Source organism: Tiliqua scincoides, chromosome 3 (assembly GCF_035046505.1).
Source record: "Tiliqua scincoides isolate rTilSci1 chromosome 3, rTilSci1.hap2, whole genome shotgun sequence".
NCBI classification, from domain to species: domain Eukaryota; kingdom Metazoa; phylum Chordata; class Lepidosauria; order Squamata; family Scincidae; genus Tiliqua; species Tiliqua scincoides.
In genome coordinates, this window is record NC_089823.1 from 83,019,367 (window position 1) to 83,091,455 (window position 72,089).

General features: G+C 42.7%; 1 protein-coding gene across 3 annotated transcripts; it reads left to right on the forward strand.

The window, feature by feature from the left end:
* The first annotated feature begins 10,462 nt into the window (after positions 1-10,462).
* Positions 10,463-38,109, forward strand: PNPLA4 (patatin like phospholipase domain containing 4). 3 transcript variants are annotated; one of them, XM_066621882.1, is made up of 9 exons: positions 10,463-10,558; positions 12,504-12,815; positions 16,405-16,525; positions 25,357-25,541; positions 27,845-27,939; positions 28,128-28,263; positions 29,746-29,811; positions 34,181-34,333; positions 37,303-38,109. In XM_066621882.1, the coding sequence occupies exons 2-9, from the start codon at positions 12,657-12,659 to the stop codon at positions 37,432-37,434; spliced, it is 1,047 nt and encodes a 348-aa protein (XP_066477979.1). In that variant the 5' UTR covers positions 10,463-10,558; positions 12,504-12,656; the 3' UTR covers positions 37,435-38,109. The 3 variants fall into 3 exon arrangements, with proteins under 3 accessions (XP_066477979.1, XP_066477980.1, XP_066477981.1); XM_066621883.1 differs by lacking the exon at positions 34,181-34,333; XM_066621884.1 differs by lacking the exons at positions 10,463-10,558; positions 12,504-12,815; positions 16,405-16,525 and having other exon boundaries at positions 25,359-25,446.
* The last annotated feature ends 33,980 nt before the right edge of the window (positions 38,110-72,089 follow it).

Genomic DNA, 72,089 nt, shown 5'->3' on the forward strand with positions numbered 1-72,089 from the left:
GAAGACCAGAAGAGATGGCACACTTTGTTGGAGGGGGTCCCAAAGCCCTCCCCACCACAGCAGGGAGGGCCCTGTCTTGGGCAGTCAATAACTGAAGCTTCTCTGGTGTTGGAACACGGAGAACTTCTCCTGAGGTGCCAAGTGGGTGGACAAATTGACGTGGCAATCAATACTGTAGCAGCAAACCATTTAGTGCTTTAAAAGATACTGACAGCACATTGAGCTAGACCCAGAAACAAATAGGAAACCAGGACAGCTGAAACCCGCACTGCATATCTGGCTCCTTACAATAATCCAACTGCGTCAATTTGCACCAATTCTTGTTTCTGTACTTTACGGAGGGAAACACAAGTAGAGCATATTGCAGTGTGATGAGGAACTGTCATAAGGAACTGTCAGGTCATAAGGAACTGTCAGGTCAATCCTAACCAACTTTAGAGTGCTAGTGCAGTCAAAATTCAGTAACTTTCCCTTATCTTGACAAGGCCTTCATGACTGCCCCCACCCACAAAATGCAGCATGTACCCCACTGGCACAGCTGCATTGGCAGTGGGAAGTTGGTTAGGACTGGGCGTTGTGTCCAGATCAGCCTTTTCCAGAAAGGGCTGCAGCTGGTGTATGTTGAACCGGCTGAACCTGCACTGAAGCAGTCCTGAGCTACTACCTGAGGAGCAAAAAAATGTTGGGGCACCATTAAAAGGCAACAAATGGTCAATTATGCATTGACCATGCATTTCAGTATCCATGGAAGCCAAGCTCGAGGCTAAAAGGCCTCAGATCACCTCCTTGATGTGACCGAAAATATCTTCTGGTTGCATCCAGGAGGTGTTCTGAGGTGCGTGGCCACCCCAACGCCTCAGAAGGCCTCCCAGACATGACCAGAAGGCAGTTCTGATTTGCGTCTGCAAATTCTGATTGTGTCCAAGAGGCCTTCTTAGGAGACTGGGAAGCTGCGCATGACCTACAGAGGCCTGGGTGCCCCCCCCCCACAGTTTATTGAGGGCCCACTATATAATAGAGGTACCATTTGTATTATTCTGCCTTACACTTCAACATAAACTGAACCACCACAGTTTTATTAGCTATATTAGGATGCTCAATAATTTATTTCATGCAATATAATTACTGAAGTGGTTGCTGGTTCTTAGTTTCTTATGAAACTACAATTTAAAATAAAAATCACAAAAGAGCTTTGGGTATCCCAACAGAGCTTTCCGCACACAACTGACTTTGGCTCCAATCCTATATATGCATACCTGGGAGTAAGTCCCACTGAAACAAATGATACTTACTTCTGAGTAGACATGCATAGGATTGTGCTGTTTGTCAATGTTGAGGACATATATTCATCTGATTCTTAGCATACAGGACATTCTTCATTTCTCAGAAAATAGTAAAATGAATCCTATACGTACAGAAATTCTCAATAATATTTACTGCAATCAAAGTCAAAACAACACTCTGATGTGGTTTACAAGTATTCCAACTCTGCCAGCTTGGGCTGAGAAATGGTGACTTGCTTAAGGCCATAGCAGTTGTAGGTTTGTAATGGAAGATCAGAAGATCATCAGGTGGATGATGTGGTGTTGACAGTGATCCCATGTTTTGACAGCTGTTTGACAGCTCTGGGAAGGGCAGGGCTGGCTCCACAGCTGTAATCAATCAAGGCCAATGGAGACTCTGATGGACACCTGAGCTTCATTTGACCTTGATGAGACTTTGAATGGACTGAAGAGATGGCTCAGCTGAGCCTAACTTGGACTTCTCACAGCTGAGCTGAATTTGGATTTAACAAGGGGCTGCAGGATAAAAGGCAGCTTCAGAAGGTGCAAAGGGCTGGCCAAGCCGGACGCTGACCCAGCCGGAAGCCGGACGCTGACCAAGAGGGCTACCTGACCCAGACCTACAGGAAGAGAGGACTGCCAGGACCCTGCTGGAGGAGACACACTGCTGGAGAGGAGGAACTCTACTGCAGAAGACTGGACTGTGTTTTGGAGACCGGATTGGACTTGGACTGGAGGCTTCAGACATTACCCCTGGAGTTAAGTGGAGTTTTGGGGAGGGAAAGCCTCTGGACAAGAGGACTTGCAGGGAATGTCTGTGTTTGTAGCAATAAATTCTTGTTAATTGCTATAGATAAGAAGTTCTGTGTTTATTCCTTTGCACACCACAGCTGTGCTTCTTGGAAAAGGAGGGTGTTAATTAGCCAAAAAGCGGGCATTAGAAGGGAGTTGGGATATTTGGCAGAACAAGGTTCAATACTTGCCAAACATGCTCCAAAAATAGTTTTAGATGTTCAAAACATTTCTTTTCCCTAACACAATTTCCCTGGATGGTATTTAGCCATCTATCAGAATTTCAATAATTGTTCCCTAAGAACCCAGAGGTAGCATATTTCATTTCATGTTTCAGCTATGATACGTGTGAAGAATCCTAGCTTCATCTGCATCATATGTGTAAAGTGAAATAACTTGGGAGAGTGTTAAGACAGGGGTGCCCAAACCCCGGCCCTGGGGCCACTTGTGACCCTCGAGGCCTCTCAATGCGGCCCTCAGGGAGCCCACAGTCTCCAATGAGACTCTGGCGCTCCAGAGATTTGTTGGAGCCCACACTGGCCCGACACAACTGCTCTCAGTGTGAGTGTGACTGTTTGACCTCTCACGTGAGCTGTGGGATGAGGGCTCCTTCCACTGCTTGCTGTTTCATGTCTGTGATGCAGTTGCAGCAGCAAAGGAAAGGCCAGCCTTGCTTTGTGCAAGGCCTTTTATAGGGCTTGAGCTATTGCAAGACCGTCATTCATTCATATAAGTTCATCTTTAATATATTCATTTATGTAAACTTATGTAAATTTATTCAAATTTTAAATGTAAATTAACTATTTTTTTCCCCCGGCCCCCAACACAGTGTCAGAGAGATGATGTGGCCCTCCTGCCAAAAACTTTGGACTCTTCTGTGTTAAGAGAAGGAAGCGCTACAGACAGAGCATTCTTATTATTCACAAAACATTTTTCAGCAGATGAAATGCACACATTCACATACAGGATATGAAGTGACAAGTCACTGATTGAAGCGTCAGCCTCTATAACGACACACATCAGCAGTTTCAAGTATTCCGGATGGAACTTGGCTCTATACTCCTTACCTGTCATTCTGTACTCTGACAGTACGACAATAGAAGCTCAATACCTTATTCTCACTGAAGCATACTTCCATAATTCCGTTAAAGTAATGGTTCCCAACTGGTGGTCTGTGGACCACAGGTGGTCTATGAGACCCTGAGAAGTGGTCCGTGAGGTCTCAGAAAAAAAGATGATTGTCTTACTTCAAGCATCTTGCTGATGGAGTGCTCCCCTATGGACCACCAGAGAGGGTGGAGAATGGACAGCCACAGCAGGCACGTCCAGCATCCTGCCAAGTGAGCACTTCCCCATGGACAACCAAAGAGGTCCAAGAATGGACAGCCAGCAGACTGCATGAAGTTTAAGCTGCAACCGTGGGCAGTCCATTCTCTGCCCTCTCTGGTAGTCTGTGGGGAAGCGCTCACCTCACGCTTCTCCACAGACCACCAGAAATGGCAGAGAACGGATCGCCCACAGCCAACATTTCCAGTGTCTTGCCGACCACTTCTCCATGGATTACCAAATTTACCTGCATTTTATGTGTGTAGGGGGTTGCATGTGGTCCACAACGATTCCAATTTTTGTCTCAGTGCTCTGCTGGATTTTAAAGGTTGGGAACCACTGCTTTAAAGGTTGAAAATGAAAATGCAACTCACCACTACCAGCTATGGACAGAACAGGAAGGTGTCGGGGTGACGGGAAGGAAGGAGGTGGATCAGGTCCAGGAAGAGGGTGGGTTTGGCAGCAGCAGTGCCTGCCAAAGATTATCCCCCTTGAAGAACGGCTTTCACGTTTCTGCGTGGCTTTGAGTTAGCTATTACAGTTGGTGCAGACCCATAGTGTGCTGGGGCTTACCCTGGGGCAAGGAAACAAATGTTCCCTTAACCCAAGGAGGCTTAAGCATGCCTAAACTCCCTGTGCAATACAGTGGAAGCCACATTGGCCATGCAGGAGTTACACAGGATAGGGCTGCCCAACAAGCACAGTTTAGTGTTTGCATATATGGTATATATTATAGCAGTGGTTCTCACACATTTAGCACTGGGACCCACTTTTTAGAATGAAAATCTGTCAGGACTCATCGGAAGTGATGTCATGACCTGAAGTGACCTCATCAAGCACGAAAACGTTTTAACAATCCTAGGCTGCAATCCTACCCACGCTTACCCAGGAGTAAGTCCCATTTACTCTCATTGTTAAAGAATATACATAGTTGCTTGTAAAAAGTACAGGTTTGTAACATTTCCCCAAATGCAGTCACATACCAGGGTAGCATCAAGTCTAATATATTAAAAATAAAATATTGATATGAATGGGGACCCACCTGAAATTGGCTCGTGACCCACCTAATGGTTCCCAACCCACAGTTTGAGAAACACTGCATTATAGTGTTGTTACTGCATTTCAGTGCTGTCATGTCAATGCTGTTATTGGCATAAGTCTTTAGAATTAACTTAGAATAAAAACAAAAAACCCCAAGGATAAAATCTGCTTGCCATTGCTTCTAGACAGCCAAATGTTACAGCCTTAAGTTCTTTTCTGTTCCATGAACTTCATGCATGTCCCTGCCAAATCTAGCTGCACTTAAAACTGCCATAAAATGGCAGATTATATTGGAAGACCTCCAACATTTTAATGTGTGTTTACAGGGAGACAAGTATTTTTGGATCAGATTTCACCGTTAAGGTTTTGTGGGCTCCTAAGCAGCAAAACTGCACTATCAGGTTGGCAGGTAACGAAGGTTCCTTGAATACCATTGCAACAGATTGTGGCAAAGGATGATAGCACCTGTTTTCCAGCCTGTTGGATCCATAAGAATCTATCAGGTAACAAATATGTGATGATAAAACATACAAATCAATGTTCAGCTTATGTCACGCCTAAGAATCACTTCAAGACTATAGGAACCTGAGTTCTTTCTCCATCTAATGTTCTTCATCTTGGGTGCTACTTATAACTGTTTACAGAGTTCCTAGATCCCTGGAACTTTGCCAAGGTAATCACTGTTACGCAAGGCTATATTATTCATAAGGGTGATTAGGCAGAAGCCTAGGGGCACCGCAATGACTTGGGGCCGATAATTTTTCCCCCAACATTTTTTTCCCAACACTCACATGTCCAAAATGTGCTTTCCTGATGAGTTTCACTTCACAATTTTTAAAATATTTTATTGTGCACTATATCAGGAGACCCTCAAAATGGATATAGGGCTATGTACTGCAGTTATCTACCATACCAGGTAGTATATACAGGTAGTCAGCTGTAGTGGGGTGAAAGACTGAAGTGCTGGAGGGGGCCTGAAATACCTGAAAGCCCAAAGGCCCGGCCATGGGTTAATATGGCCCTGCTGTTATGCAGAGGCTTTGGTATGTATATGGACACCATAAGTCTGGTATGTATGTGGAGTCCTAAGTGCACAGGACCCATTTTATTCTTCTCTGGATGATGAAAATGCTCTGAGCATTGGGGATCAGGTGATCTATGCACTTACCATGTTTCAATAAACACAAGATCATGAAACCCTGCTTGCATACCCAAGCTCTGCTCAGATCATGCTCCATGTGTATTAGCGTGTCTATTTTGGATATCTGATAGAATTGGTCCCAGTGTTCTAATTGGACTCACAGGAATGTTTTCAATGTATAGTCTTGACCTGGTCCTCAGCTGAGTATTCATGAAGCAATTCAACATGTTAAAATGCACTGGAAAAGGTCAATTCATGCTGAAATACAACTATAAAAATACTTATGTACTGGCACAAGGAAAGAAAAGAAAGAAAAATTAGAATACATGCATCCATTCAGACGGAAGCAGTGCACACTGCAGTAGGCTTCATTTCCCTTGCGCTGACGTTATACCTGCAGATCAATCAATATACCTGTCATGTTGTCAGTTTAAAACATAAAAAGCCCTCTTAGATTCCAAATCTAGCAAAGTGCACACAGTTGCTGTATATTTTGTATAAAATAAGGCTACAATTCTTATTTCTTCTTCAAAGGCCTGCTTTGCCAATGCAAGCTCCCTTTCTTCCCCTAGCACACAATATTATCAGTGCTGCACCAGTCTCTTCACCTCTGGTTCTCTTGGGGATCTAGAGATGGCTTTCAGCTTTAACAAAAAGCTGATCTGGCAGTTACTGCCTTGTCAGTGGTTTCCAAAGTGCTTCAGCTTTGATTTTCTTTCTTCTACCATTCAAAACCTAGAGGGTTGAGAGGTGTTTTTTTGTTCTTTCTTTGCCTTAAACACAACGCTTTTTAGCAATTGATGGTGTTTCTAGGGCTCTCATCAAGCTATAGTTGTGTCTGATTAATCAAACACAACAACCAGTGGCACCAGATGGAAATGAGCATTGCCATCGACATCAAGAGAGGTACAGTTTTTGAGTCTACTTAAATTATAGTCCAATCTGATAATGGTTCAAGAACGAGTGGGGTTTAAACATTGAACCTCTCCAGATAAGAAGCACTTGCCAACTATGCTCCTCTATTCTTTACATCAGAATAGCTCTGATTTAAGAAAGATGTGAAATACAGATAAAGCCCTTACCAAGTAAGCATTCCACATGCCTGCCATCATGTTTCAATGGACTTTCCACATGTATGGTTCATTTGCGTGGAACATGTGGTCATCTGAATGCCAGTGTGCATTGCCATGCTTTTAAAAGTTATGAGACATGTGTGCAAGACTTACAGCCCAATCTATGCCTGTCTACTCAGAAGTAAGTCCCATGATAGTCATAGTCAAAGGGGCTTCCTCCCAAGAAAGTGTATTTAGGATAGCAGCCGCAGGCTGCAATCCTAACCTCACTTTCCTGGGAGTAAGTTCCAATGAACACAATAGGACTTACTTCTGAGTGGACCTGGTTAGGATTGTGCCCTAACATAGCTAAAGGCTCTGCTCATGGCCTATGTCTTGTATGAATCAGTCCTAAAAGTTGGAATGCTGGTAGCAAGGCCCAAAGAACAATGGAGTGATTTTGGAAGAGGCACAATTGTCATTTGTTTGGTGGAGAATGAACATGTTTTGCTTCAAGGTAGACTATGTTCCCTTACCTGGAGGAGGCCTCTGTGATTGCTCCCCTATTGCAGGGTACAGCACATGCCTTGGTGGCACTGCTGCCCCAGCACTGGGAAATGGGATAGTGTTGCAAGGTTGAAAGGCAACTCAAGAATTACTCAGGAGTGAAGGTGCACAAGCCTTATTTGAATTGTATGCAATTGGTCCACAGGACTCATGCCCAAAGCATGGAGCCCCATCTGAATGCTGCTCCTTAACCTGTATACATCTCACAGCTCTTTGTCCTTAATCTAGACTTCTCATTCGCTTAAGATTTGACATCACAGATGGGACTAACTCTTAATAGGCTAAAGATAACCTTAGAGACACCTCATAGGTGAGTTTTAAGTCACAGGTTTCCAAAAAAGGTGAAATTAAACAATTAAACACATTGAATTACAAAGTTTTCAAGAGCCAGCAGGGAGTGCTATAATATCATTTTATCCAGTATTGACCCAGTGTTGAACCTTATTCACATCCATCAATTCAATTAGGTATTCCTTGACAGGTCTCCGTGCCATCTCATTAAAAGAGAGCAGTGTAACACAAAGACAGGTGTGAAGGACGACTTCATATTTTCTTGGCAGAACTTACTTATCCCTCATTAGGATGGCCTGATACGAGTGGCCTATCTTATCTTCTCCTTTTCTATGTGTTAGTAAAGCACTGTGGGGCCCTCTGCCAACTTCTGCAAAGCAAAGGCTTCTAAACTTCTTTTGTTAAGTGTCTCTTAAGTCTTTTCTAAAATCAAGCATTTTGGTTCCTTAAGAACTATTTCTATGGCTAGTTCTATATAACTATTGTGACCCTTTTACCTTGGGTACAGTTTAGCATCAAGGGATCACTTGGTTTCCATATGTATGCTTTTGCTCTTACAGCATGAAAGAATAAAATAAGTGAGCACTGGCAGGCAGACATAGTGACATCCTTGGCAAGATGTGTACTTCTGCCAAGTTGAAGCCTATCTTCTTTGGTGCCTATTTGCACTATCTTTTAAATTCCAGAGTACTTACACTCTGAGGCCTAAACAGCTTCTGTGAGCAGCTTTCTGTGAGACTAAGAATTTTGCTTCAAACAGCTTTTTACTATTCTCTGTGTTTCCATGCTTTAGCAACATGGCTTTTAAGCTTTTGCACAAATAGTATGTTAACCAGGTTGCTGTCACCCTGGTTATTCTGTCACCTTCCATCATATAACACAGCCTTTGAGGCCCCAAAGCCCCAGCTTGAGTTAGAATCATTTTGCAAAATGATTCTTTCTTATCAAGCAGTTTTATCTGTTACCATCATATGTGTCGATATGCTAGTCAGTGGTTTTACAGTCTAGGGTCAAAGGTCACCATACCTCAGATAGGATTTAATCCAGCTTATAAAATGGACTAAATAAATATTGAAATATACAATACCAATAAAAGCACTCTAAACTCAACTTGGTCCCAAAAAGGGGGGCATCTCTCTCTCTCTTTTTAAAAATATATCTCAAATATGTATGAAGAGGCTGATAGCAAGCACCTGAAGGAGAGAAAGAAGTGAGGAAGAAAAAAAGTGGGAAGAAAACACCAGATAAGAATCAAAGTAAGAAAAAATGGGGGGGGGGAGAGAAGCCTTGTAATACGGGAAGCTTCCTGAGGCACCTGTATTTTGTGAAGTAGAAAGTACTCTTAAATCAGCAATTTTCATGAATGTTGGCAACAGCAGGGAAATTTTGTATCCTCTCCACCCCCTGCACAACTTTATGCTTAGAGAAGTGCTTTCTCCTACTTGGTAATACAAGATCAACAGGACTTCAGTCTGTGGGAGTCATTTGATGCCTACTGATACATAAATAACAGAAGAGGAGGTGATGCCCTGGGGCTAATAGCATATGTATCTATTCTAGCATATATGTAAATAGCATAAGAAGTGGCAGATCATTATTTCTAACATAGTGCAAAACTTGCCTGTTGCCTTGCTTGCCAGGCTCAATCCTATGCTTACCTGGAACTGCGAGGAAGTCCCAATGAAATAAATGGGACTTGCTTCTGAGTAGACATGCACGGCTTGTTCCTCCTTCTCTCTGCTCAGCAGACCAATTGCAGACCAGTCCCTGATTTTCCCTGCGCATAACTATCGCTGCTTGCACTACTCTGCGGGATGGGGGAGGGAGGGAGCGGGCTACCCTAATTACCCTCCCCAAAGGACGGGCCTGATGCTCTTGCAACGTTTCCAATTCCCAGCACTCAAAGCCTGCTCATGAGTTAATACATTACAATACTGTAAGAAATCGCAAACATTATCAACATGAGGCTGCAATCCTAGCTACACACTTACCTGGGAGTAAGCCCTATTGATTACAATGGGACTTACTTCCAAGTAGACATGCCTAGGCTTGGGCTCTGAATTAAACTGCAATAAAACTAGAAAACAGTACTTTGTTTCCAATGGGAGCGGGTCAGATGCCTCTAAGAAGCTCAGGCGAAAGGTTCCAAAGCAAACAAGCTCCCAAAGCTCCCACCGTTTTTAGGCGGCAATCCTTACCTGGGAGTAAGCCCTATTGACTCTAATGGGATTGACTTCTGAGCAGACGTTCATAGGATTGGGCTCTCAGGCTCGTTTGCATTTTAGCAACTTTCTTTTTAAAAGCAATTGCTGACCAGTATTGCATGTACCCAACAGGGACCAATGGTTGACCTGTGGAACTCCTTGCCACATGATATTGTGATGGCATCTGACCTAGATGCCTTTAACCCATTTCTGCCTGGCCCATAGGTGTACCCATTTGATCCCTGTTGCGTATATGCAACATGGGGCAGAAATGGCTTAAGTTGACTTGCGCGCTTCCTGCTCATGCATCTGCTCTTTGTTGATCTGATCTCCTCTACCCACCCTGCTCAAGGCAAACAGGAAGCTCTTTTACACGATCCAAAAGCCTGCAGCCCCTCCATATCTTTTTGCTTCCCATTCAATCAGCCTACCTCGCAGGGTTGTTGTAGGGAGAAAAGTTGTTAATGGCACTAGGTGTGCGGGAAACGCGCATGGACAAGGAAAGGTTGACGTCTAAAGGTTGCAATCCTATCCTCGCTTACCTGGGAGTAAGCCCTATTGACTCTAATGGGACTTACTTCTGAGTAGACATGCAGAGGCTTGGGCTGTAAGAGCTACGCTAGAAGGCAAGGTTTTATTTTGAGGCTGTCTCTTTAAAAAAGAGAGTGTAGAGTGGCTGAGGGTGGAGAATTAGCCGCGTGAGAGAGGAAGGACTGGAAGGAAGCAGAGGACAGCCTATGAATGGCAATGCTGCTCCCCTCCTTTGCTGAGAGTGACAAGATGACGTCATAGGGCTGCTGCTGGGGGCGGGGATGGAATGTTAAGTAACTGTCTGGGGAGTCACTTCCAGATCAGAGCTAAGTAGGTGCTTTTTGTGTAGCTGCCTGTGTAAATGTGGTTTCTTCCAGTTGCTCAGGTCTTTGATAAATGTCTGTTTCTTCCAGATAGGGGAATGGGGTGCTGACTTTTGGCAGGACATTGGTCCCTGTAAAACCCAGTAGTAGCGCAGGCAGCAGTTCTCCAGGGCTTTTGGCAGCAGATTTTGCCAGCTTTGATGAACTTCTTAATTGGAGATCCTAAGAATTGAACCTACGAGCTGATGCATACAAATCATGTGCTCTCGCAGGCTGCAATCCTATCCACACTTTCCTGGGAGGAAATCCCATTGAGTAGAATGGGACTGACTTCTGAGTAGACATGCAGAGGCTTGGGTTCTGAGGCTGCAGTCCTATCCACACTTTCCTGGGAGTAAACCCATTGACTAGAATAGGACTGACTTCTGAGTAGACATGCATTGGATTGGGCTCTCGCTGAATGATCCCATCCCACTCTGGTCTAATGAGATCAGTTCATAAATATGCTGTGATCAATCAGCAACCCTATGCATGCATATTTTTTTCCCATCTGTTTGTGAATAACAAATAAATTATTCTCTGGGGCAGCAGGTATGCCATGGAAGTTTGTGTGTGTGTGGGGGGGGGGGTGTCATTTATTAGTTGGGACATGGGGAGGCCCTCACCAGCAGTGCAGTGTGCCTTGCCAATGGTAAAAAAACTGATGGTTTGCCTTGACAATTTTAGTGCTTTGTCAGTGTGCTGTGAGATGAAAAAGGTTGAAAATCACTGCTCTATGGGGACACGGGTGACAAAAAATATCCCCTTTCTGTTGCTGCTGCTGCACTCATTGCAATTAAAATCTTGATCTTGCCCATCCAAACGTTTCAAAACTGAAGGCAGGACAGTTCAATAGGCACAAGGCATTGCTTAAAGAGTGTGAAAAACTGCAGTAGCCACTTAAGAGAAATCTTAAAATTCAGACCAAGCATTTCTGTGCTGCCTCTTTCACAATTCAGCAGATTGAAACTTATGTTTGAGTTCCAGTTGGGAACAAAAGTGGCAGTTCATTGCCAAGTGAGACCTATTTTCAGCCCGAGTTCTGCCAGTTTTAGTGCATACTAGATCCATTTGGTGATGCTGATTTAAATTCAGTCATTTGCCCAAGCTCATTAGATGTGTTAGCATTGTACAAAAACCGCTGGGTGGTTTAGCTAAAGAAGTGGTAAATTATGATGTCCTAAATCTCTAGACCATTGGCTCAGACTTGGTCCTTATTAGATATAGCTTAGTACCAAATTGTGACTGACACTAATTGGCACTTCTCTTTGCAAGTTTGAGGCATTTTGACCTCAGATTTTTTTTAAAAATCTTATTGAGTACAGATAAATAACAGGCAATAGAACTACCAGATTTTCACATTTTCTAAGTGTATTATTACAGTGCAAGTGTTGCAGATGAAAAAAGGACAACTCTCTGTTATCATTAACCTGAAAAATTAATGGAACACTTTAATATATTTAATAAACATGCACTAAGTGTGCATTCCTTACCATTTTACCAGGGTTATTGCTGGGTAAAGCTATTTGTCTTTGTAGTAATGTACTTTTCTTGTAAAATGGGTAACCCTGATTCCAAGTACATACATAAAGTATATTGTGCATCTGGCACCCAGAGAAAGCACCTGTGGCCTGATCTTGTCATATGTAAAGAACTATCTACTTTGTGATCTTAAGTGCATTCAGTTTCAGACCTGTGAGAAACAGTGCAGAGTGGTACTTGTGTTGTGTGTTCTAAAAATCTTTCCATCGTTGTCATATTCAGTTGATCTCAAGCAAGTTTGAGTCTCGGCTCTCTCCTGCTTCTGTCAAGTTTGTGACGGCTGTCTCCTGTTTCTATCATGTTGATCTCCCTGCACATTCATTTGTTTGCTACCGCATATTGACAGCTCTTTTATTGTTGTTCTTAACCAGGTAGCCTCAAGATACTGGAGTATTTGGAGTCCCCAGTGTGTTCTCCCACCATGAAATTGCATTATTGATGTTTGGCATGCTTTATTTTCTCTAACGGTGGATGCAAGATTAAAACTCTTTGAGCTTGTCCTGATATCATCCAAATTTGGAAGAATGTGGGCTACCAAAAGCATTTCTAGAATCTCAAGACAATGGATTCACTTGCAGCAGACTGAGTTAAACAGACCGCTGTTTCTTAAAATTCAACAGTTTGGAAGTGATGCTGATAGTTGCTGTATTTTGCGAGCTGATCGTGTTTTATCTACATACAGTGTAAGCATTATTCTACTTCTATATTGCTTAGCTGTACATACTAGCTTGCTTTCAAATCAAAAGAAGGAAGCTTTATACGCCATGTATTATCCCACAGTTTCTGGTGATCATATTTAATTTATTGTTTTAAGGCTTGAATCTGACCCTTATCATATGTAAATAACTCTTGTTAAATGTATATCTTTTGCTGTTTTTGTTTTTGTTAAAGTACAGATCAAGGGAGTCTTGCAGGAAAGGTGAGGATATCACCGTAAATACTCACCTATGTTGATCTCATAGATAAGTAGAAGGCAGGTTTTGAGCCAAAAATATGGAATTTTCTATGACCCTCAGATAAGTTGTAGGGAAGAGTTTAAACTTAGGGGGGTGTCTGACTATAGTTTTGTCTGATTTTACCTGAGGCCAGATCCTGAAAAATAAGCTTCCAGTAATTGTTACCTAAGAAATGTACAGTATCTAATTTATTAAAAATTTAGTAAAAGCTCCTAAAATACATTTTATTAACTTTTTAAATTCTAGTCTTCACAACTTTTTTGTAAACACTATCAGAGTAAGTGCACTGTAAACAACATACCAGTAGAGCCGTTAATCAGATCCTTCTTTAAGGTGCCTGGTGTGTTAAACCAGAAGCTCTGTGTATAACATACAACATGTAACACATTGCTGGGAGTGTGTAGTTCAATTCACAGCTGAGACAAGCAACAAGGAATGGGCATGAGCAAGCACAAGCGCACATAGTTGCAACCCTACTTACTCAGAAGTAGACCCATTGCTTTCCATGGGTATTATTCTTGTGCACGGACTTGCAGCCTGGGACTTTGTTTCAGATGGAAATGAGGATGACATCCTGGTGTTGACAAAAAGCAGAGTCCTAAACTTGGGGGGGGGGGGTGTGAAATTTTTTGCAAATGACTTGTCAGGAATGTTCTGAGGCAGCTGCACAAAAGAAGAAAGGAGGCATTTTACCTTCTTCTCCAAACTGGAAGAGAGTTGAAGGTGCTTGTGGGAGCTGTGAGGAGGCTTTGTGAGGAGTATAGTGCTGCACTTCCATAGCAGTAGCCCTCATACAGACTATAGTTCTCATAAGTGCCTTCACTTCTCTTTCTGTTTGGAGAAGAAGCTGTAATGGCTGCCTCTGAATACTGTAATTACTAGCAAAAATTCTTCTTTTTCCTTTACCCCTGTGTCCTGCTTCTCAGCCCAGTACCCCCCCCCCGCACTTCACGAGACAGCTGTTAAGCTTCTCATAAGCTTCCCTGAAGTTCCTTCTCTATTCACTGTATTGACCCAAGTAGAAGTCGATCCAGGTTTTCAGGGTCGATTGTTAGGCGTGAATTTTTTGACTTATAGGCAAGCACCTATGGTGATTTTTTTTTGGGGGGGGGGAAGTAACACAAGAGCAGATTAAAATATAAAACAGCTATTACAGAGCATAAAAGCAGCAACTGGAATGAAAAAAGGAGCTCCCTAGGAGGTTCCTCCTTCCAGAAACTATAAGGAGTGAACTGGTAACTGATTCCAGAGAAGTGGTCCCACAACAGAAAAGGCCCTGCACCTTGCTGCCATCCGCTTGGCTTCAGATGGTGGTGATATCCTAAACAGGACCCTATCTGATTATCGTTTTTGGCAGTGGTATCCTAAGCAGGGCCCTATCTGAGGATTGTTACAAGTTTCAGATTATCAATCCTAATATTATTAGCATTAAAGCTAAAATAATCCTATAGGCCAGGGGTCCCCAAACTTTTCAGTACGAGGGACACATTGTATATTTTACACAGTGGTGGAACTGCTGTAAGGCAAGAACCACTGCCGGAAAACTGGTTCCCAGAGTGGAGAAACCCAATAGGATTGGGGATTTGGAACATATGTACATTAATACTTGATTACAGTTGGAAATGATTGAGAGTATGAGCCAAGAGCCACACAGGAATGGTTTTGAGGAGAAATTTGACGGAAGGGAGAAAAATGGCATAAAGTACATACTTATATTTTATTATGTAAATAATGATTTTATTTGTACTAAGCCCTGGTGAACTTGGTGAAACATCCTTGCAAGTAAACATGCACACTATTGGGATTTTGACTATAGTTTTAAGCATGTCTACTTGGAACTGAGTCCTACTAAAATCAGTGTAATTTCTAAGTAAACATTTGTGATTGCGCTGGTAGAATGAAAGTGTGAAATGCGTGCCAGATATACTGTGCAGTGAATGGTGATTAGTGGTAATGTCCTAAAAGGTATAGCTCTGAAGCAGGGGTGCTCAATATGTCGATCGCGATCTAACGGTCGATCGCGAGGCAAAATGAGTCGATCGCAGGCTTCTCTCCCGTCCAGGCATCCCTGGGAGTGAGCCCCGTCCTGGGAGTGATGCTCCCTGGGAGTGACGCATCCCTGGGAGTGAGCTCCTGTCCACACATCCCTGGGAGTGAGCCCCCTTGACTCTACTGGGGCTGACTCGTGAATAGTCCTGGAGAGGAGCCGCTGGCAGGCTTCTCTCCCATCCACGCATCCCTGGGAGTGAGCCCTGTTGACTCTACTGGGGCTGACTTACCTTTCCTCTGTTTTTGCACTGGTATGTATGGAGATCTGCCCCCCCCCCCCAACTTCCATCTGTTGGTTCTGTGTGCAAGGGGTTTTGCACTGGTCTTGCTGTGATGTCTATATAGAGATCTTCCCTCCCCCACACCTTTCCCCTGTTTTTGCACTGGTCTGTATAGAGATCTGCTCCCCCCCCCACTTGTATTGGAATCGAGGAAGATCTGGTGAGGAGGTAGATATGGTGTCAGCAGTGGCCCCTTTAAGGGTAAGGCCTGGGCATCCAGCAGAGTGTGCTGCACAGCTGCAGCCACTTGAAGGCAATAGGGCCCTCAGGGATATAAGAGCACCTGAGGCAGGAAGGGCTCCACTTATTTATGTGAGTCAGCCTTTTCCTACATGAAGATCATTAAGTCCAAGTACTGTTCCACCATGACTGATGAACATTTGGAAGCGTGCTTGAGGCTGGCTGTCAGCAGCTACTGTCCTGACTATGCATCCTTGGCTGATTCACTTCAGTGCAAGTCATCAAAGTAAACTCAAGTAATTACAAAAAATGTTTATAGTTAATTATGTTGTGTTGTGCAATATTGGCTCATGCAGTTATGCAAGGTACACCAACATACATTGTACACATAAATGTTATATGTTATGATGGCGCGAACATTGTAAAAAAACTCTGGTAGATCTCCGGGCCTTGCTGGGTTTCAAAGTAGCTCTCAAGCCCAAAAAGTGTGAGCACCCCTGCTCTGAAGACAATCTTGTAAACACTGTACTTCAGGCAGAAGTCTTGTTTTCTAACAGAAACGGTGTAAAAAACATTACATGACATGAGTTCTGCCACAAAACTTTCTACAGTCACCTAGAAGGGCATACGGCTTGCAATTATTTGGAAAGGAAAGACTCTTTACCTAACCATAAAGCAAACCTTGCAGCTTTTGGCAGGGTGATGGTTTAATGGTTATAAAATCCAGTGTGGCTCGCTAACTTTTTTAAAAAATTTTGTTTTTCTTTTGATAGTCTAAAATTTTAACTTTTGCATTGCATGAGTAGGTTTCTCAAGTTCGGGACACATGGCAAAGAATGGATGTGTCAACAGAGAGAGAGGCGGGCAACATGCCTTATGGCAAAGAATTCATGGATCCATGGGCTAGAAGGCAGCATGAGATGGAAGGTCGGTGTTCAACACTTTTACTCTTCTACAACTCTCATTCACTTTGAGTGATCATTACTTCAGCCCCTGTTTGGTATGGGGTTCACTCCACTAGACAGTGGCCACTGAGCTCCATGTTGGGCTGTGCGGTCCGGCACAGAACTCTTTGATTCTCCAGAGCTGCCACAGAATCAAGTAGCCCCATTGCGAGGTTGCTTTCCTTACCCAGGGGAAGGGGATGAATATTCCCTTCCCCTGAGGAGGCGGTGGCGGCTGTCTGGTTGCACTCAGGATGCCGCAGCAACCATTTTCAGTGCGCTGCAGTCCCGCGCTCCAAGAAGCTCAGGATTGGGCTGTTTGGCTACTAGATTGGTGGTTGAAAATTCCAGACCTTCTGCTTACACTCAGGTTTGTACAGTATTATAACTGAATCCTATTTTTAGGGCCAGCCCCAAAATGTATTCAAATCAAGGAAAGCACTGTCAATGTGATTGCAATGGTTTTAATGGCCCAGTGGGCATTAAACTAGAACTAGAAATAACTAGAAGTTCAAGGCTTTGAAGAGAAGCTGTTGGCAAGTTCTTATTAGTGTTTGTCAAGCTGTTTTCCTGATGTTTCCTAAAAACGACAAGTTTTCTGGAATGTTTTCACAGTGTTTAAGATTAATCTTATAGTCTTATGATGGAGTGAGATTTAACTCCAGCACTTCCTGATCTGTAGTTCATAATCTTACTTACTGCATGATACCACTGCTTGTGTGTGTGTGTGTGTGTCTGCTGTATATATGGTAAATACCTCCCAAAATGCTACTTCCATTATTGCTGTTTCATTACAGTATTCTCCATTCTGAGTGTGATTGATAGCTAGTGCAGCTAATAAAAGCAGTGTATTCTGGCTAACGCTGACCAACAAACAGCCAACACCACTGTTTCACTTAGTGTTTGGCTTTGCATGAATGTATCCCTGCATTACTGGGTGTATTACTGTTTCCAGTTTAACCTTTACCAACTCTCGAATAAGTTAAACTGGATAGCTTTACCTTGGTGTTTCACAGGGCATTGATCTCAGCCAGCTAATCCAGGCAATGTTTTGTGGTGTGCGATACCTTAAACATAAGCAGAATGGTGTAATCCTCTTGAGTATTGTAACCTTAAAGGTCATGCGATTTAGTGGAAGAAAATTTATAGCTGAATCCTCAAGGTAATTTAAGATAGTATTGCTTTTAGCACCATTCCCTGATGCTTAATGGTGTTAAACAGGGGTGTCGTTTAGGAGACACCTTCTAATTTTTTTCTCCTTGACAGGACAAAAAACTATCCTAAAAAAAACAAATGCCACAATGCTGGGAGTCTCTTAAGCCTTTTTCAAAGGTTCTGAGTGTGGTGTAAGATACCATATTCTGCACAGTCAATATGAGTGAATGAACATCTATGAATACAATATGAGTGAATGAATATCCATATCTCTGATCATAAACATAACATACAGCTCAGGTTTTGCTATTCAGGATAGATGGCCAGGAATATCATTCTTTTTAGGTTTTTGCAAAATTGTGGTTCTCACTGCCCTGGGAAACTCTTAATTAGTCCCAGTTTCAGACAAATACACCCTGAATTGGGGTCATGTGATCTTTGCCCTTTCTTATTTCAAAAAGTTTGGTCTGAGTTGTTGTACTAACTGAGTTCATTTGCAGTTGCTCTCCAAATAATTAAATAAATACCCTTCTTGAAGATGGGCATTGTCTTTTGATGGTTACTCCAACAAACAAAATTAATTCCCCTGATCTTTGGGGTCCAGATTTTTTTGCTCATCGCCTCCTTTCATTTTGCCGTGACTTCGTAAACAGACAGCACAGGAAATCGGTCCTGGGACATTCCTGGGACAGATGTTAGACAGAGTTTAGGTTTATGATGTTTTATATATCCCAAACATTTAATTTCTGCTGTCTAAATGAAAAAGATAGACTGATTTTAAGCACATTTGCCAGAATGGAATCTGCAATAAAATACTGGGACTTGTTTCAACTCACTTGCATAAATAGTTGAAAAATACCCAGTTTCAAATGTTTCCTTATCTCCTTCAGGTGGCCTCATCATCAGCATGCTGCTTCGAATTAAAGCATAAAAATGCAGTTGCCTTCAGTAAATGTGAACATACCATGTTACTGAAAAATGAATGCTAGATTTCTAAATTAGTTTTCAGTCAGTCTTACAGCCCAATCCTATTGAACTGCCTGGCTGATGGAACTAGTGGCTGCTGTAAAGTACACCCTAGCAGCTTGTGCTGTTGGAGTGTCAGTGGTAAGGCCAGAGCCTTCCTGCACATGTTGTCAAAGTGCTGGTCACTCACCAAAGCAGATAAGCTAGCAGCACGGGAAGGGGTGGGGGAAGGCAGAACGGGGGCAGGGAGGGGGCAAAACTGGGTGAGGAGGGGAATTGGTCAAGGAAGTAGCAGGAGGGGGTAGATTTGGAGATGATGGCCTGTGTCAGATGTGAATCCCTCTGGCAGTAGCCTCCTCGCCCCCTTAGACTTGTGCCAGTGAAATTGCTGGTGCAGGTCTGAGGAGACCCATTGCAAGGTGGGAAGGCTTTCCCCTCTGAAGCCTCCTGGTCCTTCCCTCCACAAGGGAAGGAGTGTGGATAGGATTAGGAAACGATTTACGTAAATTGGATAGGATTTAATGTAAATTGGAGGCTTTAATTTTGACTTGGTATAAATGGGCTTGACACTTATATACCCACACCTTGTTGAAAAACTTTTGCTGTTGCACATTATAAATAAAAAAAAAACCCAAACGAAATAGTACAAAATGAATGGCATCTTGTGTAAGATTTTTTTTTTTAAATCCTCATGTGCCAAAGTACCTGGATTTGCAAGAGCCAAGTGTCCATCTAGCCCCGGTGTATGGGTGGTTTTGTGTGAGCCCATGTACACAACTGTCTGCTCACGCCTTTGATTGCCGCTCAGCTTCCCTATGGTGCTGCCTTCCTATTCTACCAAACCCTGTGTAACCACAATACAATTCCAGTCAGATTTTCTGCATTTGGGAGGAGTGGGGGACTGGGCAAAAACCCCAACAGTGTGCTTCCTCACCTTCTTACCTTTTCCTTGATTGCATTTAATTATTACAACCCTGTTTAACAGCCCTTGGCACAGCATCAGGCTTCAGGACATATGGGAATTGTAAAATGGCCCTGGGGAAAAAGAACATGGTCTACTGCTGTCACTGCTCCCCTATAGCCTCTGATAAACATTCCTTTGGGCTCTGGCCTATCAGGCAGCAGTGGGGAGACAGTGCCACCCTTGAATTTTTGTAGTTTCAGGGGTTGGCAGGGAACAGGCCTTGCTCACTAGGCCCTACTAGTGGAGTCACCTCTTCATTTTTCCTCAGCTATGTAGAAAAATGTGCATGTGTTCTTTTTTTTCCCATTTGGGGAAGGGGCAATAGCAGACACATGCAATCCCAGTAACCACGGCTTCTGATGTGTGCTAATACACACCCACTTGACTTTCATCACTTTGACTTTCAGCTATTTTCAGTTATAGCCGCATGTCAGATTGCATCAACACATGCTTTCCTCTTTCATCCAATCTTCCAGGACATTTGTCAAGGTTCTTATGTTAATTTTTCTTTTATTTCTGTTTGTTTAGGTTTTGCACACATTCTCATTTCTTATATAGTTAGTTATTTACATTTTTCACTGGCTAGAATAAATTTGCAGGCTAAATGAGGCTGTGCTTTGACATACATCCATTTTTTAAAAAACTTTTGCCCATGCACTAGTCCAAGGGTGTCCAAACTTTTTGGCAGGAGGGCCACATCAGCTCTCTGACACTGTGTCGGGGGCTGGGAAAAAAAGATTTAATTTACATTTCAAATTTGAATAAATGTACATAAATGAATATATTAGAGATGGAACTTATATGAATGAATGAAGGTCTTACAATAGTTCAAGGCCTGTAAAAGACCTTGCACAAAGCAAGGCTGGCTGCTGTATTGTAGACATGAAATAGCAAGCAGTTGAGGGAGTCTCACAGTCCACGCGAGAGGTCAAACAGTTGCCCTCATGCTGAGAGCAGTTGCATTGGGCCAGCACGGGCTCCAGCAAGTCTATTGAAGGCTAGAGGCTCATTGGAAACTGGGGGCTTCCTGTGGGCCTAACTGGGAGTCCCCGAGGGGCGCAAGTGGCCCCCAGGCCAGGGTTTGGACACCCCTGCACTAGTCTCTAATCAAGCGAAAGTGCAAGTTGTTTTGATAATCCATTCCAAGGCAGGAATGTACCTCTAAAATTAGTGAAGTGTCCTGCAGTCTTTGAAGTAAAAAAAAAAAATTGCCTCTTTCTAACGAGGGTTCAGTTCCTCCATTTGAGCACAGTCCATTCCTTTTATCTGTGTTGCATACTAGGCTGCAGTCTAGTGCAAAGCACATGAAGTTTTAATGCTCTTCTGTGATATTTTTCTTGTCTTTATTTTTTAAACTAGGCCTCTTTGGGACGCTCTTTTGTCTTGTATCATTTTTCTCCCTCTGTCTACATAAAATATTCATATTGTGCAATTACTTCTCTCTTACATATTGCTTTACTTGCTTGTTACATGGTTAATTTGGTCTGCAGTCTGTTACTTCTTTCTCAGAAATGATGCCTATTAACTTATAAATTATAATTTCATAACAGTGTTGCCTTTTTGCCTTGAGTGAATATACCGCTGTTAAATCTGACGGTTGGGGAAAAAAAGGATTTACAGCTACTGATAATTATAATAATCTAATAGCTGTCATCTGATCCCTTTAATTAGAGCCAAAAGACTCCATGTTTCCATACAGACATGGGTTGGTAAGATGATAAAACCAAAAGTTAAATGTTTCTTATTTTCTTGTGTTAGTTGGTTCATCATAATTGGACAATTGCCAGATTACAGAGCCACTGCAGCATGATGGGTAAATCAAATGAGCAGAAGCTCCATGTGATGTTTCAGTTCCTAGAGTGCACATTTCATACTGCAAAGGGAATTTAATGTTGGAATTCTCACTACTTGCATTCTCCTTACATGACAGACAGACAGAAACCTTTATTGGCATAATAAAACAGAAAGAGTATACAATATAGCATAAAAGATATTAACTGCCCCTAGAGTAGTATTTTTCAAACTGTGGGTTGGGACCCACTAGGTGGGTAAATGATACAATGATAGTAAATGGGACTTAGTCCTGGGTAAGTGTGGGTAGGATTCCAGCCTAGGATTGTTAAAACATTTTCTTGCTTGATGATGTCGTTTCTGGTCATGATATCAGTGGGTCCTGACAGAATCTCGTTCTAAAAAGTGGCTCCTAGTGCTAAATGTGTGAAAACCACTGCCCTAAAGATTCAGTATGTCTCAAACCACATCACAATCAGTTTGAGATAAACTGCTACTTTCTTCATTATATCAGCCTCCTCAATGGAGAAAATAAACCATATTATATCATGAGCTGGCCAAACCCTCACCCTTTTCGTGATTGAATCTAGATGTTTCATACTAAGGTCCCTGTGGAATGGACAGTGTAAATCATATGAGAGTGATTCCACACTATCCAACTCACAGGAACAGCACCTCTCAGATTGAGGGATCCCTTTAAATCTACCACACAGCATTGCCAATGGCATGACATTACATCTTGCCAGGGAAAATGCCCTACTTTCCTGTGGGCATTGTAAAAGGTAGAGGAATAAAGCCGGTTGGCCATATTTAATAGAAATATGTGTATACAGCGGTGAACATACCTTGTTTGCTGTGCTCCACAACTCTTGCTGTTCAATATTCTGTGCTTAATCACTCGCAATACTTCTACTTGTGTTAACGATCCTAATGGATCCAGATCAATGCTGTTGATCTAATTTTCTTTATAATGTGCATTGACCTGACAGAGGAATCTGAGTCTAGTGGAAGATGACAGAGCAAGCTGTCTTGGTCTAAGTTATAATATGATTGGGATTATTCTGGTAGTCTTGCACTCCCCTTTGCCTGACCTTCCACATGAGCCAAGGCACGTTTGCTTCCTTGTGAGTAAATGCAAGCATGTGGCTTAGTTTCACTTTCCATAGGGCTCAATACATTGGTCAACTTGGAGGGAAGGACTTCCTTCTCTGGTGTTTTGGGGGCTGGGTTCATCGGATCAGGACCATTCTGGTGAAATTGGATTCCTCTCAGCCTGCCCTTCACAGTGGACCAAGGTATGGTAATCTACTCTTGAGTAATCACGTGCTATCACTCACTTTCCATAGGGTTCAATGCTTTTTGCTCATCTGCTATAAGCTTGTCAGTTGCAGCTTCTCAACCTACCCATAATCGAGTCACGACCCACCAAGGGAAAAGCAGACTTCTAGAAAATTTGAGATCAAGTTTCAATATTGATGTGTAAAATTTTGTTTATACTCTTTGGGGCCAACCACTTTACATTGTATTCTTGTGGTGGTGGTTTTGTTGTGGACCACTATCATATCTAAAGTAGGCTAATTGTGGAACTGGAACTATAGACTATTGGCCGAATCCTACCTGTCTGCCCGTGTGGTGATGCAGCAGTGCCAACGTGGTGCCCACTGAATCCTGCCAGGAAGTTTTGGCCTCAGGAGGCCTCCTTGGAGGACGGATATCGCTGGCACAAGTCCGCGTTGACCCTTGAAAGTGGATTGGGTACGGGAAGGGGGTTAGGATGGATTTGGCCACTGCCGATGAACCTGCCTCCTATTCGCAGGAGGCAGACCTGATTCGCCTCTATAGCTTCCCCATTTTGCCCCTGCCATACACCTTCCCTTCCATCCTACTTGTGTTAGCAGGCCTTCTGTGGTCTGCTGGCACATAGAAGGAGGTTCTCGCTCCCTGCCAGCACTCCAGCAGTGCACAACTTTGCATGTTGCTGGTATGCGTTTTGTGACTGCCTGAAAGCAGTTTAGGCTGGCAGAACACTTGTTCTGACCAGCAGGACAGCCCATTAGGATTGCACTATGTGGCTAGAATGAAAACAGAATTCCTGTAATGCAAAATATATTATACTATCACATTTCTCAAGCCCCGTTCCATGTAATTGACTTCCTCTGTAAAGGGTAGGGAAAATCATAATGCAGTGATATTGTCACACCATGCATTTTGAATTAGTAAACATTATTGAGAGAGGAGAACATGAGGCTCCTGCTTCTGCAGCCACATTTCAGCTGCAAAGCCTAGTTCTGGTCTGTATGTATTTACGTGCCAAGATTTGTTGACTTTCAATTAGCTGCTGGCTGGTTTTATTCCCAGTTAGAACATTGTGGTGTATAGCAATATTATTCAAAATAGCATCTTGGTTTTACACAATCCTACCCATGCTTCCTAAAAGCCCCACTGAATTTAGTGAGACTTACAGCCCGATCCTAAGGTGCCTGAGTGCCGATGCAGCGGTCGCAGCGCTGGTGGGGAGGCCTGCACTGGCCCGGCTGTCAGTGGAGTTCAGGTAAGCACTGAGTGGCATGGGGTCTAGGTGAGGGCATGGGGTGGGTGGCGCAGATGTTTGTGGGTGAGAGAGGGCAGAAAGGGGGTTAGACTGACCTGGGATCAGGTGGGACTGGAGGAGGCCTCCTCTGAATCCTATCCCCCTTGTTGGTCTCAGAAACCTAAAAGGAATCTTCTTGAGTCTGTGCCAGTGAAATAGACGGCACAGACACGAGCAGCCCCATTGAGCAGGCTGGGGCGTTGCTTGGGATAAGGGGACGAATGTTCTCTTACTCTGAGATCTCCAGCCTGCTCCGATCCAGCATAGGATCCAGCGGTAGCCATTTAGTGCTGCTGCTCTTGTGCTGGAAAGGATTGTGCTGTTACTCCCAGGTAACTGTGTATAGGATTTCAGCTTTAAAGACTATAAATTCTGTACTACAATCCAAATGTCTGTTGAACCCAAACTTATTTCGGGAATCCTAGCAAGCCTTTATTGAGGATAGAGATTCTAAGGAGCCTTGAAGAGATCACTGAAAATAAACAGTGTCGTTTATAGATGAATCTTATCTGGAAAGACTTGCTTCTAAGTCAACATTTTAGGATCATACAATTATACTGTATTTAGTAGCAAGTGGGATATGTTTTTAAAAAAACTACTTTACTGGATTCTTCAGCTTCGCTGTGTTTTGAGTTCTATGTTAAAATGGTTTGATAGCCTACACTCCTAGAATCAAATCATTACAAATGATTTTGTTACCATACTTTATTTTGTTTTATGCCCTTTCCCAGTGTAGGCTATAACACCAGCATATTCTTTTCCTTAATCTGAACATGCAATGTTCATTAACATTTGGTCCATGCTAGAGATGCTGATGGTAGCATTTCTGGTTCGAATGACGTGACTGCGCAAAGATTTTTCCAGAGGGACTTGAAGTTTAATGTGCTCCTTTAAAATATAATGACCAGCCGTAATTTACTGAAGTAGCTAGGAATTGTGAACATTTTAGCCTGTTTCAAGAGGATTTGTAAAATGATCAGAAAAACTCATCAAAAAAGAACTGATTGTTTTTTGAAATTAACTCTCGGATTGTAACAGATACCTTTTATAATGTGTCTAATTTTGCAATAAATTAAAATTCATTTCCATCATACTTCAGTTTAGACGGAAATAAAGTTCTGGTTAGAAAAATTGAATGATGTTTTATTAACTCATATGTCAAAGTACAGTACTTGTGATCAGAACGCCAAAGGTGTTGTACATTTCCATTTCCAGTTAGTTTGGGAAGGTAGGGTACTTTGTACCTCTAAAAATTCAACACATTCTGATGATGATATGCTTATGTTGTATCAGGGTAGACATGTTTCTCGGGGAGGGCAGAATCTTAAATGATCTTTTCTTTCCACAGCAAAAATGAAGCATCTCAACTTGTCATTTGCAGCCTGTGGGTTTCTGGGGATATACCACTTGGGGGCAGCATCTGCTCTTTGCAAACATGGTAAGAAGTTATTGAAGGTTGTGAAGGCCTTTGCAGGAGCTTCTTCAGGATCTTTGATTGCCACTGTTCTTTTAACGGTGCCAGAAAATATAGAGGTAATTGAAAAAGAACATATAATTTTGGAAAAGTTGCTGTCTTAAAACTACTTTCCGATGCAGTTATAACAACAGATCCAAAGTTTTGTAACAAAGCTGCATGCTATTGTTAGAATATTCTAGACTAAATGTAATGTTGCAATGACAACTCCATGCAGTGTGCTTCTCCATATCATGCAGCTTGAGTATTGCAAGAGAAACGGGCTGTATCATTGAGTGTTTCTGAGATCTGTTCAGTTACTTTACAAGTCAGTTGCACATAGTTTATGTACTATAAAGTGGGCAAAGATTTATCTGTTGGGGTGATCCTGTAATTAACAATAAAAATTTGAGCCTGAGAATAAAAATAAAAAAATCTAACAATTCAATTGTAAAAAAAGACTATGAAAATATTTGTACCAAAGCTAAAACAGATTGATAGTTATAGTTATAGCTAGTATAATTGGTGTTACATGTACACTGTAGTTTCACTGGCTGTTGTTTTTAATTCTTCTAACATACAATGTCTGCTTCAGAAATTAAATCTACTGGATTCCTACCACATCCTTATTAGAAGCTTGCATTTAAAAAAAATATGCATCATATAGTTGATTCTTGAAGCCATGTATCACATGTGTGATATTGCAGTGCCAGGTTTTACAATTACTATATACAGTTCAAGACAATTTTTTTTTTAAATTATCCTTGTCCTTAAGCCCGTAGCCACCTGCAAAAATGCTTAGTGGCCTGCTTCTGAGAACATTGTGTAATGGTGGGTCTTTTTTCTCTTTTCTTGCTGTATCTCTTTAAGCAGCAGTGGCTTCAACAGCACTTGAAGCACTGATTATATTCCTGGTGGCCAGCAACTGTTAGCTGCCATTTTTCCCCCCTTTGGAATGTGCCAGGAAATATGGGAGTCATTTCCTGGCATATTTTAAAGAGAAAAAAAATGGTGACCAGCAGGAATGGACTATCAAGAATACTGGATAGTGCTGAAGGTCCTACTGCCCACAGAGACCTGGAAAAAAGATGTAAAGGAAAAACCCACCTACCATTATCACTCACCTGTGCAAACATTCAAGATTACCAACGGTGACCAGAAGATTAAAGACGAGACTGTTCAGATAGAACAGCATTGTTCTATAACTTTCCCTTTCATTCTTTTCTTACTCCTCCAATGTGGTTTTTGCTGAACCCCAATAGCAAAACGTCGTATCTGATTGGGATTTAAATATCAGTTTTATCACTCGACCCAAAACCCAGTCTGCTGCACTTGGTTCCCTGTACTGTATTTTTTCTGCCAAAAACTGGCAACACCCTCTCCGAAGTTTTTGCAAGTCACTGGTGGAAATCATTGCTGTTTAACATTTTCTTTTCAATTCTAAATGCATATGGGCATATTCATGATGCCATGTATATGCCCATATGCATTCTGCAGCTGTTTAAGACGATTTTGCATTTTTAGGAGTGTCAGTCTTTGTAAATTACAACTTCTAGTTTGTAACATTAAAAGTAACTGAAAAATGTCAACCACAGTTGTCTTTGATTTTAAGTCTGTATGCTTCTCTCACAAGCACAAGCCTATGCATGTGTGCTTAGAAGTAAGTCTCACTGAATTCAATGAGAGTCCCAGGAAAGTGTTATAGGATTCCAGTCTCAGTATATTTAAGGCTGTTCTTTCCTCATAGAGCATCTGATTTAGCTTCTTGTTCAACATTTTCACTTTGCAGAAGTAGATATTTTTCACTGTGTTGAATTTTGGGAATTGCTAAACAGTTGAGCAAAATAAAGGTAGTGATCCTGGCTAAGTTAAAAGTAGTGGTTTTTGTTTAACCCGATTATGACAGTCCAAACTGTTGGATGTAATGATTGGAGACTGGAAGTAATGAAGAAAACTGCGCAATCATTTCCACCAATCTTTCCAATTGATATACATATTCTGCAGGATATAAAAAGAATCAAAGTTAAGTTGTGTAGACTGTATATGTGAGCAATCTCTTTCCATCAAATTTGCCCCATTAAGATGAGCACACCTTGAATTTTGACTCTGTTCATTCGTCACAGCAGCAGTGTAGTCTGTGCGTTAATCAAGCTTGGCGCACTGCGCTTTGTTTTCCATTGGCAGAAAAGAAAACATAGATGTATTACTGCATGTATTAGTGTCATAGTAAGAATGCTGTGAACATCCTTGAGTTTTGTTGGTCTTTTTAAAATGAATGCTAAAACTTCAGTAATTCACATAACCTATTTAAACGTTTCTCTAACCTTAAAGAAAAAGCACTTCACAATAAAACCTATATTTAAAAAAAGAAATGGTTTTTCAGGAATGTACAAAGATGACCTATACATTTGCAGAAGAAACTAGAAAACTCTATTTTGGAGCACTAACACCAGGCTTTGACGTCATGACAAAACTTAGGTAAGTATTTTTACAAAGCCTCTCTCAGATTTGGTTTCGTGTATAGCCTCAGAGACATGCTCCGGAGGAACTTCCATGTGAATGTAATAACTGTGAGGAAAGCAGAGCATTCCTCTTCCTCCTAAATTATTGAGGAGGTTGTTTAATTATTAAAACTGACTAATGTTTATCATTCTCTTTTTCTGCAGGGGCCTCATTGATTCGGTTCTCCCTCCTAATGCTCATGAGATAGCAGAAAATCGCCTCTTTGTATCAGTCACTAGTGCTAAAAATGGAAAAAATCATTTGCTTTCAAATTTCGCCTCAAGGGAGGATCTTGTTAAGGTAGGACGGCTGCATATCACTTCTGTAAATGAAAATGCATGACTGTCTCCAGGGTCTGAGAGTTTGGCTTTTATTAACTGTGGCCTGAGCACTCTTCGTTTTATTCACTTGAGTGACTGCACTTCTCTAAGAAAGAGTGCTGCCATGTTTTAAAGCATGAACTGCACAGCCCAATATTTCTGCACACCCTACTACCTGGGGCTTATTTATTCTTTTAAAAATCCCTCATGATCTGTCTGTGCGTGTGTGTAAAGAACAAATGTTTTTCTCCCAAACAAAACGATAGCCAGAAACTAAGCAGATCTTCACATGTTGGGTAGAATAACAGGAAGAGTAGAGTTACAAGAGATCATTCTAGCAAGGGTAAAAACAGGGTTCTGCATGGGTCTTTGGTGTCCCAAGTATGCAACTGTAGGTGCAATCCTAACCCCGTATGTCAGTACTTTCCAGCACTGACATAGCAGTGCCAATGGGATGTGTGCTGCATCCTGCAGTTGGGTGTCACTCACAGAGGCCTCCTCAATGTAAGGGAATGTTTGTTCCCTTACCTCTGAGCTGCATTGCCCTTATGTCAGTGCTGGAAAGCACTGACATAAGGGGTTAGGATTGCGCCATGTGTTATTTTAAAAAATGCTACCCCATTTTTCTCCCATTGAGGGTCTCAAACTATCCGTCTGATTCTGATGCTTACCAAGATCCACTGAACTGATTGTATCCATATTTTGATACTGAAGAAAATGTAGGCTCTTATTGATGGCGAAGAGCAGCTTTTGGGCCAAAATTATGAGGAACGCAGTATAGAATGTGTGTATGTAGTATTTTGAACACTGGAGGAATGTTAATATTATCTTCCAATTGCCTCTGATTTAAAACAAAAACCAACTTATTTCTTCACCTTCATTCTAGTAGCCTTAAATATAGGAACAATACCTTATTTCTTGGTTGGTGCAGTTTGCCTCCAAACTGACATACAATGGATTGTTCAGGTTTAGTATTAAAGGGTACAAGTGGGAGCTGCAACAAAATGTTGCATCTGCCCAGTCCTAGTTATCCATCTAGGTCAAGCAGGCCAATTCCCTATCCCTGCCCTGGCATTCTCCTGCCCTCCCCTTTAACCCCAACTGGCATCTCAGAATTCCATGGCATTTTGAGCAGAAGGGTCACTGAGCATGCTCAGTGGCTTTTTTTTTTTTTTTTTTGGACACAGGCATTTTTCTTTTTTCATGTAGAAACATACATACTACTCTGTGACTAGGAAGCCCCCTGCGTATGCAGAGACCTGTAGATTGTTGATGGATGACCATGTTCCGTGTGCTTAGCCATTTGCTATTAGTATATATGATTTTTTTTGAAGTACAGTTGTAATTACTCAATCCATGTTTTGGACTGCATTGTTAAATAGCGGATAACAAATGCTTAAGGAAGTATGAATACTTCAAAATATTTTTATTGTTTGTTTCTCCCCTCCCACTTCTTTTCCAGGCCCTGCTAGCCAGCAGTTTTATTCCTCTGTACGCTGGAATCAATGCAATGGAATATAAAGGAGAGGTCTGTGTTGTTAAAGTTTATTACTGTGCCATGGATGCTAAAGTTTTGTTGTTACTGCTCGATTCAGCATTGCAGCTAGGTTGGTCAGGTGCCGTGGCAAAGAATTTAACTTGCATGTTGCCACTGCAGCATGACATGGCCTTGAAAACCCATAACTCTCTTGGTTGTGCGCTGAGATCACTTGCTTCCAAAGCAAACCAATAAATAAAGGCTGCTCAGATGGCAGTGGTGCCTCAGACACTGGAAGCAACCGTATCATCTGAGAGTCGCATCTCTGCACATGTGTGTAGGACAGGAAATTGCAGCAGGAGCTGCAGTTTATGTCACATGGATGCTGCAGAGGAGTTCAGAGCTGTGTCTGACAAAAATTATTTCTTTTATGCTGCCATTAAAGAGAAAGGGGCACTATGCTCTATATCACATTTTGTCATAATTCCAAATGATGGCCTCTACCTTAGTCCCACTATGTGTAGAGCAGGTGCTGTTGGCTCTTTTATCCTTAATATTGCACAACAGAAGCATGTTAATATACTGCTGGGGATGAAGAAAAGCCCTGATACTGGGGCTCTTCCTGCTTGCCAGGGCTGAAATGTTCTTTAGATAAAGTCTCTTTTCACCCTGCAGCTGAGGTGTTCTGTTAATATCCAGATACCAACAGTATCTGTAAGCTAGACATTTGTCCCCAAAGCACAGTTATCAATCTGGGGCTTTATGCTGAATGGTGTTTTAGAGGATTAGTAAAACAGACTTTTCTTCATTTTCCACCAGATTATACTTTGTGTGGTTCATGAAGCAACACATGGCTCTTTAAAACGAATGAGCCTAGAGTCACATAGATTTAGATACCTGCATTTACTTGCAGACGTATATTCCATTAAGCTTAGTCTTCATGCTTGATGTGCTTCTTTTAAGTGAATTTTAACTACACACTATTTCACAATTTCTCTTCTGCTTGTAATGTATGTGTGAATTTCTAGAAGTAATATCTGACAGTGCAGGATCCTCTGAATTATTAAGAAATACATTTGAGGGCACACTGCAGTGGCAACTATCATAGTGGAACTTTTTATTGGGAGTGAGAGTGTTTTGCCCTAATTGCTATATCTATACTGCTGATTTACAGCAGAATCCTATCCCCAGCAACTCTGCCGGGTGCAGTGGTGCCAAAATGGCTACTACTGCTTAGAGCCACTCCGTTCTCCCCAGGGACGGGGGTTGGGATCCGGCATAACCGCCCCGGTGCCAAAATGGCTACTGCTGCAAAGTCGCACTGCCAGGGTCGCCAGAAGTCTCCTTGGGGGAAGAGGACTTTTGTCCCCTTCTCCTGGGGAAAGCCCCAATCCCCTCAATGGAGCTTCTAAAGTCTGTCCCAGAAATTTTACAGGTGCAGACTTGAGAGCCTCTGTGTCTGGCTTTGCAGCCCCACATGGAAGATAAGATATGGCAGAGCAGGGTTCCCCCAGTACTCCCCTTCCACGGCCTACCTCTGCCATGGACCCACTGCGGGCCACTGCCACATGTGCTGTGCTGCTTGCTGTTCACAGTAGCAACCCAGAAGCATGCAACAGTGGCTCAGTTTTTGTACCACCATAAAGCACCTTGCGCTGGCAGAATACTTGTTCCAGCAGCACAAGACTTTGATAGGATTGGGGCCTTAGGCTTCAAACCTATACACACATTTAAGCCCCGTTGCAGCGTTTAAGCCCCTTTGATCACAGTGGGACTTACTTCTGGGTAGACTTTCACAGGATTGCAAGTGCGTATAGTTTATCTGTTTCCAAGATCTGAGAATACATCCCTCCCAGCAGAGCTGTTGTAACTGGGGTCATTCAACCACATTTTTATTCTCCATTCTGTGTCATAATCTTGCCCTTGGGTGAACTTTCTTTCCCAATGGGAATGTCTCATCCTGCAGCTCTAAGTGTTTAAAACTGCAAGACAACTTTTTTCCCCTTCATTTTGTTCTAGATGCTTTTTCCTTAGTTGCTTAAGTGTCAATCTTAAATCAGAGAGGACACTTGGATTTTCAGCAGTCCAAACTTCCTTTTTGTGACCTCCATAGTTGGGACATTCTGCCATCTAGCAAAGTTTATTGAGATGGAAATGTGTGGGAAATTGACGATTTCCCATCTGGTTATATACTGCATCAATTAGGAATATTAACAAATACTTTATAAAATCAGAATGCGGGGCAGGGAGATAAGTTCACTTCTGGACTTTGGTATATCATTAGGGAAGGGCTATAGTTCAGGGGCAGAGCTCATGCTCTGCATGCTGAAGGTTCCAGGTTCAATCCTTGGGTGCCCATTGTGGGGAAAGGAGGGGTAAAATATATTAAAAAGATAAATCTTTAGGTAGGAAAAATTCTTACCTGAAATCATGCAGAGACTATACTGTAGTCTACACTGACCTAGATGGACTGATAGTCTGATTCAGTATTGGGCAACTCATTTGTTGATGTGATTTGGTATGTTTTTAAAATTATAATTCCTGTTTACCTTAGACCTGGTCACAATGATACAATGCCATCCATCAAAGAAACCCAGGATCATAGATACCTTAAGGTGGATTCCAGAAGCATGTTCTGCCAGATTCCCAGTCCAAGCTCTGCCTGGAGAATTATGCCCACTTTTAGCTAATCAGCTCCCCTTCTTTGCTCAAAAATGACCCTGGTTCTGCCCTGCAGCACTGCTTGACCCCACCACCAGAGTAGCTCACCTGTTCAACCTGCAGAGGTCCTCTCTCCTGCCAGCAGCCTCCCGCCACTACAGTTGCCCCTTGGTCCTCAGCAGGTCTTGGGCACAGCAGCCACATACCAAACTCCAGTGTCTCCAGCAGTCTCCAAAGTCCATTCACCCATCAATTCCTCAGTCCATTAACCCAGTCTCCCCCTTCCTCAAGCGTTCCTCCTTCTGCTACCCACAAACCCTTCCTGCCTCAGGTGCTCCTTATATCCCTGAGGGCCCTATTGCCTTCAAGTGGCTGCAGCTGTGCAGCACACTCTGCTGGATGCCCAGGCCTTACCCTTAAAGGGGCTACTGCTGACACCACACCCTACCTCCTTGCCAGATCTACGGAGATTCCAATACAAAGCGGAATAGAACCAAAACTGTGTTTGATAATGCCACTAAATGATCGAAGACATTGCATGATGATCTCATAGCGAGATGATCATTCATTTAGTCTGGCTGTTACTGGAGTAATTATGTTTTATTGCCCCAATATGCACTGCTGGTGACCAACTCATAAAGCTTCTGTCATTCTGCAAGGGGCAGTAGTGAATCACATGCATAACTAAGAGCATTCTGTGTATAATGACCTTTGAGGGGCACCATAAGTATTATGAAAATTTAGGAAGAGTATGTGACCATGCAGGTTTTTAGCAAAGCTGATCAAGGAATTAGGCTATATAATAATAATAATAATAATAAATACAGGCATTCATATACCGGCCTTTCTTGGTCATCAGATTTCTCCTCAGACTTTAATTCAAGGCAGTTTACATAGGCAGGCTGTTCTAAATCCCCGTAGGGATTTTTACAATTGAAGAAAGGTTCTATCTTTCAAGAACTGCACAACATTTCAGATGGATCTTTTGTGGTCTGTTATCACTTTCTGGCCTCCAGATTCCTCTCATGCAGGCTGACAAGCAGCTCCTTCATCTCTCCAAGAGCAGGTGGAATAACTCGGCTGGGCTTGTCAGCTGCTTCAAGGTCTCGCCATTCACGGTGCCGGTGGCCTCGAACTGGCGACCTTCGGATGTTATCTTCAGGCAAACGGAGGCTCAACCCTCTAGACCAGACCTCCTGCCCATTCAAGAAGATGAAAGACACAGGATATTCATTCCAAAAAGAAATGGTTGAGAGAATAGCAACACATTATATCATGCCCGAAAGCATGTCATTTTGTAACTGGAAATTTTGCAGTCATACACTTTTGAATAAACCCTAAGTTTCAACATAGGAAATGTGCCAAAATAGATTAATGCAGAAATAGAGTGACAGTCCAATCCTGTGATTTTGCTCCATTGCCGTGAACTTGTGTTCCAGTAGCAGGATAGTGTACATAGCCATGCACTTCCAGCCACCTGGACTGGTATGCTATACCCTCTGGAGGCTTCCCACATGCCCCTTTTGTCTCCAAGGTCCAAGGAGATCCATTGGCGATTGAGGGGTTTATGGAGGAGTAAGGGAAGATATTTTCCCTTAATTCTTCAGAGCCTCCTGATCGCCTCCCCACCACCACCGTAGCATGCAATGCAGCTTGTTTTAGCATAGCTGTATGCTATGCTGAAGGAAAGGGTAGGATTGGGCTGTAAGTCAGGCTAAATACTGACATATAACCTATTTTATTTTTTATTTTCTACAAGAAATGGATTGATGGAGGCTTAACCAGTGGTCTCCCTATTCTTCCATTGGGTCGAACTGTGACTGTTTCTCCTTTTTGCGGCCGGCTAGATATTTGCCCGCAATACAAAGGACACATAGACATCTATGTTAAAGTTGCAAAACAAGATATAATGGTGAGTTATACTAGGGAAAATGGTGTGTGCACAGCTTTGCAGTAATTCTATGTATAGACATTTGGGCTTAAATGTACATTTGATTATCTTGCAATCCTTGATATAGGACTTTTGGGCATGTAACTTTTCTCTAAAGATGCACCCTGTTCAATCCCACATTATCCTAATGTAAAACTAGGACACTTAAATTCACAGCCAAATCCTATCCAGTTTTCCATTGCAAGTGCAGCTATTCCAATGGGGCATGCGTTGATCCTGTGGTGGGGAGGCAGTCAGAGAGGCCTCCTTGAGGTATGGGAACATTTGTTCCCTTACCTCAGGTCTGCATTGTGGCTGCACCGGTGCTGGAAAGTTGGATAGAATTGGGCCCTCAGCCATTCAAACAAAGGCCTAAAGAAGATTCTAGGCTTAAGCTATCTCATGGAGAAAAAATTAAGCTGTTTGATTTGAAATGCAGAACCCAAAAATGGGGGGGGGGCCTTTTTTTTGTTTGTTTAAGGGCCTTTTGATTTGTAAGTAATATCAAAGGAGGGTGATTACATTACCTCTTTTCTTGTGGCTTACCTAACAATCACCACATAACAATAACCCAAAAGTGGTAATTTGTGAGAGCAGGAAGAAAATGTTGTTCATTTCACAGGAAATGTGGAAACCACAGCTGTGAATTGCTATTTAAAGTGGTCTCAGGAGCAACAAAAAGCCACATGTGAATTATATGCCTTAACATCCCAATCCTGTTTTCTTCTCCTCCCCTCCCCCCTCTCCGCCACTAGCAGAACACACATTCTGCTGGCAGGATGAGAAGCTGAACAAGGCCACCAGCCCAATCACTGGCATATTGACTTGGTGGAGAAGACTCACAGCCCAATCCTAGCCATGTCTACTCAGAAGTAAGTCTCACTAGAGTCAATGGGGCTTACTCCTAGGAAAGTGTGGATAGGATTGGGCTGTCAGTTGCCAGGCAGGTTGAGTGGGGGTGGGTGGTGGGAGGAACAGGGGTGGGGGGGAATGGGGGAGTTTCTGGGCAGGAAGGGAGGCAGAACAGGGGAGGAAGGGAGCAGGATCTGTGGCACTCTCTCCCTTTCCTCTGCCATGACACTCGTTCATTCTGCACCACTAAAATAGCTGGTGCAGGACCAAAGGGACTCATAGGGAAAGCAAAAGTTCCCTTATCTGCAGAGACCTCTGCAACTGCTCCCCTTCCCTATGATGCAGAATGCGCTCCTTTGGCACAGTTGTATTAGCAGCTAGGGGGTGCTAATTTGAAACCAAGACATCTTCTCAATTATTCAAAACCACTTCAGTTATTAAGGACTGACTTTGTCTCATTTGGGACTGAAAGTTTTGATTGGATGTTGTTTTCAGATAGCAGTGTTAATTAAGAATGCAGGAATCTAGTCATGTTATATAGTAGACTTCAATGGGAAAAACCTGGACTCAAATGCATGCAGTGACACTCACCAAGGAACAAGCTATTTACCTTTCAGGCTAGCCTACTTGGAGCCCAATCCTGGGCTCACTGCTGCAGCTTCGTGCCACTGTGCACTGTTGCAAATGTGCCGTAAGGCACATTTGCAAGCCTCACCGCCAGGCAACCACCTGTGCTAGCCCAGCGCTGGCTGGTGCTGGGCTAACGCTGGGCTAGTGCGGGGCAGCCGCCCAGCTTCTGCGGATCGGTGGTCTCATAGACCACCATAGGTCTCACGGACTCTTAGGAGCCGTGGAGTGGGGAGGAAGCGTTCTGGGGAGGGGGGAGGCCAGTGGGGGGGGGCAGAGAGAGGGTGGGGGAGGAGTCCATGGATCAGCTCCACCAGATCCAAGGCGCTCGTGGAGGGCTCGGCGCCCTACACAAGCACCCCATTGCAGGGCTGCTTACCTTACCCGGGAGAAGGGGACGAAAGTCCCCTTCTCCCGAAGTGCCTCACACGGTAGCCCAGGGCACGCAGAATCCAACGACAGCCATTCTCAGTGCCGCCAAGGCTGGGCGCCCCAGGCAGCTCAGGATTGGCTGCCCCTGTGCTATTCTGAAAATAAAACGAATAAAGACCCACAACAAAATGTTGTATGCAATTTTTCTTTTTCATTTGTCATTCCTCTCCCCAAAGTCCTTCTGTCTGGTGCAACAGATAGCCTGCTCAGGTTTGGTCTGCTGAACAGCTGTCTCCTTACCCAGCCAAAGCTGGGTGGGGGTAAGCACTGTACTTACCAATTAGGACTGTAGAAAGCAATTTTCTGCCGATCCTAGTTAATCACTCTGCAAGGCCAGTTTTGTCTAAAAAGGGGCAAATCCCATTAAAATTGTACTACATCTGGGACTTACTACATTTGGGGTAGGGTGAAAGTAAGAATTAGGCTCTTTTACTTTACCTCCACTCATTCCACAATCCCTTTAAATTGCTAGTGTGTAGCCCCAACCCACATTTTACCTCCTGCCCCCATAAAACCCACATCAGACCAGTAGCTTATTTTATATACCAACAGTCACACAGTGCACAGAGGTCTTGCGCCTGAGCGCTTTCCTCATGCTGCCAGAGTACTGTGAGGACACTGCACAGGCTCATCCCTTTGTCCTCTAATGTTTGAGGGTTTTGTGTTAAACCAATACTTTCATGCACACCTGTGATATCTCCCAGGTATAACCATGCCTTTCTCTCTGGCTGGCCCCATTAGCGGGGCACTGATGGTAGCACCACCCACTTTACTGCTGGAGGGCCTTATTTACTAGCCCTATGTAAAATGCCCTGAGCTCCTTTGAGGAAGAGAGCATAGAAACATATGGTAACAAAGAGTGTGTTATCTGTTTACAACCAGAAGATAAATCTAACTCATGCAAACAGAAAGTGTTATGCTGTCAAAATAATGAACTCTGTGATCATATTACCTTTCTAAGATGTATATTAATGCTCTGTAAAGAAAAGCTGGAAACCAAAAGATACAATGCCTTCATTTGTCTATCCCTTTGGCTGCAGTTGTCCATCACAAATCTTGTAAGACTTCATCAGGCTCTATTTCCACCAAGCCAGGAGAAAATGAAATCACTCTACCAAGATGGATTTGATGATGCCGTCCATTTTTTACTGAAGGAAAACTGGTTTGAATAGATTATGTGTGTTGAAAATTAACAAAGTCTGATGGCTGTCAGACCAAAGCTACAGGCGGTCTTCAGAGCCCAAGGAATTGCTGTCACTATTTCTGTTTATCTAAAATGAATGCCATAGGAATTGCATCTGCTGCTGTCAAACAAATATTTATATATAGGTGTGTTGTACTGAATTTGTAAACAGGTGCAAATGCAAGGGAAGTGCTGTATACTTGTATCATATGAGAATTTGCTTTAGAAGTGTTTCAGCTAATAAAAATAAGTTCTCTTTAGAACTGTTTTTCATAAGTTTTAATAAAAAATCAAAATTTCCTTTTTTGGGGCTATAGGATAGCTGGCATAGTTTGGACTGATAATTCATGAAATGCTTGAATATGATGACTGGCATATTTGAGATAATTGTCCAGATAGCGTCCTGAAAATATGCACTGTCCATGGAGAGTTGCATACTCGTGTTCTTTTACAAGTACTCCTGTTTGTGTGCCAATTCATTGACTTATTTTTTTTTAGGTTTTTAAGTCTTTTTTTTTTTCCAGTGTACTCTCAAGCATGAACTCTAATTACAAAGACACTGTGGGAGACAAGACAGCTTAATTGCATATCTTTTAATTGTTATGCAGATTTGTTTTGCCATTGGTACATCTTATTCTTCAAATAAATTGCATAACTGCTTACATTTGATTTGCATACTGTTTCAAAATGTATTTCCTAGAAAATACTTTACAGAAACTTGGTGGTATAAATTGTATGGATACTTTGTTCTTAAGTTATATTAGTGGATAAGTTCCCTCTGCGTTGTAAATCGAGGCTTGCATAAATCGGGGAATGTCTGTATTTGAAGTTATGCCTGTTCAACCAATCAAAGGATCAGCAGGAGTTCCTCTGTCTTCAGCTTTTCTTGTTATGCACCGGTACTTATGCACACATAGGCATGTATAAGCATAAAGTTAGGGATTCCCATACAACTTTGTTCTGCAACTGGGACCTGTACAACTTTGCTGTATGTCAGGGGTGTTCAAACTTTCTGGCAGGAGGATCACGTCATCTCTTTGACGCTGAGTTGGGGGCCGGGGGGGGGGGAGAATTAATTTACATTTCAAATTTGAATAAATTTACATAAACGAATATATTAGAGGTGGAACTTATATGAATGAATGAAGGTCTTGCAATAGCTCAAGGCCTATAAAAGGCCTTTCCATTGCTGCCTCTGCTGCATCACAGATGTGAAACAGCAAGCAGTGGAAGGAGCCCTTGTCCCACAGCTCACAGGAGAGGTTGAACAGTTGGCCATCACGCTGAGAGCAGTTGCATCAGGCCAGCACGGACTCCAGCAAGACTCCAGAGGGCCAGAGGCTCATTAGAGTCTGGGGGCTCCCCGAGGGCCAGATTAGGAGTCCTGCAAGTGGTTTGGGAACCCCTGCTGTATGTCAACTGGATAACTTATTGTAATATACCTGTTAGTGACAATTTATTGGGTAGCCCTCTGTAGCAGCTGGTGGGGGGAACCTTCAGAACCATGCCTTTCTTCTTTACTATTTGCCAGAAGCAGGGTGGAAACGCTCTGCAACTGTGGCTACTTTTTGGGGTAGTTGTGCTGGTAGAGTGTTCTGAGGCTTTTTGGGATGTTGGCATAATGCTCTCTATTATTACTCAGGAGGTTACTTGCAATTCTGGGTGTTACTTATATGAATCACGTACATATGTTCATATGCATTATTTTGCTTTTGCAAAAGCTTAGAATAGGCCCTCAGTTTGGCTGTACTTGTCGTAAGAGGCGACGAAACAGCCACCGGGTAGATGGGACTCGTTAGCCTGGGAAGGCAGCTCATCTGAGAGAAGGAAAACTCTGATCCCAAACCTCCACTGCCTTGTGGCTACATCCAGTTATGGAAAAGGCTTCAGGAGTCAACCTCAAGGCAAAATCCGGAGCCAGAGTCCCTGAGGCAGCTCATGGCCAAACACAGTCACGTTCTGGCAACTCCTGCGACGCCGCTGGAACCAACCATATTGGCTTCTGCCTTTCCATTGGACCATTTCAGCGACGTGGAGAGGGGGGATTTGCTGCATGGGTAAAAGCCTATCCTCCATACCTACTTTACCCAGGCTTCGCGCACTGGAGAGGACACTCTGTTCCAGAACCACTATTCAGAGCGTGACACCATAGTCTTCCGAGACTGAAGGATGCCAACAACATTAAAGGGAACATAATTTAAAGAAATAAAACAGTGGGCTGGTACACATATGCATGTACATCACTTGGCTAATAAAGGCATGAAGGTGTGGTAACACTAAAGGATTTACAGTGGGTTCAATCCCAAATAGGGTTCAGTGCTTTCCAGCACTGATGCTGCATCCCAGTGGGATGTGCACTGCATCCCATGGCGGTGGGAGCAGTCACGGAAACCTCCTCAGAGTAAAAGAACTTTGTTCCCTTACATTGGGGTTTGCATTTTGGCTGCAGCGGCACTGGATTGAATTGAATCGGAAAGGTTGGGCTCTTAGAGCGTAATCTCAAGCGCTATATTGGCCAGCACCAGCCAAGGACTGTCGCAAAAGTGCTATAAGGCACTTCTGTGAAGTCTTGGGAGCAAGCCGTGTTGGTGGAAGGACGTACGCCAGCCTGCTTCCACCGGATCCAACCCCAGACCGGGTAAGTGAACACTGGCCTGAAAAGACCAGCGTGGGGGCTTGGGGAAGGTGGGGGTAGGGTGCTCTAGGGCAGGCAGTGGCCAGTGGGAGGACTGAGCCCAGGAGGGGATGGTGCCAGGATCCAGCACTTAGGCCAGGGGTGTCAAACATAAGGCCTGGGTTCTGGATGCGGCCCACGGAAGCTTTTTATCTGGCTCTCAGCTGCTGAGCCATGCTGAGGTGTTACTGCTGAAAGGGAAAATTGAGCTCTCCCATATCTTGAATATGATCAAGATATGTATATTTTCTCTTCTATCATTTGAAGCTAATGAGTTCCCAAGTGAGAAAAAGTGCTTATTTTTGGTTATGACCTGATTAATGACCTCTTTTCCTGCCTAATGACATCACTTCTGGCCCTCAGCAGGCATCATGAATTCTGTTTGGCCCTTGGTATGAAATGAGTTTGACACCCCTGACGTAGGCAAATCCTAACCCCCCTCCCTGGAGTCCCAGTCTAGTGCCAGGCTGCTTGGATCTGTGCCACCTCTTTAGGTTGCACAGATCTGAGTAGCCCCATTCAGGTTGCTACTGCATTACCTAGGGTAAGGGAAATTGATTCCCCTTGCCCCAGGTGGTGCTGCAACCAGCCCCAATCTCACACTGGATACGAGGCAAGCCAGCTGGCCTGCCTGTTCAAGCGTGGGTTAGGATTGGGCTGCTCATATCATAGTTCTATCTGTGATTGATCATTTACACACCCAAGCCAGAACTATTTGTTGAATTCATTAAGTGATAAACATGTATGTGTGAACTAGCAAAACGCTGTTTAAAATAGGAGAGGATAACCTGAAGGATAAACTGCCCCTTCCAGTTGGTTATCCTCTCTTATTTTAGACAATGTTTGACAGGGCTACAGAAAGAATAATAATACTTTCTCAGAGTAATTATGTGAATGTGGTTAACTTCTTATGAAAACAGATATAATTTAGAAAATTGACCTTTCAATAATTGGTGAATATAAAACCAAGACACTCTACACTGAATAATTTCCTGTACGTTGTTCTCTTAGGTATGTGGTTGACAATTCCATACTTTCTAAAGAATGGATGTAATGTTGAAGGTCAAGATTACAGTGTGAAATATTCTTTTTAAGCAACTAAGCTATAAAGTCCTGATCTTCAGGGGATAGATAGCAGTGTAAGAAGTTCATTGAGGTCATGCTTTCTTAGTGACCTCTATTACTGACAAGGTGACAACTACAGTATGAAACAATGTTCATTCATGAATAGGCCATTAGTTCCAAGATGGACTGCATGGAAATTCTTTTGCACAGGTTCACTGTTTCATTGAATTCAGTCTCTTACTTTCTAAAGACTGATTTTTGTCAGATTTGTTTAAAAGCCCAGTATTATATGACAGTGTAAATAACAGATTAATATCATTTTTTTTAAAATCCACAATGACTTTATACATTGTATAATGTGTTAAGAATCCATTCTTCTCCTGTCTGAACACTCTTAAACATTCCCTTCTTTAATGGAAATGCATTCTGATGGCTGAAATCACATATATGCATATATGTTCTTAATACTTTAATTATACTTAGGAATCTGCTTCCCTCATCTCAGTTAATTTGTATTTCTGCTACACTTGTTATGTGTTTTTCACACACACACACACACACACACACACACACAGAGAGAGAGAGAGAGAGAGAGAGAGAGAGAGAGAGAGAGAGAGAGCCTGTACCTAGAGAAATAGCTATTATTTCTCTATCCTAGATATTGGCTCATTGTACCCTCTGATCAGACTCTGATGCAAGTCTTTAATATTGTGTTTTCTACATTATCTGTCTTTTTGTTCCTAGCAGGCAAATATGCAAATATGGTCCTTGCATATTATTAAAAATATGCACATGCTGATTTCAACAAAAAAGTGTATAAAGCAGTTTGCATAGCAAAACAAATAAAAAGGTGGTTCCCTGCCCCCAAGGGTTTCAGAATTAGAGCTTTTTCCCTCTACTCCATCATTGGAAGACAGGTTAAACTGTAAATAAAAAGGGAAAAAGGACGAGTGAAGGACTAAACCTGCCTTACCTGCCTTTCAGATAGAAAACTTCTAACCACAGTACTGCAAAAAGGGTTTCAAGGCAATTATACCTACCTGCATGACCTACCTGCATGATTAATTTAAATAGATGGTTTAAAGCACACAAGCATTGTCAGACCTGCTCACAACCATGGGAGAGAGAAAGAGGCTCAACAACTCTTGAAGTGGCTCACATGCCTTGATGAGGCAGGTTAAAAATCCAAAGGGGATGACAAAACAACCAATTTAGAATGTACATGAAAAACAAGTATGATGCCACCTGCATGTATAATGACATTGAATCAGATTGTAATGCATAAATGTGACTTAAAGTGGGGTGTTGATGTGAACAGGTTGCTTGCAAAGAGGTCCATTTCTCCTGAGTTCTTTTTCAGATAAAAGATAGATGGTGATGTAACTTCAATTCTATTTACACTGGCTAGGAAGAAAATCCCACTATCAATTTCTTAGTAAACATGCCCAGGTTTGTGCAGCAAGTCAGGTGTTTCATGGGCTAGAGAAGGAGAGAATAATGTTGCTAATTAAGAGAAGGGCAACACCTAAATACTCCTGGCACTCAACAACACATTTTCAGCACTAGGGGAAGATCTTTTCATTTTCTGAGACTTTTTAACTTTTCAAACAATGCCTTACTTAAAATGCCACTAGATTATATCTGCTGCTTTATCGTTTCTGTTGTCTGTTGCTACACCTTTTAGGAACAGTGGGAATATTTTATTCTCAGTAAATGGTTTGATGAAAAGCAGAACATGACATAGTTAGTAGTTTCCTGCATATCATACTTCCTGTCTTGGCATGGTAAGGCTTTTCTTATTCCAGGAGCTGAGGCGGAGATTAGTTCACTGAGAAAGAGCTTTAAGAATAAGCATAAATAGTCCAGTGATGAATGCCATCGGCTTTTCTAAAAGAGAATTTGATAGATTTTTTAAAGATAGTGTAGGCAGCATCTTTGAGAATAGAACTACTGAGGGGAACAAAAGAATGAAGTGGGAAGTATATTTGTAAAGATCTTGCTTGTCTTCAGAACAAGATAAATAAGTGTTACTGATAACACTGAAGGGCAAGAAAGAGAGGAAGAAATTAGATGTAAAGAGAGATATCCAAGAAGACAAAAAGCCTGGTTTATATATTATTTTAAACACATATTGAGAAACAAATACCATGCTTAACTCATGCTAACTTAAATCCGTTTCTGTAGTTAATGTGCATTGAAAGTGATGATGTCATCGCTAGTTATTTCTGGATTTGGAAGGCCAGACACAACACAGCAGACACCAATAAGAGGCTCAGGAAGGAAGGGAGGGCTTTTTCAAGTGTGTGAAATGCACACTGGAGCTCTGCCCACTGAGCTGAGCCTCCAAGTGCTGCTTGTCGCTTTGCTGGTCTCGCTGCCAAGTGGCAGGGCTCTGGGGGTCCTGTACATACCACCAGACACCACTTCAAGTACTAGCAGTGGCATAAGTACCACAGCTGAGAAACACTGATCTACATAATGCTGTTATAATCCATAAAATACTCCCATGTAGCACACACACATTCAAACCCTTATAGAATCTAAGGCGTTCTCGGATCTCCTGTGGATACCAAAACCTGCAGATAAACAGATCCACTGGTCCGGTCCATTGGACCTCTAGACGTGACTGGATATATTCTCCAGGTGTCATCTGGAGGTGTTCTGAGGCTTTTATAGGCCTCAAAAAGGCCTCTGGAGGTGCCAAAATCATAGGCAAGTGCCTTTCTAGGCAAAGAAAGAATTCCTAAATATGTCAGCACAACTGATCATGAATTACTCAAAAGAGGCTCATGGAGCTAGATAATGTTAGTGTCTGTATTTTGAATTTCCCAGTAGAAAGACTGAATTGTGGTCAAAACCAACTATCATCCTCTAGATCAGTGGTGGCTAACCTATGGCACGTGTGCCAGAGAGGGCACGCAGAACCATCTCTGTGGGCACGCACGCCAGCGCCCCAGCGGCCAGGTGGGAGCCTCTAGGATCGCCACCCCGGGGCGCAGCCACAAAGCCAGCCTCCTCCTGCTTGGCAGCAGCTGGGGCAAAGAGGGGAGGGGGGAGGCCAAGGGGGGAAAGGAACGGACAGCAGGGGGAACAGGGAGATCAGGCGGGGTCTGACACCCCACCTAGCCAGGCCACCCCTGGAGGAGGAAGCCTGAGAGGCCCTCTACCCAGCAGCCCAATGGGAGCGCTTCCTCCCTCCCCTGTCTGGGGTAAGGCTGGCAGCTCACATGCTGTGTGAGAGTGCAGCGGGTGCGTTGGTGGGCACAGGGAGGCTGCTGCTGCTTTGGAGCTGCACGTGGTGCTAGTCCTGAAGTAAGTAAGGCTTCCTAATGCCTGAAATGGGCCTCCTGGAAGTAGTTGGCAGTGACGCTATGTTGATATTATAGTGACATTATAGTTATCACCGCCAATGCTTAATAAAGCATTAAAAAAAAAGTGAATTCTGGTTTTTCAAAAAAACCCAGAAGTCGCTTTTTTTCATTCTCAGAGTCATTCTGAGGCCTGCAGAGGCCTTGGGTTGATACACACAGACTCTTCTAGGCTCAGATGACCTTCCAGAGGTGAGGGGAGCACAGTTCACCTCACCTCCAGAGGGTGACCAGGCATTCCCTTGTATCCGTGGATTCAGCTATCATTGGGGTGTTCCAGAACCCTCGCAGATATGGGGGTATGCTGTATATGTTTCTAAAACAATATTGGCCTTATCTCATTCCCACACAAAACACTGGGGCTGCAGAGGAGATTCCGAAAATGTATTACAAAAGATTGTTCACACATGCCTGTTGACTGCAGTATATAGTAATGTGTATGTGTGAATGAGCCAGTTATAAAACCCTGAGGTCGCATCATTACAACCTCAAGCATTTTCAATTGGAAATATTCACATATTTAGTTGTGAATTATCAAAAGTCATATAATCAAATGATGGCAAATCAAGTCAGTGATTGCATGCACAGTTATGGGTATGTATATATGAATTAGCTCTAAAGCTAGGTAGGAACTAAAGAACAATGTATTTCTTACCCTTTTTTGCAGATTCGGAAAGTACATCTCTTCTTAATAACTTACTCCAAAGGCAACATTAGGCATTCATATACGTTATGTATGTCTTTGCTTCCTTGCCATACTTATTTAGGCCACAAGTATCATATGATCATCACATGTCAAGTCATATGTCATATGATATGCATCATACTAGTTTATATCTATCACATATCTATGTGTTATCATGCTAGTAAGTTATGAACACGCAGTAATCAGTACAGAAATCTATTTTTTTCTTTCATGTCTGCCCTCAAAGTCTGAATTGAAAAGTCTTAGGTTTCTTGATTTAGTGAGAATGTTGTTGTTCAGTTGTTAATTTGTGTCTGACTCTTTGTGAGCCCATGGACCACAGCATGCCAGGCCCCCCATCTACCACTAACTTCCGGAGTTTGTCCAAATTCATGTTCATTGCCTCCGTGACACTACCTAACCATCTCATCCTCTGCACTTCCCTTCTTTTGTCTTCAATTTTTTTCCAGCATCAGGGTCTTTTCTAAAGAGTCTTCCCTTCTCATGAGATGACCAAAGTATTTAAGTTCCAGCTTCAGCATCTGTCCTTCCAATGAACAGTCAGGATTGATTTCCTGTAGGATTGACTGATGTGATCTCCTTGCAGTCCAGGGGATTCTCAAAATACCATAATTTGGAAGCATCTATTCTTTGGCGCTCAGCCCTCCTTATGGTCCAGCTCTCACAGCCATACATTACAACTGGGAAAACCATAGCTTTGACTATATGGTCCTTTGTCGACAAGGTGATTTCTCGGCTTTTCATTAAGTTGACTAGGCTTACCATAGCTTTCCTCCCAAGAAGCAAGTATCTTGTAATTTAATGACTGCAATCTCCATCTGCAGTGATCTTGCAGCCCAAGAAGATAAACTCTTGTCACGGCTTCCATTTCTTCCTCTTCTATTTGTCATGAGGTGATGGGACTGATTGCCATGATCTTCATTTTTTTAAGCCATATTTTGCACTTTCCTCCTTCATCCTCATCAAGAGGTTCTTTAGATCCTCCTCACTTTTTGCCATCAGAGTGGTATCATCTGCATATCTGAGGTTATTGATATTTTTCCCTTCGATCTTAACTTAGGCTTGTGATTCATCCAGCCCAGCCTTTCACATGATGTACTCTGCACGTAAGTTAAAGAAGCAGGGTGACAATATACAGCCTTGTTGTACTCCTTTCTCTATTTTAAACCAGTCAGTTGTTCCTTATCCTGTTAAAACTGTTGCCTCTAGACCTGCATATAGATTTCTCAGGAGACAGATAAGGTGGTTTGGTACTCCCATCTCTTTAAGAACATGCCACAATTGTTGTGATCCACACAATCAAAGGCTTTAGTGTAGTCAATGAAGCAGAAGTAGATGTTTTTCTGGAACTCCCTTGCTTTCCTTGGTTAACAAGTTAAGTTTCCTTGCTTTAACTCCTTGGTTAAAAGTGAATTAAGTGAATAAAAAGGAGATTTCTGTTCATTGCACCCAAAATGCTGCACCTGATCAACAATGACACCTGGCACAATGATGCATCAGCAGGTTTAACACTCCCAGGTGAGTGTCCCAAATGGTTGGCAGATGGTACCTAAATTCACTGTCAGATTCCAGTAACTGAAGGTCAAAATGACATTGGGCTTGGCTACTAGGTGTTTGTTGACACAGAGTAAAGATCATTAAGTGTTCTGTTAATTTTGTCATATGCTGTCCTGTGAAGCAGATCAAATCATTCCCTGCAAGTTGCTACTTCTGTACACCAATTGTTAATCATTCAGCATATGCCTTTTAAAAGACAGAGCTGTGGATACTGTTGATACTAATGATATCTCAAATATATAATTCAGTGGCATTTTCTTGCTGGTTTTCCTTGAGGAAAATTAAGGAAATTCTAGTAGTACCATGTATGTGAGTTTCAGCCCCTACTGGATAGCCCTACAGGATACCTGCAACCGAAGAGGTAAGTTGGCTCAGGGGGCAGTTTGAGGGTGGGGAGAAGGAGGAATGTGGTGTGTTGGGGGAGGGAGAGGACAGATCTGGTAGCAGTCATCCATGCTGGATCTTATCCGCTCTTTTAGAAACCTCCTTATCCCTTTCTTCTCTTTAGATATATGCCACCAAAATGGCAGGACACCAAAATGGGTCCTTGGACATCCATAGGTGATTGGGGGGGGCAGAAATAAGTTAAATATTTTTGTTCACCTCCTGCAGGCTTCCCAATTCTCTCCCACACCATAGCATGCAGCCCAGCCTCTATTTCTTGTTGGCATCCTTCAGTCTCGGAAGACTATGGTATCGTGCTCTGAATAGTGTTCTGGAACAGAGTGTCCTCTCCAGTGCGCGAAGCCTGGGTAAAGTAGATATGGAGGATAGACTGTTACCCATGCAGCAAATCCCCCCTCCATGTCGCTGAAATGGTCCAATGGAAAGGCAGAAGCCAATACGGTTGGTTCCAGCGACATCGCAGGAGTTGCCAGAACGTGACTGTGTTCAGCCATGAACTGCCTCAGGGACTCCGGCTCCGGATTTTGCCTCGAGGTTGACTCCTGAAGCCTTTTCCATAACTGGATGTAGCCACATGGCAGTGGAGGTTTGGCATCAGAGATTTCCTTCTCTCAGATGAGCTGCCTTCCCAGGCTAACGAGTCCCATCTACCCGGTGGCTGTTCAGTCGCCTCTTGCGACAAGTACAGCCAAACTGAGGGCCTATTCTTATCCCCAGCCCTCAGGGGAAATAGAGCCCCCAGCCTCTATTGGTGTGGCTGTATTCTATAACGTGGTGGGGGACAAGATTGTGGAATCAGTTACACATAGGGCTCTTGAGATGAGACAAGGTAACGAAGAGATTGAAAGAAGGATACACCTCTTTTATAGCATTTAACAGAACTGACTGTGTGAGTTGCTGTCACTGAAGGCAAAGACAGTTCAGGATGAAGGCAGTACTTACTGAATACCCGGAAACTGCTGACAATCACACCAAAGGGTTTGAAAAGGTGCCTTTTGGCTATGCCAAAAAAATGTTTACGAAAAGTGGTGACTGCTTTGGATTCAGTGACAGTTCTTGTTAAAATGGTCCAAAACATGTGAGTAAACTGCTTTATTCAAATGTGAAGCATCCTGTGCATCATTTTTCTGGCAATTGCAATACTGCTCAGCAGGGTTTAAATGGGGCCTTATCATACCTGGGAAAAGTACTGTATTGTCTATGCTGGCTGACACTGCAATATAATTTCCAGTATATTGGCACTTGGCACCTGTTTTACATGAACACATGGTAACTGGTGTGTTATTTCTCTATAGCAGCAATTAATCAACCCTCAAAGTATTAAATGAGCAGCCATTTTATTCACTAATTGAATGTTTTGAACAAATTTCTCTGCCTAAAATGGCACAATATCACTGTATTTTTCTTCATTGTAAAATGCTTTTCAGTCATGAAAAACACTGAGCATCTGTTTCTATGGGAAAGTTCCATACTAATCTCCAGTTAATTGCACGCTAAAGTATTTATTTCTTGTCCAATAAATTAATGAAGCAGGCTTGTGGTGAGAAGGGTAAAGTCACTGGCATGTACCTATAAATATATATATTGGAGTGCTATAGAATTCTTGGCAGGAATGCTTTAATGCAAAATGGCACTGTTTCACTGGGAACAGGATAATTATTTAATTGAAAAAAATTTGTTTTTAATTACAAGAAACTAAACAATCACATTCTCCAACTATGTTCATACCATATCATGAATTAGAAAGATATGATTTAATAATTAGAGATTGAAAATACACCCCATTGATCACTGGGGTCAGGAATAATAGGCTTCCTATCTTTGAAGTTCAAATAGCATATTGGAATGAGTTGACCATTGCTGAGAAAACATTATTATAGGAAGGTTTAAGACTGAACATTGAACAGGGTGGATGCACGAGTCAACAAACATTGCTGCTCCATCATATCTAGGTTGGCCCTTAGTTATACTTCAGATACTACCAAGGTGACCAGAGTGCCTGTGCCTTTAACCACTGTATAGAAGAGGAGATTTTGGCAGGTGCAGCTTTTTAAAACCTTCCATGTTGAGCTGTACCTGCCACAATTCCCTTTTCTATACAATGGTTAATTTTGCAGGTACTCTGTCCTCCATTGTTTCTGGTCATCCTGGATACTACTAGCATAGTCTGTCTTCCCCTTCTTTATTGTGAAACACAGTATCATGCAGAAGTTGACCTAGAAGTTGTCCTGCTAAATGGCCAATGAGGCACTTTTTCAAGTGGTGTTCCTATTATACAGGGTGACCCAAAAAAAAAAAAAAACAGAACCCATAAAAATGTTATTAAATCCTACAAAGGTCCAGTAAATTTCCAGAAACTTTTCCTTGGTTGACCAAGACATACTGGGGAAGATTATTGTTCCAATATTTCATGCACAAAGTCAACTTGTATACCCTGAAAGAAAAAAGGAGAAAAATTAAAATTAACTGTTTTATTCAAAGATTTGTGGGTTCTGTTTTTTTTGGGGGGTCACCCTGTTAGCAGGGAGAGAACAACTCTCACACTGCACACCAGCATAACGTCTTTTCTAGTGGTTGTTTGCTGAAACTCTTTTGCACCTTTTCAGATTATGAGCCCTTTTGAAACAGGGAATCATTTAATGATTTGATTTTGTCTGTAAACTGCCATGTGAACTTTTTTTTGGTTGAAAAGTAGGTTATTGATAATAATATATTAGATCATCGTTTCCCAAACTGTGGCCCCGACCCACCAGTGGGTCACAACTCAATATGGGGTGGGTTGCGACTCCATGTTCACTGGGCTGTGACGCAATATTCCCCAAAGCGCTGCAATGCCTTATTGAAGGTCCCCAAAAGCCGTTTCTGGATTGCACCAGGCCCATGACCCATTCCATTGGCCAATGCGGGCCTCAGAATGCCCTGCAGAACCACCTGGAAGTGACATCTGGTTTGCAGACGCACCTTCTGGTTTACTTCCACAAAACTGAAGTTGTTTCTGGTCCCGTCCACATGGCAGTCTGGGGCCCATGGAGGCTGATGGAGTGGGTTGTGAACATAGCATGACCCAGAAGTGGCCTCCGGAGGCTGCCAATAAGGCCCTGCAGTGCTATAGGGAGCATCACATCACAACCCACCATGGAGCATGGGTGAGTTGTGGCACTAAAACTTTGGAGAACCGCTGTAATAGATCATCATTTGATCACTACCATTTTATTATTTCTTTATTCTAACAGCACATTTATTGCAAAGCAGCTCACTGTCTCAGCAACCTCCATCTTTAGGAATGAACAGGGAACTCCAGAGATCTTTGTTAGAACTTCCATTATACTGTATAACTTTGCCCAAGGAACGCTCTGGAATTTTGCCTTTTTTTCTCCGTTCTTGCTGCTACCATAGAGGTGTTGCTCTTCGTGTCTTTCCTGAGATTCTGCATAATCCTCAGCCACTAATATCTTTTCTATACGTAAATCCTCCACAGATTTAATACCTGAACAGTGCCACAAGGCTTGAAATGTTTTGTTTCATTACAAAGGGATAGGCGATTTTCAGCATCCCATTGTAACACCTGACACTTGCCTTGATTTCCTGGAGGAAAAAAGCCCTTAAGCTATTAGATTTTAGATGCTTGGCATTTTTTAATGCTCTAATACTGCCTTGGATCATCTTTGATGGTCTATTCATTTTCATTTTCCTCCACAGGAGGGATAATGGCAAATAAACCCTTGGCTTTACGGGCCAAAGTGGGCCCAATACAATGGTCTCGATAAAACCTGAGGGATGTAGCTGTGACTTCATTCTGACTGTCCTAAACTCACCTCGGTGAAGCCTACCGAATACAGAAAAGCCTACCAAAAATAATGCACACAGAACCGACAGTGCAAACATATTCAGGTTAGTGAATATCTGTATGTGGAATGCATGGGGCAACTTTGTTTTTCCTTCGCCAAAAGGAGGTTAATAAGTGAATCCTTTTCAGAGGCTGGCGTCCATGAATCACTCTTCCTTTGCACTCCGTTGTCATGGTGACACGCTTAGAAGTTCTGTGGCTACCATCTCATGCAGATACAAGAAGGCTCACTAACATAAGCAGGCATTCAAGGCAGTATAAAAGGTATATAAGAAGCAAATCAAGGCAGGCAAATCCGTTGCTGTAACCGTTTTCTTCAAAGCAATGTTTTTGGTGGGAGAGAGCGTCTGCTTTTCACCAAAATGTCATTGCCTGCATTTCTCTTTCTCCGCTGTTCTAGGGGTGGTTGGTGTTTTGGCATGGTTTTATTTTGAATATTGCATTTGCTACTTCATCGCTAGTTTAAATGACTTGCTTCTGGTTTGTTTATTTAAATGCGGAATGGAAAGGTCTAACCTTAGCAGGTATTTGTGAAAGCCATTGAACAAATATTATGTGTTTATGCTTTCTCAATATTTTCAATGTCCTTGTAAGAATATGAGAATGATCATCTGTGATAGGACAGTGAGGAGCTACTTTCTGTCCTGAGCTTGTGCAAAACAGACCCATTAGCAAGTCATCTGACTGGAAATTTTTCTTTTTCCCTTAGCCAGCAAAGCCCTTTTCCTTGAACAAGTAAAAACAACATGACTTATCATTTCCTGCTTTCCATCTTCCACAGAAGGTCTCTCAACCAATATTAGAAATCTTCCAGTTCCATTAAAAGGACTTGGGGCACAATCCTAACCAGGTCTACTCAGAATTAAGTCCTATAATGTTCAATGGGGCTTACTCTCAGGAAAGTGTGGTTAGGATTGCAGCTGGGCAGCCTAATCCTGAGCTCCTGTGCAGCTTTGGTGGCACCAAAAATGGCTGCAGCTGCATCCTGCGTGCCACAGGCTACTGCGGGTGGCACCTCGGGAGAAAGGGACTTTCATCCCCTTCTCTTGGGTAAGGGAAGTAGCCCCGCAAGTAGCTCCCGGGTAAGGGAAGGGAGCCCTCCCTCCCTGCTCCCTCCCCCTGGCACACCTCCTGCCCACCCTCTCCCTGCCTCCTGACTCCCTGTCATGCCTCCTCCCTGCCCACCCTCTGCCTGCCTCCCCCCTCCCCAGAATGCCTCCTCCCCGCCTACCCCCTGCCCCTGCTTACCATGCCACGGCTCAGCGGTTCATGTGACAGCTGAGTGGCAGAGGCCGGGTGCCTGCCTGGTGCTGGCCCAGTGCCTGCCAGCACTGGCCTAGCCTGGGTGCTTGCCCGGCAGTAAGGCTTGCATACATGCCTTATAGCACGTTTGCGACAGGATGCAGTAAGCAGTAAGCTGGTGCATTAGGCCCAGAATTGGGCTCTTAGTCAAAAAGCAATTAAAAGAAAATTAGAACATTATTTGAAAAGCACATTTCCTTCAAGTTTATCATACTGGTCAGTTATTTCACAGTTTATTTTACAAGAACAAGTTTTCCAATGCTGGGCTATTTTGGCTGTTTGCAATTGTTTTGAGTACCTGTACATTATTTGAATATATTTGAGTGTTAAGTTGATATCGGGCATTTTTCCAGGCACATGTGTAAAGAGATTGACAAGACCAAAGCACTTTTAAATCTCATTGATTTCAGTGGGCAAAGTAATTGAAATTGCTTAAATCTGGCAAAATCATGGCCATTGCTACCATTATCAGATTTTTTTTCCAATGAAAGCAGTGCAGATTGCATAAAAAATAATATGGTGATGAATGCCCGCTCCCAAGAATCCAAAATAACTTGAATTCTGTTACTAGATCAATACCGAACACTGAAAGAAAATAAGGCTGCAATCCTAACCACATTTTCCTGAGAGTAAGCCCAATTAAACAAAATAGGACTTACTTCTGAGTAGACCTGGTTAGGATTGTGCCCTAAAGCTTTCAAATTTTACAGATCCTTTTCTTAGGCAGTAGTCAAAGTTAGGAATAAAGTTAATTCAGCATCTTAATACAACATTAAGCACAGGACACTTGGAAGTTTTAAATTTTCAATCACTCACAATACTGAATTGACTTTGCCACCTGCCATCACCTCTGTCTTGTGATGCACTCAGTAAGGAACCAACACAACCTGAAACATCAGTGATATATAGTAAGCAGGTTTAGATGCATCAAAAAAGCACGTAATCCCCATCACGTGCAAAACAATTTATTGTTTATAGGTCTGAAAAAGTAGAACCATACAGTTCAGTATCAAAAACTAATTTGTAAGTAAAACACACACAGTGGCATCACAATGGGAGTGTGGTCAATGCGGGCCACAACAGGTGACACCCACAGAAGGGAGTGACACCACACTGCCCTAGCCTCCGTTCATCTATTTTCAGCCCACTTTGGACCCAGCCACCTCTCGTTCTTGTGGACAATCTTGTTTTAACTGCTCACCAGTGAGAACACAAAGCAACTGGGCCAGGAGTGAGCCAAAGATCATTGAACAGAGGTGGTTCGGAGGTGTGCTTATTGCAATGCAATTGCTCAGACAGTCAGGGGAGATGTGATTACGTCATTACATCATCCTCGAGCTTTGAGAACCCCAAGCTGCTAAAGGTAAGTATCACATTGGGTGAAACCTGCCCTTGGGGCAGCTCTGAAAATACACCATATATTCAACAAGGAGATGCATTATAAAAGAAGACCTCATGCTATATCACTTTTTGCTTTTTGCTTTTATTTGATAATTATGTTTTTCGTCTTTGGTATACCAATAACCCTGCAACCAAACCTTTGTGGTTTAGACCAGGTCTCCAAACCCCGGTCTGGGGGCCAAATGTGGCCCACAGCGAGCCTCTATCCGGCCCATGGCCAGCCTCTTGTCCCCTGAAAGCCTCTGGCCCACTCAACTGAATATGACCAGAGCTGTGCTTTGATTGCATCTGGAAGGTGTTCTGAGGGCAGGAGAGGCTGAGTGAATGAGCCCATTTATTCATTCATCTAAGTCCCATCTCTAATTTATTTATTTAAATTTTATATTTAATTTTTTTGCGGCCCTCAGCACTGCGCCACATATTTCACATGGCCCTCTTGCCAAAAAGTTTGGAGACCCCTGGTTTAGACCATTCCTCTTTTGTATATGTCCAGATTCTATTGCTTGACAGTGCAATTGCTTAATGAAATTGCTTGACATTGAAATTCCTTGACTTTATTTATGATCAGGAACATTCAAAGTTTCTTCCCTAACTGAGCAGGAGTTTCCATTCCTACCCACATTTACACAAATTTCAATGGATCAGAACAGGACTTATTTGTGGATTAAAAAAATGAATTCAGTCAGTCTGACTATGGAAAGACAATGCCACAGAAACAAAAATGAGAAATATTTATAAATGGAAATGCTACTGGATGTCTAGAAACTGAGAATGCAGGGGAAGAAAAGGACTGATATCTAGTGCAAAGGAGGGGAAAAGGAGACAAACTCCAAAGAAGATAAATGATGGACAAATTATTGCAAGAAATATACCTATATATTAGCCCAACAGATTTTAACATTACTAAGTTTTTGCAGGGCACAGAACAAGATGTAGAGGTCATCCACAGCTGAATTCATGAAGGTCATCTACATCTAGTGGGAATCCATGACATTTAAAACTCTTTTCTATGCTCCTGAGGTTAGCCATGCCAAAATGCATTGGGCTTACAGTACATATGGATACATTAAAAAAATAATAATAATAATCAATTTGCCCCCTTTTGAGTTGCCCTCAGTCTGCCCAAAAGTTGCCCTCTATCTGCCCTCTTTTCCCCTAGTAGTTGCATATGACAACTTTTTCTACTTCATCCATAAAAATTGTTATGGTGCTTGCTGGTATGGGCCAATTTACTTGAGAATACACTATATTTACAAGAGAATACACTATATCTGCCTGTAGTCATCAAAGATTGTGAACCATAGTGAAGGAACTGTGGCATGGAATAGTGCCTAACCCCCTACTGTTTAACATGTTATGGCATCTAGCTCTATTAAAGGTAATCTTTTATCACTGCTTTTGTTATGGGACTAAATGCAGCTTTCTGAAGAAACCGCCTTGGCAGAAAAAGGATAATTAACCATACAAAACAGCTAATACCACAAGGGGTCACAACATGTAAACTCAAATTGGGCAGGTAGTACAAACATGGGACAAAGGAACGCAAACTGAATTTAATTTAATAAACTGGGGGACATGCATACAAGCCATTTCAGATCACTAAGCGGGCCCTATACTATATTGCACCATCAGTTGTAATAATTTATAATTCTTTCTTCTGAAAAAAAGATTTCACTAATTTCATGCAAGAAAAAAAAGAGGAGAAAGCATGGTGAATAGTCAAAACGTATTACTGGACTAGCATTAAAACTTCAGTTGCTATGTGTATATAGTGTTTTTTTAAAAAAAAATCATTCACAATATAAAAACTCATTGCATATAGGATAAAATGTAGATTGCAAGGAAATCATGGCCCAATCCTATTGGAGCTATAATCATATTGGAGCCATATGCCACAGGAACAAACAAGAGACCCCAGCTTCTCTCACCAGAGGACTCTAATGTCCACTGGCCCTGGTAAGTAAGCTGAGGGGAAGGGAAGGAGGCGTGGAGAGCATAGCGAGGCAGGGGGTAGGCAGATGGGGTGGTGATGGGGTGAGGAGGAAGGTAGATTGGGAATGGGAAGGGACAGCAGCAGCCACTGAATCTAAACCCCTTTCCCAAGCTTGTGCCAGCAATATCTCTGCTGCAGGTCCAAGTAGACCCAGTGGGCTGCAAAGGCCTTACTGTGGGGCAAGGGAACAAATATTCTCTTGTCCGAAAGAGGTCCCTAGTTGTACCAAAACTCTCCTGCAAAATACAGCACATTGGCACCACTGCATCATAGCAAGGGAGTTAGGATTGGGCTGCCTGTGACGGAACTTCTTTTAAAATGCTAACTTACATTTCCAATAATAATACATTTATTGGCCAAAATTTGCTTTCTGTTATTGTGAGATTGGTACTTTCCTGGGATTGGAGCTGACGTCAGAGGGCAAAGTGTGGTGCTTGGGGGTGCTGCCCCATGCAGGGAAGGGTAGAGCTGCACTGTTAGCTGCCTGGTCTTTTCTCATCAACACTGTCTTTGAAGCCAGGAAAGTTGAACATGTCTTGGACCTGCCATTCCATATTTTTTTGGACAGGGATCACCAGGCCACCCATACCACTTTGCTCATGTATGGCTGTAGTTATTTCAGTGAAAACCCTTGAAAAGTTCCATTGAATACCCATCAAAAAGTGTTCCAAAGTTCACTTAGAGCCAAAGGGTGGTTAAACACTTGAGAACAGGGCTCTAGGAGAGGTCTCCTCCCATCTCACTGACTAGGGAGGTTCTGTAGCATCTCTGAACCAGAGTTTCATGTGAAGCATGCTGTACTGAACCCAACTCAAACCACAGCACACCTCTTAACTGTCTGGGCCTAAGACTTGGGTCACTTTGGAGAGAACCCAGAAAGTCTTGCAGCCCCTTCCGCCCGATTAAGGGGGTGATTAAGCCTAGATTAATCATATGGTTAGTAGGACCATTGGAGATGTGAAAACTTGCCTTGTTTTACAAAAGTTGCTTTACCCTTAACTCAGGAGTCCAGGGAGATGATTCTAGTCATAAAACACAAAATCCACTACTCCCACTAGATTTTATGCTGGAAGTCTTGGTCTACATTTTAGAGATACGAACACTCCATTTACATTTAAGGAATAAACAAGACTCCATTCAAATTTGGATCATTAGCCTCCCCCCAATGCTCTTAGATAAATTAAGGGGGGAGGGTGATTATTTGGTTTAATGAAGTGTGGCCTTCCAGGCCTTTAGATCTGTAGCCTCTTACCATCAGTTCTGTAATATAGGCAAGTTACTGGTCTGGCCCTTTGCTCTTCAGACAGATACCAAGCACCAAGTACATGTGTTTAGATATGTGTCTTCTGCAAGCCTTGAATGAAAGGAAGTAAACAGAAATAAAATTTTGATTATAGACAGGGTGCAGTTCAAAGTGCTGGTTCTTACTTTTAAAACTCTAAATTGTGTGGAACCTGCCTTCCCTGTATGCATAGTTTCTCATCTGAGGTCCTATTTCACGTGCCTTGAGGTTCACTGTGTGTTTTCCACTTGAAAGGAGCTTTTCAGTAGTGTGCGGAGGCAGTAAAGAAGGCCAATTCTATGCTTGAGACATACAAAATTATGCATGGGAAGGATAAAGTGGATAGAGAGATGCTCTTTACGCTCTCATATAACACCAGAACCAGGGGACATCCACTAAAATTGAGTGTTGGGAGGATTAGGACAGACAAAAGAAAATATTTTTTTACTCAGCATGTGGTTGGTCTGTGGAACTCCTTGCCACAGGATGTGGTGATGGCATCTGGCCTGGATGCCTTTAAAAGGGGATTGGACAAGTTTCTGGAGGAAAAATCCATTACGGGGTACAAGCCATGATGTGTATGTGCAACCTCCTGATTTTAGAAATGGGCTATGTCAGATGCAAGGGAGGGCACCAGGATGCAGGTCTCTTGATATCAGGTGTGCTCCCTGGGGCATTTGGTGGGCCGCTGTGAGATACAGGAAGCTGGACTAGATGGGCCTATGGCCTGATCCAGTGGGGCTATTCTTATGTTCTTATGATGCCAACTCTGTGGAATGCCCTCCTGCTAGAAACCCAAGTGGCCCCGACTATATTTCTTCAGGTACCAAACAAATTGTGGCTTTTCCAATGAGCCTTTGGAACTGAATGGGGCTTTTGTTTAAAAGCAGGTTGTTCTGCCAGGTTTAGATTTTGCCTTCTTTCTTTTCAGCTTTTGTGTGTACGCGCATGTGTGTGCTTTTGCCAGATTGTTGTAATCTGCTTTGGACTGCATTTCCAAGGAAGGTGAAGTATAATATTTTAAATTTTAAAAAGTAGCTAAAGGGAGGTATGTTTGTTTGTTTATTCAGAATCCCTCATGTATGATAGTGCTCTTCAAAAACCAACCTTGTGCCAGGGGGAATTTTAGAAACTCAGGCAGCAAAGTTTCAACCACTACCACTTTTGCACAAAGATGCTGACATCAGCAGCTACTCATGGTTTTTGAACAGGGACAAGCTGGTGGTGAGAACTGGTGTCCTTTCAGTTCTATGCTGAAAACTGGAAGTGCTTTTTAAACACCTCGGGGGGGAGGGGCTTTCTGAAGCCTGCACACATAGCCTCTGTGGGCCTCGGAAAGGCTCCTGAACTTGACCAGAAAACATCTCCAGTTGCACCTGAGAGGTCAGGTCCAGGTGGTCTAGGAACTCAAGTGAAGTTCTGCCTCACCTTCCTCCAATGACCCGACGTCTCTGTTTTTGAACCATACACAATCGTAATCTAGATCTAGGTCTCATTCTTTAAACAGAAGCTGTCATTATAAAAGTCTTTTTTTTGTAAAAAGGAAATATATTAGGCAACGTGAATTAGTGCTCTAGGTGGCAGAGTTCACCCAAGGGTTCATCCTTGCTGCAGCCCTGATGGGAGATGGAGAAGTGAGCATTGTACTACACTTACAATCTAATCCCAGTTTCAGCTGCAGTCAAACCAGCCCATCCCTTTTTGGTATTTTAATTATTAAGATTAAAACACAAATTGTACTTCAGTCTCTATGGTTGTGGGTGGATTTATAAAATGAAAGATTCTAAAAAAACTGTTTTTTCTTCCTGAAGGAGACAGCTCTATGTGCACATTTTTATTCTGCAAAAGATGAGGTAGAAAATTCATTGTTAAAAGTAGCAATGTAGAGTATTAATGGCTTTAATAACCTGTCAAGTGGAAGAATGTGATAACATATCTCAAAAATACAGAAAGACAGAGTTCTCTTTTTATTTAAAGATTGTAAAAATAGAGAAGTTCACTAATAGAAAAACCAACATGGTGGAAGACAATATATACTCCATATATACTTACCTAGTTTTATCTATTTAAGCAGGAGAAGCTCCTTTGCCTGTATTGGGTTTCTTCTAAATGATCATTCATCTAACTTGGCAGAATCTTTCTAAACTTAGGAAATTGCAAGGTCATCTGCACAAATTCTTTAAAAGGTGTCAGTTTCCAGTGTAGAAGCTGCAGGTGTGGTAAATAAAGGTGTTCTACGAGAGGTGTTCTCGTAAATATTTAAGTTGCCCTGGAGTACACTGTATTGCTGTTGTGAAAAACAGCTGTTATTGGAGCTGGCCTTACATCTCAGATCATGTGAAAATGACTTGGGACGTACAACCCAAAAGTTACTAGGTTCTTACATTCCCAAGGCTTCCTACTCCAGGAGTACAGTGCTTAGGATTGTATGTATCACTTTGTGATACAGAACAAATCCAGAGCAAAGTTATATGAGTGTTGCAATGATTATTAGGATGATGTTGCAGATGTATGTTAGAACACAGGTAGGACCGGGGTGTCAGTGTATGTTGGATTATGCAAAGTAACTAAAACAATACTCATAGTTACAGTGCAATGCAGGGATGCGGCTGAAGGGATGGAGCTGGCAGCAATAGCATTTGCTCGGTCCTATCCTCTCTTTTACAAATCTCCCCATCCCTTTCTTCTCCTTGGACTTGCTACAAAGCTGGAGCAGGTCTGAAGAGACCCATTGGAGAGTGGGAGCTTTATGGAGCTTTCCCCTCCAAAGTCTCCTGATTCCCCCCCCCCCCGCTGGTTACACCACATACTTGGTAGTGGCTGCAACAGTGGGGGGGGGGGAGGGAGGACAGGATTGGGCTCCAAGTTTCATTAGTTTATCCCAGCAAGTGTTTATTTTGGCGCTTCAGTTACTTCCTCCGCTCCAGCCACATCATTTCTTTATTCTATTCAAAAAGACAGTCCTGCTTTCAAACACAAACCATGTGAATAGTTGGTACAAAGTGATGTATGCAAAAAGGGAGAATAGACTGAATTTAGTTCTTCCTGAATTCTAAACACACTTACAGACCAATCCTATCCGTGGCGGGACCGCTGGGTGCAGGGGTGACAAAATGGCAACTGCTGTATCCTGTGGTCCAGCAGAGACCACCAGAGGTCTTCTCAGGAGAAGGGGGGGCATTCGGCTTCTTCCCCTGAGTAAGTGCACAGGCCCCACAATGGGGCTACTCGAGTCTGCACCAGCTGTTTTGCCTATGCAGACTGGACAATCTCAATGTCAGGCTTTGCAGCCAGACCCAGAGAATAGGCTCTACCCCTCTCCTGGGTAGGTCACTCCCCCCATCACAAGACAATTGAATGCACATATTTGTGTGTGTTTCTGTTTACAGGACCTGTGGTGGTGTGTATTGTAACACATACTTCTACTGTCATGTACAATTAAATTTTGGGGGGGGGGATTCATTTTTGAACACCACAAAATCTTCTAGGTAACAAGTTGCTCTTTTTTTGAACAAAAAGCCTTTTTTCCCTATTTTTGAATGAGGGTATAACATTAAGCCTATGAATAATTCAATTGAACTACATTTTAAATGCAAGGGAAGGCATTCATTAAAACTAGTGAGTCAGTTCACATGCTTAAGTAGATGCTTCAATGCATTGCAAGATCAAACTGATGTCTGGGAGGAATATGTTCTCAATTCCCCACCCCCTTTAAATATCATAGAATAATAGTGGCAATGAATAGTTGGTTCTAACCACTGAATATATTCAGGTAGTCTTTTTCTTTGGAGCTGAAGTGTGAATCTAAGATTTTGGTATGTTGCTCACAAATGATATCTATGTCTTTTTTATCTTGTCGGATAGGTTGCCATAGGTCCATGGGAAAGCCATATGGAACTATAATGTCTTTGAGCTCGATCCTGAGTTCAGGACCCTGGCTTACTGCTGGTGTGTACTGTTGCAAATGTGCCATAAGGCACGTTTGCAGATGGTAGCCCAGTATTGGGCGGCGCTGGGCTAGCACTGGATGGGCGCCGGAGCTCTGTCGCTTGGTGGTTGCACAGACTGCTGAGCAGTGGAGAGGTAAGTGGAGGCATGGGGGGGAGAAGTGAAGGAGGCATTCCAGGGAGGTGGGTAGAGGGCAGGGAGGAGGCATTCCTGGGGGAGGGAGCGGGAGGGAGGGAGGGAGGCAGGACTGGTGGAACTTTGCTCCACTGTATCCAAAGCCTCCACATCTGGCTCACCGCCTGACATGGAGGCACTTTTGGTTGGCGGTGAATCAAGTGGCCCCATTACAGGGCTAATCCGTTGACCCCAGGGGAAGGGGACAAAAGGTGCCTGAGGTGTGCAGGATGCGGCGGAAGCCATGTTCGGCGCCACCACAGCCCTATGCCCTGGGTAGCTCAGGATTGGGATGTTGACCTGTGTAGTATCCTTCTGTAGTCTTTGTCCATATCAAGGAATCGGAGAACTGGTAGAACAGAAAGATATTTTGATGCCAGGTATTTCAGCAGTACTTACATGATATTTGTGGGTAATAAACACTGTTCATCTTAAAGTTGTGAAAATAAAAACTGCTGTTGGAGAGAAAATGTCCCCATGCATTATAAATGTTCTTTTAGCTAGCCATAGAATGTCACATTTTAGTGTGTTGTGATCAGTTTTTGTTGCCTGTGTATTATTGTCTTTTATGATCTCTAAATGATGGCCTCATGGAGTCTGCATCTATTTTTTATGTATAATATATTTAACTGCCTTCATGTACAAAAATGAATTATAGTGTGTCAAGAACAGATAAGATCACTTCAAAAGAAAAACTCAGATAGAAAAACAATACTCCTAACTTCCTGGAATATGTACAAAACTGTGCTTCCTTATCAGCTGAGCCACAGTACAGTATACGGTATTGTGTTCATATAAAGTTAAAGGTTCACCTGGTATATTGTCTGGCTAATTATCCAGAAAGACACTCAAGACCAGTTCACATAGCACAGAAAAAGAACAGAGGCAAAAGCATATATGCAGGTTTAGCTTTAGACCCAATGATTCCTCAGGAGAGCAACACATATAGTTCGGATTCCATTTATTCTGCTTTGAATATTTTGTTTTTGTTGTTGTTCCATTTGCGGTCCCTACCATGACTTCAATGCATGATGTGCTTGCATGATTAAACCCTATTATATGATAAATTTGCACACAAGAGTCTGCAAATCTGTGTTCATTCTTGCCATATATGTAGACCAGGGGTGCCCAAACCTCGGACCTGGGGCCACTTGCGATCCTCGAGGCCTCTCAGTGTGGCCCTCAGGGAGCCCCTAGTCTCCAATGAGCCTCTGGCCCTCCAGAGATTTGTTGGAGCCCGCACTGGTCCGACGCAACTGCTCTCAGCGTGAGGGCAACTGTTTGATCTCTGTCATTAGCTGTGGGATGAGGGCTCCCTCCACTGCTTGCTGTTTCACTTCTGTGATGCAGTAGTGGCAGCAAAGGAAAGGTCAGTCTTGCTTTGTGCAAGGCCTTTTATAGGCCTTGAGCTATTGCAAGACCTTCATTCATTCATATAAGTTCATCTTTAATATATTCATTTATGTAAACTTATGTAAATTAATTCTTTTCCCCCCCCTTTATAGTGTCAGATAGATGATGTGGCCCTCCTGCCAAAAACTTTGGACACCCCTGTTGTAGACAATCATATAGGTACATTTCTGTTTTGAGGATAACAGAAATATCTAATGCTTCAGGCAGTTGCATCACAACCCAATCCTGACCTGCCCAGCATCCAGAGCAGCAGCAGCACCAAAATGGCTGCCAAAGCATCCTATGGATGCTGGGCAGCCACAGGCAGCCCCCAAGGTCTCCTTGGGGAAGGGGACATTTCTCCCCTACCCCTGGGTAAGGTAAGAACCCCTGCAATAAGGCTAATCGACTCTGTACCAGTTATTTAACTGGTGCAAAGCAGCTCTGTGTCAGGCCAGGAGGCCCGACATGGGGCTATGGGTCCCATTCCACCCACATGCCTCCCCCGAATGCCTCCCCCATGCCCCCACTCACTTCTCCACTGCCCAGCGTTCACCTGGAGCTCTGGGTGGCAATACCATGTCTGCCAGCTGGCACTGGCCGAGCTGGCCCGGGCTTGTGCTGAACCTGCTCCAGCGCTGGACTGGCAGAGACTGTGGCAGGCATGCCTTATGGTACGTTTGCGACAGTTATGCCAGCGCTGGACCAGCACACATAGCGTGGAATTGGATCCTAAGGGCGCAATCCTAACCCCTTATGTCAGTGCTTTCCTGCACTGGCATAGTGGTGCCAACGGGGTATGTGCTGCATCCTGCAGTTGGGTGTCACTCACAGAGGCCTCCTCAAAGTAAGGGAATGTTTGTTCCCTTACCCCTGAGCTGCATTGCCCTTATGTCAGTGCTGGAAAGCACTGACATAAGGGGTTAGGATTGCACCCTAAGTTATTTGCCCCTCAATCTAGCAGTCTGCACACTTTAGATCAATACTAACATGCACTTGTTCACATTTCTGGGCACTCAAAAGTTTCTTCAATGTTCAATCTCCTTTCCAGGTTTCTACAATCCTCTCTATGCCCATATATACGAGACGAAACAAGACGAGGTAAGAACACACAAAATATATTTGCCAATTCTTCTCACTTACCTGCAAAAGTACAAAAGAAGACGGTCTCCTAAATGAGTAAGAATGCAATGACACCTGATTACATATCTAAATTGTTACATTCCTTCACTCCCAAAATAATATTGCATTTTTCCAGCCAGCCAGGAAGCAGTCAAATAATGGGCTTTTTGAATAAATATATGCATGTTATTTCCATGGGTTTATATTGTTGGATATTCAATGGAACACTGCATAAACAAGCAACAGTTCGGTTAAGCCGAGAATCTGAAGAGGCTCTATTGTGTTTGATATATATTTGTGCATCTTACAGCTAGATTTAGAACTGATGTCTTTCAGGAATATAAATAGTACTTGAACAAGCATTTCCAATTCTTGTAAGGAGCTTGAAAAAGGAATTAAAATGTATCTCCTGATGCCTACAGGTCACAGTCGTAATCCTCCTGTCAGATTATGATGCACTAATTATTCTGCTTTCTAGGCTCTATTTATCATTGGGAAATAGAGCTCCAGGCACAGAAGACCATAAAACAGTCTTTTCAACATGGCTTATAGATTAAATGCATCACAAATGTTATTTCTAATGGCAGCTGCTGAACAACTCTTTGGGGGGAGGAGAAAATGCTGGCTTAAATTTATGCCAGAGGGTCAGCTAATGCTTCTGTGGACTGGGGCTTGAGCCTTAGTGCCATTAATTGAACTGTGCAGTTCTGCCAGCAGATGAGTTTGCAACTATTTGTGCTTTCAGGCAGCGGAGCGACTTTGCAGGACGAGAGGGATCATGGCAGAGTTTCAGTGATCCTGTCGCGGAGAGCTCTCATCTCATTTTTAAAGGTGAGCGAGGAGAAGAGAAACTCAGGCACTGATCAAGACAAGCACTATGAACTATGTTCAAGGATAAAAGCTCTTTTTTAGCATAAGGAAAGAAGATATAATAATGTACAAGGGTATAACAAGAATATTTTTAAGAGCTACAAACAAGAATAAAACAACATTAGCAAGACAGGAAAGATGCAAAATCAATATAGTCACGTATGTACTTTTACTCACTGAGGGCCCAATCCTATGCGTGTCTACTCAGAAGTAAGTCTCATTATAGTCAGTGGGGCTTACTCCCAGGTAAGTGGGGAGAGGATTGCAGCCTCAGTTGTGTTACTCTGTATGCACTTTTGTTACGTGTTAGTAACAAAATTAGAGGCCAATTATGACTTTTGTACAGTGATTTCAGGCTTCTGGAATCTACCTTTACAGTAACCCTGAACTCTGCCAACTGGATCCAGGCACAAAAGAATGATCTTGGGGTGGGAGATTGTGGCTCAGGGACAGGGGTGGCTCAGGGCTCAGAGATTGTGGGTGGCTCAGGGACAGGGGTAATTATTGTGGGTAAAAATTGTGGCTCAGGGACAGGGGTAATTATGGATAGGCTCTCCATAAACCATGCACAGTGAGATAATCTGCATATACAAGTATACCCCTCATCTGATTTACCACTAATCAGGGATTCTAACAAAAAAAACACCAGACTTTAACAAAGTTGCATAAAGGCTTGCTCAAAGGCAAGCGTTCATATTTTACAGGCAAAGATTCCTGAGACTGATATAAGTGATGAATACAAGGCCAGACTTGGCAAGGATTTTTTTTTATTTGAGAACTTACAGTTTTATAGAACATCATATTGTGTCATTCTTCTCAAACTTAATGTTCCATTTTACGGCTGGGGACCACCGAGGCTCAGAAATATAAAACTGCCAGGATCAGACCAGTAAGTGTGCATAGAAGAGCAGTTTTTGTAGATTGGCTCTCCTTTAAAAACTGAGATTCAGAAAATCTTGCTGAGATTGCAAATCATCTACAGGTGTACTAGTAAGATCAAGAAATGTATTTGTAGATACCTTATCCCTGCCTCTGTGCTAGACTGATGTATGGACAGCAGTGTGTTCAGCAATCCAGCAACCACATGCAGCTTCATCTCAAGCATGTTTACTCAGAAATAAGGCCCACTGTGTTTAATGCTGAGTGATCCCAGCATTAAGTATGCATAGGATTGCAGATTTGGGCACAATCCTAACCCCTTGTGTCAGTGCTTTCCAGCACTGTCATAAGGGCAATGCAGCTCTGAGATAAGGGAACAAACATTATCTTACTCTGAGGAGGCCTCCATGACTGCCCCCCAACTGCAGGATGCAGCACACGTCCCATTGGAACCACTATGCCAGTGCTGGAAAGCACTGACATAAGGGGTTAGGATTGCACCTTTGATCACCAGTGCAGTGCAGACAGCAGTCAGTCCACTTGCCATTCTGCACAAAGTGTCTACTGCAGTGTTTCTCAAACTGTGGGGCGGGAGCCATGATGAGCCAATTTCAGGTGGTGTCCCCATTCATTTCAATATTTTATTTTTAATATGTTAGACTTGATGCTACCATGCTATGTGATGCATTTGGGGAAATGTTACAGACTCATACTTTTAACACTATGTATATTCTTTTAACAGTGATAGTAAATGGGACTTAATCCTGGGTAGAATTGCAGCCTAGGATTGTGAAAAATTTTCCTGCTTGATGACATCACTTCAGGTCATGACATCACTTCCGGTGGGTCCTGACAGATTCTCATTCTAAAAAGTGGATCCCGGTGCTGAATGTGTGAGAACCACTGGTCTACTGAATTAACCCTAAACCCCTACAGTTGGGTGTTGGAAAGTACATGGTCTTGTTACGGATATCAATGCAGATAAATGAAGGAATGTAGGTTGGGGGGGTGGCCTTTTATAGTACAGGCCAAAGTAGTTATATAGGCCAATGTGTAGGTCAGTGTACTTAATTTAAGAAACTCTGCAGTGACATCTTACATATTTCATCGCCTTGATCCTCCATTCAGAATCCGAATAACTAAATTATATGGGCTGGTTCAGACATCCATGCAGCATAAAGGCTACAGTCCTATATGCACTTACCTGGGAGTAAGCCATAGTGAACATAGTGGGATTTATTTCTGAGTCCATATAGATAGGGTTGTGCTGCAACAGCCCAATTTAACTTGAGTTATTTATTTGTCAAGGACAGGGCTTTATAAGAGTGAAAGAGGCTTCCACTGCTGTAAGACTGCTGCCAACTGAGTGCATAGCTCCGCTGCCAGACCCTGTCATGCACACCAGACACATAAGGCAGTGGTGAAAGTGGGGGGGGGGGGAAACAAGGCGTAGAGGAGGGAGAAACAGGAAGGAGGGGATAGGTCTGGCAGCAGTGATGCATCCTGGATCATATTCCCTCTTTTTCAAGTCTTCCTACGTCTTCTCCTTAGACTTGAGCCAGCTACAGAGCTGGCGTAGGTCCAAGGAGACCATCCCAATCCACCCTCCTGAAGGATACCACATGCACCTTTTTGACACAGCTACATTGGCAGTGGGAAGGATAGTATTGGGCTGTGAATCTTCAATTTATAATGATTCAGAGCCTGATTGTTGGCAACCAAATGCATGCACTATCTCCATTGAAAAGTACTGTGATTAGGCTGGCATCGCTTAACTTTTTTATCTTTGATGGTAAATGTAGGATAGTTCATGTACATATACGAGTCATCACTTGATGCTACAAGCAACAAATGAGGAGAGTGCATGTATGAATACTAAGGGCCCAATCCTATCCCATTTTTCAGCACCGGTGTAGCCGCAATGCAGTCCCGAGATAAGGGAACAAATGTACCCATACCTTGAAGAGGCCTCTGTGACTGCTTCCCCACCACAGGATGCAGTGCATGCCCCATTGGCATGGCTACTCCGGCACTGGAAAATGGGATAGGATTGGGCCCTGAATCAGCATGATCATGAATACTGGGTAGTAAGAATGGACAAAGAGAGAATATGGAGCATTCAAAAATATAACACCCACTTCGAAAGCTAGACTGATCTAGGCTGAGCAGTCGCTAAGCAAGCAGCAAAAGAAGTAGAATTTTTCATATATAAAATTACTTTTTATATTATTAATCACAACCACTTAAATTCATGTTCTGAAATACAGTATTTAATACTCTATATTTGTTTGTTAATACCAGTGGCCCTCGGTATCTGCAGGGGTTCTGTTCCTGGAAACCCCGCAAATGACTAAATCCATGGATTATCAAATAGGACATTATAAGCCTCTGAACATAACTGGAACTGTGCTCCGGTCACGTCCAGAGGTTGTTTTGAGGCCCAGGGAGGCTGGGCTGGGGAGCCCAGCTCCAGTTGTTTTTGGAGAGTCCAGGTGCCCCCCCCCCATTGGATTGAAACCCATGGAACATGAAATCCGTGGGTACCAAACCTACGTATAACATGGGCCCACCTGAATTCTTAAGGTAAACCAATTGTCCAATAATATGCTGATAAACTTCTTGAATATCATATTCATCAAATATTTCTATTAGAGGCTTCAAGAACAACGAACAAAATAATTAAACATTTTATATTTGAGCTGGGTTTTAATAACCATAAATATGATCATAATACTGAACTCCCATACTAAAAATTCATCAAGTTTCTGAAGGAATAATTTATTAATTGTCAAAGTTCAGCTTGGCTGCTAATGAAAAATTGTTAGAGCAATACATTATTTGTATCTTTATTATTCATTATGAGATGAGGAAGAAAAATAAACACACACCATAGGCCTATATTTGGAGAAAAAAATTCTAATTTCTAAAGTTAGTTTTTAAAACTTAGTGAAACAAGTTGTCATCTTGTTAATGAGTGCATCCTACCCGCTGTTGCTAGAAGATGACATGAGATACTTGCTTATGCAAAGTCCTCGGGTCTCACGCATATTTGTTTTTTACCCTGAGGGAGCACCATCTGCCACCTACACCTTGCTGAAAAGTAGCTGTCTTAGCACTACTCAATATGGCACTTTTTCTGTGTGTTACCGTACTTTTCAATACTTATATTGTTTATCTTCACAACTCCTGGAGATCTGCAATTATAATCAGGATTATGTGTTTCTGTGGTGATGGTGATGATGATGATGATGATGATCCACAATTCTGTCCAAGTATGAAAATTCTGCACAAATGTAGAATTTTCTGCAAGGTGTCAAACTCATTATCCTAAGAGTTTTAGGAGGTTTTCCTTCCTTCCTTCCTTCCTTCCTTCCTTCCTTCCTTCCTTCCTTCCTTCCTTCCTTCACTACACTGTATTGAGATGTCATGGTATATGATGACAAGAACATAGACCCAGCCCATGTCCAAACCTGCTTGACACAGGTCCAAATTCCGCCATTGCAGCACATGCATCCCCCAACAAACTGCCTGAAAGGTAACACTAAGACCATCTTCTCCCTTCTGTGGACAGTCCCTTTAAACAAAACAGGAAGTGTGTAATGTACTGGCAGCACTGCCAGCCTACCTTGCACTTCTCTTTTGTTTAAAGACTGAAGGAGTGTTTTTTTTTTTCTCTAAGTGTGAGTGGTGGCAATCTGCTTCCCTGTCCCCTTACCTCCTAGCATGTCCTGCAATTCCTGCTTTGTTTAAAGGGACTTTCCAAGGTAGGAGTGAGGTAAGGAGGTAGAGAAGTGGATCAGAGCTACTCTTCCCACAGCTGGTTGAAGGGGGACACTGGCAGCCTCAGATAGAAGGGCATCCCAAGTTTGTTTGCCAGCCCCACAAGACACGAGCAGCCTCACCCACTTCATGGATGGGCCAGCCATGTGCAGACACACCAGCATGATCCTAAGACCTGTATTCCCTCTAAGGTGGGTCATGAGCCAATTTCAGGTGGGTCCCCATTCATTTCAATATTTTATTTTTATTATATTAGACTTGATGCTACCATGATATGTGACTGCATTTGGGGAAATGTTACAGACCTGTACTTTGGACAAGCTACTATGTATATTCTTTTAACAATGATAGTAAATGGGACTTACTCCTGGGTAAGTGGGGTAGGATTGCAGCCTAGGATTGTGAAAAATTTTCTTGCTTGATGATGTCACTTCTGGTCATAACATCACTTCTGGTGGTTCCTGACAGATTCTCATTCTAAAAAATGGGACTCAGTGCTAAATGTATGAGAACCACTGCTCTAAGGGGTCTGTGCTGATGCGCGGACCCCTTCTTCAACTGCAGATTGTCGCACTTGGGTTGCTTCACCATCTCTGGACACTTAGTGATGATGTCATTATGTTATCACCTGCTGAGCTCCACATTGCTCAGAGCTCAGCTCAGAGGTATGCTGCAGTGCAGCTACACTTCTCACAGGGAACACTGCTTCAGGCTTCTCCTTCTTTCTATACAACAGGAAGAAACTTCCAGGGGGTAACTATGTTTTCTGGTGCAGCAAAAGGTAAATGACTCTTGCAGTGTTTTAAAGACTAACCAATTTATTGCAGAATAAGTTTTCATGGACTACAATTTCCCAAAATCATAAAGGGGACAATAAGCACAATAAGTCTAGATTGCTAGAAGGAAACTAGTTGATCCACAGTGCTCTGTATTGATGACTATGCACAGATTAGCTTTCTAGGTAGGCCACAAATTAATTATCATGAGTGTAGCACAAAGGAAGCAAACATGGTGAGAACAGCAAACCATGCAGTTTAATTTAATGCCTGCTCTTTCAGAAATAAGACCTACTGTACTTCTTTGGGCTTACTCCCAAGTAAGTATGCCTAGGATTGCAGCATTGGATATAATTTCCAGGGGGATCGTCTGTGGCCAGCATAGCCGAGGGTCTGGTAAACAACTTAAAGACTAACACAATTGAAGCATAAGCTTCTATGGACTAGAATCTGCTTCATTAGATTCATGAAGTGCTGCCTGATGTTCTACTTTAGCAAGTATGTGTGTGTGTGGGGGGGGAGGTAAGGATAGATGAGAATTATAATCGCAGAGTCATGAAATGTACAAATTGCAGCTGTTGTGAATTATCACTGCACTTGTCATATATATTCTTAAATTTTACAGGAAACATTAATAAAAGCCCTTTTGCATATCATTACCATTTGGGTTCACTGTTTATGGTTCTTCTCTATTCACGCAAACACATGCACTTGTCTACTGATGATAATACTTTGTGTATCTGACGGTGGCTCTAGTCCATGAAAAAAATGTGTTTCAATACATTTGCAAGCCTTCAATATACTATCGCGTGCAATAAAATTCACTTCAGAGTAGCCCAATCAGCACCATAATTTCATGAAATATTCAAACATTGTAGCCTCAGTCCAAGTAACTGTTTTTCATCACTAATAATCTCTCTTCACATTACCTGACTGCCCACTTCTATTCCCCACGATTACCGATAATACAGCTATGTTGACAGAGCACATAGTCATCCAATGGTGGGAAGGGAGCTGGAGGCCTGTCCAAGGTAACTAAAAATATGTTCTTCTTAACTTTGTGTAGGCCTTCTGGTGGCCTGTGAGTTTCTTCAGACCCACACCAGTTATATAGCTGAGGGGGGCAGGGAAGGAATGCAAGTTATTCTTTCATTACTGTCAACTGCGTTGATATCTGTCATCCCTGAACTTTCCTTGATCAGTGTACGATAGCTCTTTAAAGAAGGATGGCTTGCAACAGTAGTGTAGCTACAGGGGGCACAGCACTAAGTTTTGCAAGGTGACTCAACATGCTGTGTAAGCTGCCCTTTCCCCTTGCTGTCGAAGCCATTCCCATTGGCAAGAGCAAAGCAGAGGAGATGCCTCCAACTTTGTTCTCTGTATGAAACTGCAAGCACAGCATAGCCATTCACGCATATTTGTCCCCACACAGATGTATTAGTTGGAACACAACTGTTAAACTGATGCAGATACTCATCAGGGAAAGAGGAGTTAAAATGCAGTCATAAAGCTGAAAAAAATGTAAATGTACAGCAGGAGCTGTTCATCAGTTAAAGAGCTGCTTACCCATAATTTGCTCCTTCATCAATATTTATGAAGTGAGATTATAGTTATTCTCAGGTAACATAATTGTCATTTAACACTAATCTCCCCTTGGAGTTCTTTAAAGATGTAAAGCACGTGTAACAGCAGACATCCATGTCATTTAATTGCTCGGAATGTGCTTTAACACAGGGAGACTCGGACACTGCCATGTCAGCCTGTCTTTCAAAACCCCAACTGGACCTGGGTGGAGAAGTTGTCAGTGAACCACCTCATTCACAAACATGATGTTGACATGACAGGAAATATAACATCCCACATAAAACCATGAATGTCAACCATTTGCCAGTCAACAGAGAAACTGCATCATGTTCTATACTTGCCTAGACTGATGCTGTGATAGGGCCAGTGGTACACCCTTTACATATGCATTCATCCATAATAACTGAAAAATAAGCAATTTTTCTTTTTAAAAGACTCAGAGCCCAATCCTGAGCTCGGCACGCCTGCTCACCACTGGTGCGCACTGTCACAAACATGCTGTAAGGCACATTTGCAGGC

Excerpts from the sequence above, each read along its gene's own strand:
- PNPLA4 (XM_066621882.1), top strand. The coding sequence starts at position 12,657 with ATGTGGGCTACCAAAAGCATTTCTAGAATCTCAAGACAATGGATTCAC. Across the intron at positions 27,940-28,127 it reads GACGTCATGACAAAACTTAG|GGGCCTCATTGATTCGGTTC; the intron begins GTAAGTATTTTT and ends CTTTTTCTGCAG. Across the intron at positions 29,812-34,180 it reads CAATGGAATATAAAGGAGAG|AAATGGATTGATGGAGGCTT; the intron begins GTCTGTGTTGTT and ends ATTTTCTACAAG.